The following is a 72,089-nucleotide window of genomic DNA, read 5'->3' as shown; positions in this document are numbered from 1 at the left end:
TGCATGTACACCCCATCTCCATAACCCCATCTCCATAGCTGCTTATGTGTGCACAATCCCTTAAAATTTTCACCACCCACCTTGAGCACATGCACACATGCATGTGCACCCCATCTCCATAAGTTGCCCACATGTGCACCCACCCCTTATTTTTTTTTGGTGTCCTCACCTTGCTAGCCCTTAATTTCCCAACCCCTTGGTTAATTTTTCTACTCCCATCCTTATTTTTTCCTATCCTTATTTTTTTTTACCCCTACTTTATTTCTTTTCCTTCTTTTAATTAATAAAAAAACCCTATTTCTTATATGTATATATATATATATATCCCCTATTTCTTTCTACCCAAAATAACAAATAAAAAATAAAAAAGCATTTATTATTATTATTTAAATAAAGGGCATGGCAACACAGCTCAAGGGGTGGGGGCCCAATTTCCACAACCCTTGCAGACAAGGTGCCCCAACATGCCTCCACCCCAACAACCCTTTATTTATAAATAAAGGGCATGGCAACACAGCTCAAGGGGTGGGGGCCCAATTTCCACATAACCCTTGCATACAAGGTGCCCCAACATGCCTCCACCCCACTACCTATTAGCACCTCACTACCCACTAGCCATTCACACCACATATAATAGCCTACACCTCATCGCCAGCTACAATCCTTCCATAGCTTTGCTGTGCCAAAATCCAATCCTCCTCAGAGCCCCACCATTGTGCCAAAACCGGAGAGAGAGAGAGAGAGAGAGAGAGAGAGAGAGAGAGAGAGAGAGAGAGAGATAAACACAAGACAATTGGCACGAAGAAATTAGAACATCAAATTGGAATAGACAACTGGAAAACCCAAAAAAGCCCACTGATGCCTAGCAAAGCAAGGCAAATAAGCCACCAATAAGAAGGTGCACACTTGGACAAGAAGGGTAAAAAAATCCAAAATGGAAGAGCAAATGATGCCAAAGAAAGCACAAAGGTAAATAAGAAGGTGACCAAGAAACCAAAAAAACAAGTAGCATGAGGAGGTCACTATATAAAAAACATATACATTATGTGCGTTCAAGGCCTATACATAAAATCCCTTACCTATGAATATGGTAAAAAAAATGAGCTCTTTTTTTTTATAAACTTACAACATTTTTCAAAATCCTTTAAAAAATACCCTCATGTAAATGTATTTCTATAAATTCTTCTTGAAAAAGAAACAAAAAACTCATTTTGTTGAACCCTCGTGCTATTTCACACATTCTTAAAGTGAAAATCCCCCGATACAAGTAGTAGTAGCCAAAAAGAGTCTTCTAGCCAAAAAGTCTAAAGGACAAAATTACGCACAAAAAAAAATTGATAGACCTAACGAGGCAAATCCAAAGTAACCACACGACAGCAAAGGGAAAGAAAAAGCATCATCGATAAGGCAAGGCACACATGCAACAAAAATGATAGAAGATCGAGAAGAAACATCAGCAAAGCAAATAAAGCTAGCATGAACCCTAGAACTAGCTAGTAGCCTGATAAAAGAAACCCAAAAGTAACCTTAAAAATTGTAGATGGCAAAGTAGAATTGGGAATTTTTTCCCATCCATACCCTCCAACCCAATGAGGCATTTCGTGATTGTAACTACCAAACCATCCATAATTTGACACAATTGGTAAGCCCACCTCAAAGACAAGCAACCAGACACTACCTTAGGTGAACCATTGAGACTGGCAGTAAGTGGTCCATCAACAAATCGACATCGATAAATTGGTAAATACCTTAAAATTTCTAAACCCTCCTTTTAGTGCTTATTTTAGCTCCCCACCACTAAGTGGGGAGAGTGTTGCCATAGAGTGCACTCTCCACTAAGTGGATAGAGTGTGCACTCCCCACAGTAGCTAAGTGGATAGAGTACACTCTCCACTAAGTGGATAGAGTGTGCACTCCCCACAGCTAAGTGGATAGAGTGTGCACTCCCCACAGCTAAGTGGATAGAGCACACATTACATCACGACTTGATGGAGCTAAATCCACTCTTATGCTACACCATAAATTTTTCACTACACCACAAGCCTTGAATAGTGTCTCACAAGCTAGCTCATGAAAGAGTGATGTCTACATAAAACATCAAGGTTTTCTTTCTCATACTTTTTTAATAACTTATCTATCTTGTATCTCCAACTTAACTCGAATGTATGCGCATCAATGTATACTCTGGGGTTGTTCTCGTGGGGCCACAAGTGGCCTAGGTGTAAGGAGGAGAGAAAATTTTAAATTTGTTCAGTAGTCATCTGGCCTTGATTTTGAGGCCAGGTGGGTGGGAAAACATACTTCCCCAACATATGAATATCTTATCTTACCTTCTTTGCTTGTCGATGGATTTCACCATCAAGTTTAAGGCTTGTATATGATGGTGCATGAGGTTCAATGATAATAAATGAGACTTTCTATTAGTCAAAACCTTTTATAATCAAGAAAGCTTAGCACTCGGGGGGTTCACTATATGTAAACTCTCTATATCACGTGCGTTCAAGGCCTAATTTAAAAATCCCTTATTTGTAAAATTTTTATGAATAAAACACACCCTTTTTCTATTCAATCTGTAAATACCCTCTTTACATGCTACCCTTATGTATGTAAAAATGGTGTGAAAAAGGGATTAAAAAAACCCCTTCTGTTGAACCCACGTGCTACGCTTACATATTCATGAATGAATTTTGAAATATTGGAAATATATATCTTTTTTGAATATTGGTAAGAAATTTACAATTTGATTCTCACAAAAGACTAAAATTTGCTTAAATTTTAAATAACTTAAAGTAAATCAAAGCACTACCTTCAAAATATATCATTTTTTTTTTGTACTTGAATCATCTTTAAAATAACCATGTTTATAAAATGCTTTATTTTTGGATTATTACAAAAAATAGAAGCTACAAGAAAAAGAGTTTATTAGTTTATTTAAAAAAAATCAAGTGATATAGTTAGAAAATTTTAAGTTAATACTTGAACATACAAGGCAAGCTAGAAAAATAATTTATTAGTTTATTTGAAAAAAATCAAGCAATATAGTTAGCAAATTTAAAGTTAATGAAATTATACGGTACTAAAGCTTAATCTTTTGAGAAATAATGTCATGAAAATTGAAACATTTGTGCAATGTTGTAATTATTAGGATTTCTCTTTAATGATATATCAAAATCTATAATTGATTATAAATTACAAGATATCATCATTTGAAGATAATTAATAGTGCTCTAACACTTTTCAATAACAACAACAATCTCAAATTCACCAGTAAACTCAAACCAATTAAATTTAAAAAAAGAACGTAATACTAAAAAGATTACTAAAAAACATTTTAAGTAAAGTCTAATTGATATATAAAGTGTCTAGTTCACTAAGGCGTAGACTAGCATGACTAAAAGCTATCTCTTGTCTTGGTGTAGGTGGCATAGCTAGTGTAGACAGCATAGGCAATGGCAACAGATGGCGTAGACCAAAGCAAGCAGCAGTTCACGACAACTACAATGGTGTAGTTACCGTCGCGGTAGAGCAACACGATGGTGTAGGCGTAGACCCGAGTGTCGGCAATGGCAACTACGATGGTGTAGGCATAGACCCGAGTATCGGCAATGGCAACAAAGGGAAACGGCAGCACGACGATGGAGCTAAGGCACAAGATGGCAGCGGCTTTTTTTGGAAAAAAACACGTGGTATTTTTGGAAGATGGGAAGATGTGGTCGTCTTTTTTGGAGAGAGGTGCAATTTGGATGCTTAACATCCAAATTGCCACAAAACTTAACCAAGAAGGATTCTCTCTCTCTCTCTCTCTCTATTTCTCTCTCTCTCTCAACCCTTCAATCCTCTGCATCAATTGCCCCTTCACAAAGCAGCAACGTAGTAGTGGCTGGGATTTCTGTCGTGCCGGTTGTAGTGATTGCTGGGGCAAACTGTCAGTTTCGTGTATGGTTGGTGGAGGATGAAGAACAGTCTCGTATCATCAGGGAATGCAAGTGGCACTAACGCGGGCCAATCGAAAGCAGCTAGAAAGCATGTAAACATGTAATTTCTATTCGTCAATTTGAACTTGCCTATTCGGCTAATCGATATACCTGCCACTCCGTGTAGCCATGGCAGGATCTATTTTGTGGACCCCCAGGCAACTGGGTGGGACTTCCACGTGATATCTCACACCTCGAGAAAAGGTGTGCGAGACCTTTCTGATGCAGTGGGCCTTATAGCATCCATAGCCCATGAAAGCCAATGCAGGGGCACCGCATACAATCAAGGTTTCCAGAACAGCAATTTTGGCAATAAGCTTACTTACATAGAGTTGATAAAGTTTTTTCAACTGCTAGAAGGAGACAACGTGCAAAGAGTGTGGTTCGATGCCTTGTGCATCAATCAGAAGGACCAAGAAGAGAAAAGCAAGGAGATTTGCAGAATGGGAGCCTATTATGGTAACAACAAAGGCTGCTACGTCTTGATACACAGAGTAGGGCAAGGGTACCATCTCTGGAGCAGTAGTGGAGGCAAAAGTTCTCTCCAAGATAAATTCCCAAGGTGGTTCACACGAGCCTGGGCGTCAAGAGTTCATGATACTAGAGAAACTCTAGTTTCTGTGCCCCTCAACAAGCGGATTGAAGTTCAAGGATCATCAATGGTAGGTTTCTGCAAATGTTGTCTATTGCCTTAAAGTCTGCTTAAAGCCCACTTCATAGAAGTGGCTAAGATATGCAAAGTTGACGCACTCATAGGATTAGCTATGGTTGATTATTATGGCAATCGCTTGAAGCACGTCATGGGCTCCCCCACTCGCTGGTCGCTCAAATATGTTAAATAAGTTGCAAACTGGATGGACCAATGCAAAGGGAAGCAGAGGTTCTTGGAGTTATCACAAAAGATTATGTTAGAATGCAGAGTAGAGTACTACATGGTTGGTTTAAGCTTGACAGAGATGCACACTTTCTACCCATCCTGCAGATCGCTGCAGTTGCTGTCGGAGTTCCACTGATCCAAGTCGTTCAATGAGATGCCGAGATGTTGTAGAGGTGTTGTTAATGGACCCCTGTAGCAGCTGCCCAGGGTTCATTGCTCGAGTTCCTTCAAGGTTTGTACCTCCGCCAACCAACGCTACGCTCACGAAGGAGGCGCCTAGGTAGCGCACCACTTCTTCAGCGTTAAGCATGCCACATACAGGTGTCGCTTCACCCGTACCAGCTGCTTCGTGCAAGAAGCTGTCGCCAGACGTGTGCTCTTCCCTAAGGCGTTCACAACTTTGGGCAACGGCGTAGTTGGCATCGCGCGTATCGGACTGGCGCTCCTCTGACACACGCTCGGCGTCACGGATCTGTTGTCATCACCGCAGGGCATTGGGTTGGCTAACAAACAGATTGCTATTCCACCATGGCACGTTGCTGGTGTTATCAGAGGATGACCTGCTACATGCCGTCGACATCATCAAGCCCAACGAAGACCTGCTGGTCCGCTGGGGCAGGTACACCTTTCATCACTTTGAAGCCGCAGTACAAGGGCGCAATGCAGCAGCAGCAGCAGCGGTGCCTTGGGCCATGACTCGCCACCCAAAGATTGATTCTACCACCGGCGAGACGTTCGCTTTCGGCTATAACCCTCTCTTCGTCCCACACCTCGCATTCTTTGGGTGTCAAAGGACGGCGTCAAATCCAAGGACGTTGCCATCACCCTGTAGGAGCTATCTATGATGCACGACTTCGCATTACGTGATCTTCCCCGATGTTTAGGTCATGTTCGGGCCGCTCCGCTTCCTTCAAGGAAAGTCACCCATCGTGTGGGATAGCAGGAAGACGCCACGCTTTGGGGCACTGCCGCGCTATGCCCACGATGAATCTCTCATGCGCTGGTTCGAGGTCTCCGACTGCAACTGTTTAATCCACTTCCGCAAAACTGGTGAGACGAGGGTGACGATCAGCTGGTGATCATTGTCCTCGTGGTCGCGAGGGTAGACCATGTACTAGGCGGGGATCTGCAGAACTTTGAGGTCACCCTGACGGAGGTGCACTTGAACTTGTTGGCCACGGGAACCTCCACGCAAACACCCATCTGTGCGGGCATGAGCCTGGAAGTGGGCAGCTTAAACCGCAACTTCCTCAGCATGAGAAACATGTTTCTCTACATGGGCAGTTCAACATTCAAATTTCATGCCACATTTTTGTTGCCATTAACAAATTTATAGGCAATACGTGACAGGCGCAGAAAGTGTGTGGCTATTGAGAAAGTGCACATTGAGGCAATGTGTCATGATTGTTGATGGATCTCTGCAAGGCACAAGGAAAAAGTAAGTGGTCATTATGCAGGAAGAGACTGTTGTCTCCTACAAGATTTTGGTCCATATTCCAATAACGACTAATAAAACGATGTTCTTACTGTGCAAAAATGCAATGAAGAAGATCGCAGTGTGCACCCAGGACTACATTCGTGGGAGAGATGGAGTTGCATTTAACTATCAATGCCCTAGATGTAAAAAACTGCCATGTTGCCTCTTGCTTCAAAGCATAATAGCCACACAGCAAGCTTATTAGTAGCCTGCCTCTCCTCTAGCAAAGAGAAGTGGAGAAGTAGCCCATGGTAGTGGCTAGCAAGCCTTCATTGTCATCATCAACAGAGAGAAAAGTAGAGAAGAGAAGAGGTGCTTGGTTTGCAAGCAACAGACGGGTCCACAACAAAAGAGAAGAGATGCCTAGTCATCATCAACAATTTGCAGCTTCATCCAATGGCCAGCAGCACAAGCAATCATCCACAAGTAGTAAGAAGCAAGATCTACAACATATTCATTGGCCTTAGTGTCGCATTATATGGTAGTGATGTGTGTGAACACACTTAGGACTGCCGGGGCACTTTTTCCCTCACTAGGAGTTTTTTTTTCCCGTTTGTATGTACACCCTCTTATCTACTCATTTTGGGGTGTATACTTATCTCGTATCTAGCACACATTTGTTTATTTTAATCTAGTGAGTTTGTGTGCTCTCAAGCTTCTCTATCTTGTGTGTGTGCATTGTTGCAACCCTAGTTCTAATTCTAACAATTGGTATCAGAGCTAGCTTCCTTGACACTTGATCTAGTAGTTTGTCTCCCTCCTCACAACCTTATTTTTCTGGCTCCGATTGAGATACCCTCTTAGGAGAAGAAGGTATATACTGTACTGTGTTGTATACGAAGTATACAAAGTTTTTGAGGTCCGCGGCGCAATTCAAGTGTGTTTTGGGCATCGCAAGGTTTCTGTTAATGTTTTGGAGAGGCATCATTTTGGATTGGTTCTACTCAATTTTGGGTGTTTGGGTTGTGTAGCGGCAAAGATTTGGTGTGCAGCAGCATCTATAGTGTCTTCAACAACCTTGACCATCATACTTTTGCCAACGGTAACACTCTATTCTCTACTCTGTGTTATTTTTCATACACTTTGCAGGTGATTCAGTCATTTGGGGTTGCATTTAGTGAATACTAAGTACTTGCAGTGTGTTGAAAGATTTTGCATTTGGTAGATAGTCATGGCTAGCAGTAGTGATGTATTCAACATGTTGTCTACTAAGGACAAACTTGATGGGACTAACTACCCATTGTGGTCCTATATGATGAGGCATGTATTGGTTGCTAAAGGCATTTAGAATGTGGTAAGTGGTAGTGAAACTCATCCTGTTTCACAACTACCAGTGCAACCAGGTGCTGCAGGTACATGTAAAGTAGAATCTGATATAGATGTGGCTCCTCCACATGCACCACCAGTACCTCCCACTTCTGCTCAAACAAGATGGGATGGAAGAGATGTAGAGGAACATGCATTGCTTGTACTTTTTGTGAAGCGAAGTATTATTCCTCATATTTGGTCACGTAAGACTTCAAAACAAGCATGGGATGTACTTGTTGCATTATACCAGGTGTGCAATGAAGCACATGTTGCATATCTTCACAAACAGTTGGAGTCTGAGCACATGAATGAAGGAGAATCAATGGACATCTTCTTGACCAAGATAAAAAATTTTCAGGAGCAGCTTGCTAGTGTGGATGATATATATCCTGGTAGTGCATTGGTGCCCATAGTTCTTAATGCATTGCCGGATTCTTATCAAAGTTTTGCCTCTACCCTTAGACTCACGATGAAGGGAAATCCAAATGCCCTTACATTTGATGAGATGGTTTCAGTACTCTTGCAAGAACAGAAGTCTAGGCAAAACAGATACATTATGTGAGTTGGCGACGAAGCTTTTGTTGCCAGTCTCACAGAAAGGCAAAGGTAAAGCTTCTTTGCATGGTGGCTATAAGCCAAAATTAGAATCCTCAAGTAAGGATGCAAAGAAAGAAGGTGATAAGCCTAAAAAGAAGGGCAAGTGTCACTATTGTAGGAAACCAGGGCACTACATAAATGAGTGCATGAAAAGGCTAGTGTAAGAGAAAAAGAAAGAATTGGGCATGGCTGTTTGGCTGATGCATCTACACCAAGTGCAGAGAAGAAAGAATCTGCAAGTTTTGCTCAAGATGATTGGGCATAGAATGTACATTGCAGTTTTATGACCCTTCTGTTCATGATGTATGCATGTCAGTGTGGGCAGAATCGAATGCTTGGTACTTTGACAGTGGTGCTGGTAAGCACATTACGTCACAAAAAAAATTGTTCTCATCTATCGAATCTGTCCCAAGTGCAGGAACCATCACACATGCAAATGGTTCCTCATATCCTATCAAAGGAGTTGCTAGAGTTGTGTTCATTGCTGCAAATGGGGGCACATTTACTCTTTCTTAAGTTTTATATGTGCCAATCATTAAGAAGAACTTGCTGACAGTTTCAGCCTTAGCCTTGTCAGGCTTGATGGGTGGTGAAATTTGTGGATGACAGATATACAGTTTAGGATAGAAATGATAGTTATTCTATCATTTCGTTAGGTACCTTATTTCATGGCCTATACAAGATGGATGTATTTGAGAAGTTGTAACATGATGCTTGCTCAGTCTCTACGGCTCATGCTATGAGTGACGTAGAATTATTGCATGCACGATTTGGCTATCTGAATTATGGCAATTTGCTACGCCTTCAAAGGCTACAAAGACAGTGTTTGTAAAACTTGTTTCAAATCCAAAAAAATAAAAATAAAAACTGTAAATATATATTGTTATGGGCTACTGCACCTCCCAAGAGGGAACTCCACACACCTATAGTTAGAAGAAGTAATAATAGACAACAACTATCGTTGGGTACTTACAAATGCTTCAAGTTCAGGTCCCTTGAGGCTCTCTAAGCTCACTTTTAGAAGCTCCACTCCTCCAACCTCCACCTCCATGCTGTCACCACGGAGTTGCTCACACAACAATGCAAGGCAATCTTCCTCTCACTCTCCCACACACATGCATAGAAGAGGAACGTGCATTAGAGTACACACCCTCTCTCTCTCTCACAAAGACAAAGAAAGAGATCTCATAGCACAAAGAGGTGAAGTAGGCACCCTTCGTTTCAGATCGAGGGGAGGAGTATATGTCCAAGGAATTTCATGCATATATGGATGAAAAAGGCATAAGGCGTCAATGTACAGTGCCATACACACCTCAACAAAAAGAGGAAGAACAAGTCTCTCATGGAGATGGCACGATGTATGGTGAAAGCCTAAGATTTACCTCATGGTTTTTGGTTAGAGGAAACTATGTGCACAAACTACGTGTTGAACAAATGCCTTACCAACACCTTGCAGTCTAAAACTCCTTATGAAGCTTGGCATGGCAAGAAGCCTTCTGTGGCACATTTGCATGTTTTTGGTTGTCTTGCTTATGCTCTTGTGCCTGAGCAACAATGCAGTAAGCTTGATGATAAGGCAATTAAATGCGTATTTGAGGGACACAGTTCAGAAAAGCAAGGGATATAGACTCTACCATCTGGCCTCAAAGTGGATTTTGGTAAGTAGAGATGTTATTTTTGTTAAAAACTCAGTTTAGCCCATGCTTTCATGCAAAAAATAGTAGAATGTATGCTCACAAGACATGTTTGATTCGCTCCTACCTTTGTTTAATGGAGGGTAGCCATATGTAGAGCAATTGAATGCTCAACCAAGTGTTGAAATTCAGCCTATAAATTAGCCTTTTGATGAGGTAATTATTGAGGATGTAGTGGATGAGGAGAGAGCAGCCATAGAAGAATCTAGGTGTATGCCAAAATGGCTTGTGTAGACATTGAGGGATAGCAAGTTGGCAGCTCCTTTACCTAGCAGAACTCGTGCAGGTTCTCATCATGCAGATTATTCTCATGTGGATCATGTTCTAATTTCTACTTTATGTAGTGTGGAGGAACCTGTTTCCTTTGAGGAAGCATAGGATGATGATCATTGGATGCATGCTATGCAGGATGAGTATAACTCTATACTCAAGAATGACACCTGGTATTTGATAGATCTACCTCATGGCAAGAAGGACATTGGTACTAAGTGGATTTACAAGTTAAAATGAAAAGCATATGGTATCATTGATCACTACAAGAAGGCGAGACTTGTCACAACGGGGTATGCCTAGCAAAAGGGCATTGATTGTATGATGAGACCTTTGCACCCACATCTCGTATGACTACCATTAGATGTCTCATTTCTTTGGCAGCACATCATGGGTGGAATGTACATCAGTTGGACATTAAGATTGCATTCTTGAATGGTGATTTACATGAGGAGGTGTATGTATCGTAGCCTCCTGGTTTTGCTGCTATGAAAGGAGATGAGTCTAAAGTATGCAGGTTGAAAAAGGCTCTTTATGGCCCTAGGTAGGCTCCTAGAGCATGGTATGAGAAGACTCATGCATACTTGGTTGCAAATGATTTTTGTAACAGTCCAACAAAGAGCACCCTCTATGTGAAGCTATGTGACGAGGAGTAAGGACACATTTTTGGTCATCGTTCTATACGTTGATGACATGCTCCTCATGGGACCCGAAATAGATTAAATTTCATCCTTTAAGGTTGATTTGCAGTCATTGTTTGAGATGTCAGATTTGGGACCCTTGCATTACTATTTGGGGATTCGGTTTATGCATTACAACGATGGCATTGTTATGCTACAGTCTAAATATATACAGAAGCTGTTGAACAGGTTTAATCTTGAAGACTATATATTTGTGGCTACACCTACGGAGACAGGTACTCGACTTAGTCTTCAATATGCAGGAGACTCTTTTGATGCTAGTTTGTATCAGCAGACTATTGGATCCCTTATTTATGTGTGCAACACCAGGCCAGATATACAATATGCAGTCTCACAGTTGGGCAGATTTATGTATAGCCCAGGTACGAAGCATTGGCAGGCTATTAAGTAGGTTTTTCACTATTTACAGGGCACTCAATATTTTGGATTATTTTATCCAAAGTGGGGTGAGTCATAGCTGCATGATTTTAGTGATTCAGATTGGGCTGGATGTTATGACACATGAATGTCCACTAGTGAGTTTTGTTTTCACCTTAGTGATTCATGTATATCATGGCTCAACAAGAAGTATCCTACAGTGGCCACTTCTAGTTGTGAAGCTAAGTACAGGGTAGCTTTTATAGTTACAGTTGAGTGCATGTGGCCTCAGACGTCTTATGGTTGATTTGGGTGTTGGATAGTCGTCTAGTACTACGATTTTCACTGACAGCTAGAGTGCATTAGCAGCGAGAGGAACCCATTGTTTCATGCTCACACTAAGCATATTGAGGCGCATTACCACTATGTTAGGGAAAGACTCTTTGCAAAAGAGATCAACTTGGTCTATGTACCTACACATGACAACATGGCAGATTTATTCACGAGACGAAGGCTCTTCCTCATGAAAAGTTTGAAGCTTTTCGGAAAGCTTTGGGCTTACTGCCTTTTCAGGATTGATCGGCCATATCCTATACATGTTCACATCATCACTCAAGGGGGGATTTGTAGCATCATATCCAGGTAGTGATGTGTGTGAACACACTTAGGACCACTGGGGCACTTTTTCCCCACTAGGAGGTTTTTTCCCGTGCATATGTACACCCTCTTATCTACTTATTTTGGGGTGTATACTTATCTTTTGTATCTAGCACAAATTTGTTTATTCTAATCTAGTGAGTTTGTGTGCTCTCAAGCTTCTCTATCTTGTGTGTGTGCATTGTTGCAACCCTAACCCTAATTCCAACACTTAGGTGAAAGTTCCCACCACTAGTTTGGTGCTCTTTTTTTCTCTCTGCTCAAGAAACTACCATGTCTTGTAAGAATAGCCAGCCTAGCCGATGCATCCTATGTCAGATTCAAAAAGGGCATTTGATTGGTGTGTCTAAAATGAAATGCCCACCTTGTAGTCCAAAATGATGGGTCAAAAGCCAACAAAGTATATGCTGAAAGCTTAGCTTTAAGATTTGGGAAGGATATTAAGAAGGTAATTAGCACAAGAAAATGCTAAAAAAACACACATATCTAAAAGGAGACATGTTTGCACAAGATAGAGAAGAAATGCAAGAAGCAAGAAAGTGGAAGAGAGGAAGAAAGAAAGACACAATTCCCTTTTCCATGAGAAAAGAGTCGTGCAATTCTCCAACCACCTAAACCACTTTTTCTTGATAATTTATTGAATTGAAAAAGTATACAACTTTCTTTATCCTAAGGTTTCCATTTGGGGCTTCATTTTTCTAGTTGACTTAGTTTCTCATGCTACCAAAGAAATGAACAAATTTAAATGTGCATTGGCTTTTACAAATTTGTGGACCTTGCTAGATAAATTGCTAAGCACATTTTACAAAAGATATATAATGAAGAATAAAGCCAAAGAAATGCCTTGATTCAAAGCATAAAATATTAAATTTGTTGATGAAGAACACTTTGAAATTGCTAATTTTGGTGCAAAAATTGAAGCTCATCATTCCTCCCACACTTGCTTTGTGAGATCCTATGAACAACAAAGAGAAATTCCTTTGCCATTGTGAAACCACATCTTAACAACAATTGAAGCTCATCATTCCTCCTGCACTTGCTTTGTGAGATCCTACGAACAACAAAGAGAAATTCCTTTGCCATTGTGAGACCACATCTTAACAACCTTCACAAACTCCCAATGTCATTTAGACATCTAGTTCTTCTCACACTCCTCACAACTTCACACTCTTCATCTCCTCAAATCCGACACCAACATCAATTTCTTCTCTCACACCTCAAAATGATAAGGTAAAAAGAACTACTCCAAATTACAAGCAAGTATCTCCTCAAAATGATAAGGCAAAAAGAACTACTCCAAATTACAAACAAGTAACTCCTCAACCAAGCATAAAAAGAATGGTAACTCCACCTTTGGCACCAATGAAAACCCAACAAGATATTGTATATTAAAGAAATCCTAAACAAAAGATTTAACTTGCACGTTCACCCACCCATTTGGTTCTCATCTCTTTGGTTTTTTCTTGAAAAATAAAACTAACTACTAAGCCTCAAATGTTTATTGAGCAGACTGTGTTGTGTGAATTTTTGAACATTAATCTTGGCAATCCCCAGCTTTCTTTAGGAAATTCCGGCCCCACCATACATGTGAAGAAATGCTGAAAACTAGCCTTGTAAAAACATTGTGCATGATGTGAACACATGCTTATGAAGGACTCTTCGCACCTTGCATTTTAAACCTTTAAAGTTTTATTAAAAAAATTAAAATTTTCCTTCTTTTGTTGGTTCTATAGAGATCTTGTAAGACGTGATGGTTTCTTGAGTAGAGAGAGAAAAGAGCTGCAAGCTAGTGGGCGACAACTTATGCCTAAGGCCAATGAATCTGCTGTAGATCTTGCTTCTTGCTAGCTGTGGATGACTGTGCTACGTGCTCCAGGTGTGGCCATTGGATGAAGCTGTGCATTGTTGATGATGACTAGGCATCTCTTCTCTTCTATTGTAGCTGGCTTGTTTGTTGCTGAAGACTGCATATCTTCTCTTCTCTGCTTCACTCTTTGTTGATGATGATGATGAAGGATTTTTGGTCACTTACGATGGGCTACTGCTCCACTTTTCTTTGTTGGAGGAGGGGCGAGCTGCTAATAGGCTCGCTATGTGGCTATTATGCTTTGAAGCAAGAAGCGACCATGGAAGCCATTATGCTCTTCTTGGACTTAAATACTTTCTTGGCTCTCCGTCAACTTCATCATCTTAGCCTCCTCATCAACACGTCTTGCACATTCATTACCTTCACCTCTATCCCTGCCCAACACAATTCACCATCATTTCTTTGGACTAATCTATGAGAAAATGGCCCAGTGGCCCTTCCTCCATACTACCTTCTTGTCATTTCTCTCTTATCACCCAAACTACAGATGAGAACTAAAAATATTACAATCTCTACATACACCATTAGGACATTTTGGAGGTCATTTGGAAGGCTTGTAATAAATTCATTAATTTTTAATTTCTCTCACTAGAGGAAACATAAAAAATACCAAAACGTTTGAATATAAAAATATATGTTATTCGAAATTACAATTTTGATATTTAAGAAGGGCTGCAAGCTTGTCACAACCTTATTTATGAATAAGGCCGCGAGCTTGGCATAACCTTATATTCTAATATTTAATGAGGTTGCAACCTTATTTTTGAATATTTTTCACTGAGATTTTCCTCTTTAATGAAGCATTGTGATGGTATAATTGAAATTCAAATAATAAACCACTTAAATACACCCTCTTTCATCTTTACACGTAACCAATGGAGGATTACAATGCAAGTAAACCTTCAATTAACTAGATTAATCAAGAAGATAAAAAGAAAAAGTATCATCTGCACATTGATCTTGATAGTGAATATGAGCCCATTCAAAAGTGCAGAAAAAACTATGTAATCTTCTCGTCAAATGTTAAGCAAAACATGAGCATAGTAGGGTTGCAACACATAGATCTTTGGTGTGATGTATCAATATACCCTATCAACCATATGACCGCTTCCCATCCTACCTTCGCAAACCCAACTACTCTGCTACGCTTTATTGGAGATGGAGTCAATGAATTGCTAGGATATTGTAAATCCATTTCTACATATGCAGATGGTGAAAGTTATTATTCACAACATCAAGTAGCTGAACTCCTCCGTTCAATAGAAGATTGCAAGGCTTTCAGAAAGAAATTGGAGGAAAATGAGATTGAAATCGCAAGATTTAAGGGCACAAGTAAGGAGATATAGGGCAAAGGACACTAGCATTGGAGAAAGACAGATGAGGAGAAAGCTCAAAAACTTTGAGACCTTGAAGCTAGGCTTAGGTGGTGTGAAGAAAAGGAATTAGGTAATAAATGTATTTTAAGAAGTTTCTTTGTTAATATTTTCTTCTAGATGTTTGTAAGATCCCCGTCCCCTCCGCGCAACGAAAACAAGGGTGCTAGCAACAACGGAAGTAGCACTTCTTGCGCGGGCAGGATCCCATACTCGGGGCCTCGCCCATGGATATCTGGACAGGAGACTAATCCATCGGTTCTTCCAAAAACCGAACTCGAAAAAACTTCCCTTATCCAGAAACCACGGGCGATTCCTCTAGGATAACTTTTCTCTAACGTAGTCAAAATCCTTAACTAACTGAAATGATCTGACTAAACCCGTAAGTTCCTTAGTTAGATCAGGGAAAAGATTGTACTTGGATCATAGAGACCAACACTTTTTTCCTCATTGAGAGGCACAGGCATTGATTCTTTTCCATAGAACAATTTTGATTGGGATTTATTTTATCTAACGTACCATAACAAAATTGAGTCTCAGATTTAGGGATCCATCAGTGCAGCCTAACCCCATCCCCAGTCCCATGGGTTAGCCAACCGCCCAACCACTGTAGTGATGGGATCCAATTTAGAATTTGGTTAGGTTTTGTCCCGGGTACCAGGGAAAAGAGTTCCCAGGTCCCCTAGCCGGATATTCATGCAAATTTAACATTAGTCATGCCACTTACACACCCAATATGAAATTGCCTTTTTCACAGATTCAGCCATCTTTAAAACAATCATTTAATGAAACTATAGTATCACTGATCACAATCCTCCAAAATATCTGGTTGAATCTTAATTTTCAATCATTCCTTCATTGGAGTATCTATGGCATCATTGGCAAACCAGAACGCTCACCACTTGTCCACTCAGGGGCCTTTTCAATAGTTCCTAGCTCATAGTACCCGGCAATATAATCACTTAAAAAAATCAAGATGGAATCTCTATTGAAGATCAGCAAGATCAACCAAGAGATCCATATAAAAGAGCCATGGACTCATCCGCTGAGGACCAGCAAGGTCAATCAACCAGATCCATGCCCGGTTTCAGAAAACAACTCTTACTCCTTGTTCCAATATCTTCCTCGACGTATGTGAGTATCTTTGGTGACCTAGAGTGCGAGCACCGTATGGTCAGCACCCTCTAGGATCCTTCGCAAGTCACCTAGCGCTTCACTCATAGGCCGCTTCCTTGGTCCCTCATCCACCGTACCAGAAGCTCACCATGTAAATCGAACCGAGGCTGGTCAAGACCTCGGCGACCATGCTACGCGAGATGTCCTCCATTGACTCTCCGTCAGCTGTTGCAACTTTATCAGTTAGGTCTCCACGACCTTAATCACACAAGACGGTCAAAATGCTTCCCCAGCATTCTTGACATAAAACAGTCATTTACAAACAGGTTACAAATACAGTTTCTATAATGAACTCTCGTCTTTCCACATTATCCCTCATCAGTCCACATTACTTATTCCACATTCCATTCATATGTGTACTCATTCTCATCCAATCACATCATTTTCCATCTCATCACATCAGATTCATTCACATCACATATCATTTATTCACATCCCAATTCACATGTCATCACATCTCATCCATTCACTCATATCGACGTCACATCATTTCACATATACATTCGTATTCATTATTCCACATACACATCCACATTCGTACATCCACATCCATACATCCACTTCCACATCTGCATTCATACATACACATCCATATGCACATCCATACATCCACATCCATACATCTATTTCCACATCCACATCCATACATCCATTTTCACATCCACATTCATACATCCATATCCACATCCACATTCATACATCCACATCCCCATTCACATTCATACATCCACATCCACATTCACATTCATACATCTACATCAACCCACATCATTCACACATCAAACCACATCATCCATACATCAATCTACATTAATCTACATCATTCACACATCAAACCACATCATCCATACATCAATCTACATTAATCTACATCATTCACACATCAAACCTCGTCATCCATTCATCCATCTACATCCATTCACATCATCCACACATCAAACCACATCATCCATATATCCATCGACATTAATCTACATCATTCACACATCAAACCACATAACACCATATTGGGGAATATGGGAATTTCCCACAAGTTTGGGACACATGGTCAAAAGTTTGGATTATCCATAACTTGAACACCACTAACCAAAATGAGCGCTTTATAGCTCTTTAGATTCCATTTTTCAAGCGCTTTTCAAAGATAGGTCATATGATAGGGTTTTGAGAAACTTACAAACATGTTATCCATGTCTCCTTTTTTAAGTATTCAAAAATGGGAATTGGGAAATTCCCTAATTCACTAATATGGTGTTACATCATCCATTCACATCCGATTCACATGCCGTCATTCATTCATATCCCTTATCATTTATTCATATCACGATTCACATGCCATCACATTTCTTCACATCCTATACCATTCATTCACATCCTAATTCGCAGGACATCACATCCATTCATCCATTTTCATTTATCTGATTCATATTACTTCCATCCATCCATTTACATCTATCTGATTCCTATCACATCTCATCACATCTATTTATAGAATGTAAGAGAATTTTTTTTTTGATATAAAGATTCTTTACGCATCTAATTAGGCATAAAGATAATTTTAGCAGGAATAACACTTTTATCAAAATCCTTTTATGCATCTATTTATGCATAAATTTAATTTTAAGGAAAATAACACTTTCGAATTAAAAATAAACCTTTTATGCATTTTACTATGCATAAAATCCATTTTAATGAGAATAACACTTTCAAAATAAAAATAAATCTTTTATGCATAAATTCAATTTCAATGAAAATAATACTTTCAAAATAAAAATAAATCTTTTATGCATCTTTCTATGCATAAAATCAAAATTGACAAGAATAACTCTTTTGGAATAAAAATAAAATTCTTTATGCATCTATTTATGCATAAAATCAAAATTGATGAAAATAACTCTTTTGAATTAAAAATAAAAAATAAAATTCTTTATGCATCTATTCATGCATAAAATCAAAATTGATGAAAATAACTCTTTTGGATTAAAAATAAAATTCTTTATACATCTATTCATGCATAAAATCAAAATTGATGAAAATAACTCTTTTGGATTAAAAATAAAATTCTTTATGCATCTTTTTATGCATAAAATCAAAATTGATGAAAATAACTCTTTTGGATTAAAAATAAAATTCTTTATACATCTATTCATGCATAAAATCAAAATTGATGAAAATAACTCTTTTGGATTAAAAATAAAATTCTTTATGCATCTTTTTATGCATAAAATCAAAATTGATGAAAATAACTCTTTTGAAATAAAAATAAAATTCTTTATGCATCTTTCTATGCATAAAATCAAAATTTTGATGTAATGTAGTTTTCACATCATAAATACAGGAAGCTAGGGATACTAATGGTGTTAGTCGTAAAGGTTACAATGCTCTTCAGAAGTCACAATCTTTAGTTCTTAAGGCTGCCAAGATTAAAGGGAGACTACTTCCAACTCCTATAAATGTTTGGTTTTTTCGGAGCAAGCTCAATGCCGAGGTCTTGCAATATATCGGTAAACCTTACACATTGAAGAGGAGTTCAATGGAGAAAGTGACAGCATTGTGAACAATGAATTCAATAACATATTCTTGGATATGGAGCTTTTGCAGAAGAGGATGGTGGAGTTCTATAACATAAATTTTGAGGAGACAGGAGGTCTGCTTAAATTTGTCATAAAGCTTGATGAATGTGAGATTATCAAACAAAAGAAGATGGGAAGAGTTACAATAACATTGTTGAATAGATCACTTGATACAAGCATCAAGGATGATAACCTCAATATTTTAGTCTGCAATCTGAAGAAGCAAATATTTGATGGCTTAGATCATTTGAGGTAAATCACATTACATTAACTTCCCTTTTTTTTTCTGCACAGCCTCATATTATCTATTTGAATATGTACAGGTCAAGAAAGAAGATCATGAAAATCTATTTGGGTTTTTCATCATACATCAATTCTTGAGTTGGTCTTCCCCCAACAAATGAATGGGACAAGAACACTTAGTGTAGACAACAAGGGAGACTTCTAGGTTGAGTGGCGTCTTGCACGTGATCTAAAGACTCTTAAGTTCTTATTTAATTATAGCAAGGGAGCTAATGCAAAGTCACCATGTCTTTACTGCATGGGCCCTGCAAAAGAGCTAGATTGTAAGTGGTGGAGAAGGCCACCAAACCGAAATTTTATTAATGAGAACTGTCATCGTGTATTTTCCATTCCTCTAGTCAATGTGCATATATGTACCTTGTATGCCCTGCGTCGTATCATAGAGAAACTGGTGTTTATGTACATTGGATTTTCTTGGAAGATTAAGGAGGTGGAAGAGAGACAAGAAGCTATTGCATCATAAGAGAAAGTGTTGTTAGACATTCAGCTACATGGGAAAAACGTTCATATTTTGCAAGACATAAAGAGGTCAACAAATGAGAAGGATGTTCCATTGAAACCATCCATTGGGGGTGTAAAAGCAAGAAGATTTTTTTCAAAACCTCTACAATCCCAGAAAAAGAAAAAGACCAAGACAAGAAAGCTATACAAATAAAACTACATTAGCAAAATCAAGTATGATCAATGGAAGAAGCTCCATAATGCTGTGAAGACCAAGAGGGCGAATCAATACATGCTAAAGCAGAGGTTTGGCAGTCAGTTGATGTTTTGTTTCTCAGGATGTTTAAGAAATATACTTAGAAAAAGCAAGATATAAAGAACTTTCAAGACAATATGCAAACATTTAAACAAGTCATGAAGGATGCTCGAATAGAATCCAACATAATACACTACATGATGGTAAGCTTCATGCTTTTTTTTAGTAGAAGTAGCTTGTGTACTGAATATTTTTTATTTTTCTGTGTTGATTTGCAACATTATTCAAAAATATGGGAACCCAAGTATACGAAACACTCAAGGAATGGAGAAATCACATTACATGGTTCACAATACATATTGGAGACATACACAACATGGTGGATGAAGAAGAAAAGCAAACAGCATACATGAAGTATTCCAGTGGTTCTACCATAAAAATATTGCACCTGCTTCATTGGAAAGAAACCTTGAAGTCCTCAACATTGTTTCAAACACTTAAAGAAATAGACGAGAGGAAATAGAAAAGAGCTGAAGCCATTAAAAATTCAATAGCTATTGAAGCATAGAACATGTGGAGAGAAAAAAAGATATACATAAATCACCACTGGATTAATAGAATGTAATGATACAAAACTGCATTAAATCAATTCTGGTTATCTTTGTATACAATAGTAAGTATCATGATCATCACCACTAAAAAATCACTAAACCCTTGTCTTTTTTGGAGTTTCCTCATCGTCTACAGGATCTTCGATTAGAGCAGCTGATTCTTTTTGATACCTAAGGAACTCTATTTTTTCAAAATCTTTAAGCAACCTTTTATCCTTAATTCCACATGATAGTGCATATGCTGTGTGCATATGCTATGTAGGTCAAGTGGTAAGGCCCTCTGGGTGTAAATTCTAGGTCCCTAAGCGAAGACTCGAAAAGCTGTTTGTTTCTCTAGCAGCATTATCTTGTCATTATTCCATTTGATAGGATAGCCCCCAAGATATCTAGACAAAGTCTTGATTTGCAAATAATAGAAAACTTGAATTATATAATTTTTTTGGTTATAATAACAAATTGTGGCAATTTGAAGGATTTTATGTATTCTCCAAGGGCCAAGTCCTTTCCCAATCCTCCAATGCGTGAGCCTTTGCCTCGACGAATAAAATCATCTTCATAGTAGGTGATGAGCTGCAAACAAGAAATATGTTTCATTTTAATAAGGAAACAAAGCACATGCATAGCAGCTATCAAAAAGTGTGGATGATCCATTCATTCACTGTAGCAAAGAAGATGGCTTCATCCTCAAAGCCATCCAAATTATAAGAAAGTTCTAGGCAAAGAAGGATTTACCACCAGTACCATGGCATGATGAAATATCTTAGACAAGGAATGAGGTGTATGCAGTTATGTATCACCACGTTGCCTTTCCAAAGCCTCGTTCGTGGCATCTATGTGAACAATATGGAGTCTAGGCATGGTGGCAGCCCTCAACCCTCTCGTGCCTTCAAGAGGAAGCATAGGATTTTATGATTGAGTTTTTCCAAGATAGCTACATCCTAGTAGTGCATGCACATCACGTGATTGTCATGGACAAAGACATGCACTCGCTTCGACGAGTGTGCTATAGATATGATCGTCTCTAGTTTCCTCTCCCTATTCTTGATTCATGAATGAGAAATATCCTAGAGATCCCTCCCCTCAGAAGAGAGAAGGGTGGAGTGAGAGTAGAAAAAGTGGCCCATGAGCGGGACACTCGTTTTGGCTCGAAAGTGAGGGGTAGACCTACATTGAGAGAACATATGGTTGAACAACAAGCACAGCAAGTAGCTGAACAGTTCAATGCATTATGCCACTAGGCTTAAAGACAACAATTGTTGGATGACTGGGATGTACAGAACAAAGGGGCGCTGCGATTTCTCAGCCCCCCAGTTTTGAAGTTTGTTTATATGTTATGCAAGAAACCAAAATTTTTGCATTTTCTCTAAATAGTGTAAGAGTTTTGTGAAACTATCACGAGGTTACATACTCGATCGTGCTGCCTATTCTTTTGTAGGTGTTTCTTATTTTAGTTAGAGAGAGGTATTTGTACAATCTTAAATTCTTTTCATCTTGCAGGATTGATATGTTTCTTTTCTTGCAGAATGATTATAGGAAATCTGTCATTTCTAGTGCTGCAGAGTTGTGTGCTTCTGCTGGACCCACTATTGTTGATATGACTGTATGATCAAAATGTCACTTTTTTGAATATCTTGAATTGGTTCCTTAGTAACATGGATCCCTTCCATGTGGTTTTGTTGTCTTACCATGAAATGTAAGTACCAGTATAATTTTTATACATGATAAAATCATTAATGATCTTTTTGTAAGCCTTTAAGGTTTTTGTAAAAGCCATTGGAGCTTGGTCTTTTTTGACCTTCGTGACAGAGTCCAACTCGATGACATGCTACACGGACATGTCCAATTGTAAGTGTTTTTGTTAGAAATATTAGCAACTCCAACTCATTAAAACTTTTACATAAGGAATATTTTATGAGCTTATTTTTCAGGTTTGTTAAAAAAATGTTGAAGTCCTGGGAGGCTTTGACTCAAGACAAATTTTTGGATATACAAATAAATGCAGCAGAAGTTCCAATACAAGTCTAAATGTGAAATTTCTCATGCGCAAAGGACTCTTTAGCTACAAGACGATGTAGGTTCTATTAAATTAGTATTTGTTTTCTTATATATCTACATTAAATGCTTATCCAATTTTATATTTTTCCTATAGAGTCCATCTATAGGATCCTATATACAAGTTCTGATGTTAGGCAATTTCAGGCAGAGACAATCGATTGCCTTGTTTACAAACTCCCATTTGTCTTGAGTTCTCGGGGCTCCCATTCCACTACCGACACAACAATTTGAAGCTTCCTCCCAATCTTCCACATCTGAAGCATCCTCCTAGAAATAATAATTGTTTGTAGAAATTCAAAGCCTAGTTTCTTGTCTAAACTACTTGATGAGAGTTGGGAAAGGAAAGTACATGCATAAGTCCATTGTAAGATCGCATTAAACATAGTAAATGTTAAGTATATGATAGCAACATAGACATTCATCATGTCATTCTGGTATAAATAGTCTCATTACATTAAAGGAGAACTAGTTCCAATGGATCAAGAAGCTGCATGTTTGGAGCACAACAAGGTGATAGATATTAAAGTTTATGATGAGGCCTCAACCTTGCTGACAATCATTTCACTATGGGAGCTATGTAATCTACTGCAAACTGAGGAAGGATATTACAAATGAATGTATACATGAGATCCCACCAGAATATCTTTTCTTTCACAAACGGAAGAAAAGTGTTGCAGGAAGAGAGAAGGAAATTTTATGTAAAGATGTGTAGAACAAAGTGAACATCATTCCTCTCTAACTATAACAACCTTTGTAATTTTGAGCAATAGATATTGACTACCTTTTTAATAGACCATTAATGTCAAGAATGATCAATCTTTGAAATTGGAAAAACACTTCAATTATTTTACCAAAACTAGTACAAATCTTACCTATTTCAATAAGTGTACATACTAAAAGAATCTCACTTTCTCAGAAAGAGTACAAATATTTTCTATTGGCTTACATCAATTTTGTGTGGTTTAGGGTGAGGGTCAGTACTGTGTGAGGGAGGCTCTTCCTCAGTGTCTTTGTGACCTGTAGGTATAGATCTATCTAGTTCTCTTTGTATGGATTAGTAGTCTCTAATCTATTTATGTAAGTGTGGATTAGTAGTCTCTACTCTGTTTCTGTAAGGTTTGAACATCTCCCTAAGGCACATGTTGGTGGTGTAGGTTTCTCTCTCACACGTATTATTGTGCATGTCTGCTTCACTCTAATATGCTCTCTTTCTCTCTAACTAAATGTTTGTTTGTGTTTTTTTGTTCAACAATAAGGACTTCTAAAGTCAAGAAGCAACCTTCCCCGTGTAGTCTCAAAGGTAGACTAAATTTAGCTATTCAAGCTTTACATTGCACATGATAGTTAACTTCATAAAACAAAGGATTTCTATAGATTCATTCCCTCAACTTGTAGATGGTTATTTTGTTTTTATGCCTAAAATATAATACTCTCTATTTTAATTATTGTGTGTACACACTTACTTTGTCATGTTTGTTGGAATCTTAAGATTTGTATATTACATTATTAGTCAAGTATGGGCAGGTTCTTGAGCGAACCGAAGTGCATATGATTTTTTACAACATGTTGCTACACATCATGGTGTTGCATTGGCTTTAATGCCCCCTAATGAAGACCAAATTGAAAGTCCTAAGAATTTGAAGAAGCAAGCCATAAAGAAGAAAAGTGTAGTGATCCAGAACCTGCTTCAATAGAACACCCCAATAAGTACAAAAAAATATTTTCTACCCATTCTAGTGTCCCCAAGCCAAAATGTCACAAGCAATTGTGGTGTTGCTACCATCTTACATTATATATTTATAAATTTGAGACCAATTTCCATCTTGAACAAATTTTAAATGCTTTTCAGATCATTTTTCCAACAAAAATCATATTTATGAAGTTGAAAAATTATACAAAAACTAACTCGTCTCTATATTTGAAAAAATAATTTACAACAAAGTTATATTTTAATGATCTTCAGAGGGGGCTGTGGCAAACTGGACGGTGGGAGATCAGGTGGGATCTTCACCTGACAAACATCGAATAGCTCCACAAAATAGTTATTGGCATGTACAAGACAATTTTCACTACCCATGTGTGTATACTACCTTGTAGTGACCATTGCACATCTTTGTAAAGCTTGCTCTCTTAATAGATTCTATAATAGAAGCATTAGGAATGGGCCAATCTATGTATCTCCATTGTCTGTCGAGAGGCAGCTTCTCTAAATGCCCGATGGTGTTGTTTCTAACTACCAATAGGAAGTAGAAGTGGTCATTAAAAAAATACCTCCCCCCCACAAGGCTTCTTGCACTTCTCCTCTTATATTGCAGTTGCCCAATGTGCGCATGAAACACATTCATGATCCCGATGATGCACTCAACTGGTTTCCACTCTTTATAGAAGGAGGGATACACATCTGTACACACAAAACATTGAACACTTGAATGAGAGAAAGCAAACATAAGAAAGAACAAGATTGCACTAAATCAAAGCCAGTGGCTTACAATTTAATATGTGTGGGGGTAAGGATGAAGTATCATCTCTACCAAAGCACAAGCTCCTTGTGCATGTAAACATGCTACATAAGAACCTCCTTTATATTTAATTTCCTAGGCTCTATTTTGAAGTCCTTGATTCTGCCCTTCCATGATGTGATGTAAATTTGAAGTCGAATCCATTGATCTTTCTCATTAACTATATTGGAGACAATTATTGTGAATGCAGTGTTGTTCTAGGTCTCCTTGGCCTTTGAACTGCTTCATCAATATCCTCATATGCAGGATAAGCCCGATATGATACTACAAAGCGATGGGTTGTAGCCATTTCTGAAAAAATAGGTCAGAGAGAGAAGAAGAACATGCTGATGAGTAGAGCAGACGTGAAGAAGAAGGCCAAAAAAGCAGGAGATCATTCAATTTTTTCCCTCCTCTATAATATTAGAGAAAATATGCTATGTAAGATATGTCTTATACTTTGTCAGGCATCTTCAATGCCAAAAAGGTATTACTTTTTAGATGAATATGGTGGTTTTTGAATATACTAAAAAAAATTAATGTATTTTTATGTGCATTTTGTTGATTGGTGGGCTTCTATATTCTCTCTCTTCTAAAAGACCCTCTACATGACCTCCGAAATGTTCTAATGCCTTCCATGGATTTGAAATTCAAGCTTTTATTGCCCACAAAACTAAAATCTGCATTCTTGAAATCTCAAAATTGAGAATGATTATTACCTTCTCTTTGCACACCTTCCAAAGCTTCCTTTCCCCAGACAGACACACCAATCAAATACCCACCTTGTAGTCCAAAATGATGGGTAAAAAGCTAGCAAAGTATATGCTGAAAGCTTAGCTTTAAGCTTTGGGAAGGATATCAAGAAGGTAATTAGCACAAGAAAATGCTCAAAAAACACACACATCTAAGCTATGGTTCTTGATCTTGTTCACCCTCTCCACCACTAAAAGGAGATAGGTTTGCACAAGATAGAGAAGAAAAGCAAGAATCAAGAAAGTGGAAGAGAGGGAAGAAAGAAAGACAACTCCCTTGTCACATGAGAAAGGAGTCATGCACTTCTCCAACCACCCAAACCACCTTTTCGTGATAATTTATTGAATTAAAAAAGTATACAACTTTCTTTATCCTAAGGTTTCCATTTGAGGCTTCATTTTTCTAGTTGACTAAGGTTCTTATGCTACCAAAGAACTGAATAAATTTAAATATGCATTGGCTTTTACAAATTTGCGAACCTGCTAGATAAATTGCCAAGCACATTTTACAAAAGATTTATCAAATGAAGTACAAAGGCAAAGAAATACCTTGATTCAAAGTGTAACATATTAAATTTGTCAATGAAGAACACTTTGAAATTGCTATTTTTGGTGCCAAAATTGAATCTCATTATGTATTACCTTACTAATTCCAAATCTAAGGAGATGAGATTTTATTTGCATTATCTCACTAACCCTTAATTTAAGGAGACAAGATTTTATGTGCATTATCTCATGTTAAAACCCTAAGATCTCTCAAGCTAATCACTATGCATAAACACACATAATATAGGCATATACTCATCCACCTGGCCAACCCCAAGCCCAAGGGTGCACACATCAACATAATGAAGAACCACATACCTAACCTTGGTATCCCATACCACCAAGAGGTATGCCTTCAATCCAGTAGCACATAGCTCTAGTATGAAATGGTAAGAGAGTACATACTATGCTCTACACAAGAGAACATCCCTTGAGAGAGCCCCATGCCCCTATTTAATAGGAGAGCTCTCAAGTGACTCTTGACTCTCCATTTCCATGTGTGACCCTTGGTTTCCTGACCCTAACCTTAATCCAAGGTTAGGTCTAACCCTTGCCCCACTAGAGTATGTTCCCATGCTCCCATGCTCACATACCTAGGGTGGGTTAGCCTGCTAGTATATGCTCATAATATAATGTGCACATAACATACTTCCCCTCTCTCAAAACATTGCACTCTTGTGTGCAATGAAAATAAGAAAACCTGTGTTGAACGTTCTCAACAGACTTCCAAGTCGAATCCTCGATTTCCCTATCTTTCCACTTAATTTTAACCTCAGGGATTAAGCGATTATGAAGTTTCCTTTCCTTGAATTAAAGTACCATTTCAGGTTCATGTGGAACATAGGATAAATCCTCGACCTCAAGGAGTTCTTGAGGAGTAACTGTGTTATCCTCACCTCCCAGCTTCTCATTCAGTCTGCTAACATGAAAGATTGGATGAACTCTGATATGTGGAGGTAGTTTAGCTCATACACAACCGTGCCAATCCAATGTATAACTCAAAATGGACCATAACATCTAGGAGATAATTTTGAGTACTTTCTTGTTGACAAAGTCTGAGAATATTTAGAAACTCTCAAATAAACCAATGCTCCTGGCTCAAAAGACCGAGGTGAGCGTCCCCTATCATCATAAAACCGTGCTCTATCCTGAGCACTCCTGATAGAATCTTGAGCTTGGGTCAACATTTCTTGCATATCATGCAAGAAATCCCTCGATGCATCAAGCTCAATGTCCTTAAGACCAACATCAATAGGTGCCTTCGGTTGATACCCATACATAAGCATGAACAGACTATAACGAGTAGTTGTATGCTTAGAACTATTATAGGCAAAGATCATCACTGGAAGATACTTTTCCCAACTGGATGGTTTTCTAGAGATATACACACAAAGAATATCCTCTAAAATCTGATTCACAGGCTCTATTTTCCCATTAGACTCTGTAGGTGATCAGAGGAACTCACACTCAAAGTAGTTTCCAATTCCTTGAAAACTTCCTGCCAAAAATGAGCTGTGAACTTAGAGTCTCGATCGCTCACAATATCAGAAGGTAGACCATACAGTTTAAACAACTGCTAGACAAATTGGTAAGCCAATTTTGATTCTTTGATTATTGTCTTTGTGGGTAAAAAACCTAGCCATCTTTGTCAATCTATCAATGACTACCCAAATGGAATCGTGACCCTTGCTAGTATGTGGAAGTCCCATAATGAAATCCATGGAAATACTTTCCCACTTTCATGAGACGAAAAAATCCAAAGGATGTAATAACCCAACATATTTAAGGCATTCAGCCTATAGACGCGTTTCTGGACGGGTGTATACACGCGTTTTTGACGGGTGTATACACGCGTTTCTGGACGGGTGTATACACGAGACTGCGTTTCATGTTTCTATGGTTTGCAGGCTGATAGGTGACTTGAATGATGATATTTGTGTGAGTCAAGAGACAGCCCATGATGTACATGAGGATTATTTTTGTAGGTTCTTTATGGATATTCCAGGTTCTTCATCCAATCCATTTGCATACAGCAATTGGCTGATGGAGATGCTAAATCATTTTGGGCGCCATCCTGGTCCAGTTGAGCTTACAGAGTATATGTGTGCCCATCCCCCTCCTTCCCTGCCTGGTGTCTATACCCCTACCGCGAGTATCCCGGGCACTCCAGTGCCGTCTATGCCTACGAGTCCGACGAGATGGCATGCAGCTTCTCCTCTTCCATGTCCACCGAGGAGACATACCTCGTCCCAGACACACTCACGCACACCCTCACAGCCACCATCACATGCTCCCTCAGAGCCACCGTCTCACGTCAGGGCTCACAGCCACTGTCACGTAGACAATCCCCCAGTCGTGACTCCACCCGCAGCGGTAAGAAGAGTGGGAGGGGAGGATGCGGCGGGTGCTTTGGTGGGGGAGGTGGGGGAGGTGGGGGAGGTAGTAGGGCACGCGGTGAGAGAGGAGATAGAGGGAGAAGAGTTAGAGGAGGGAGGTAGTAGGGCACGCGGTGAGAGAGGAGATAGAGGGAGAAGAGTTAGAGGAGACAGTTCGGAAGAGGAGGAGATGAGAGAGGTGGAGAGAGTGATCTGCTATGATGTGACGGATAGGGGCGGGATAGTGATGGATGCGAGGGGGAGGGAGGTAATGGAGTACATGCGTGGGGTAGTATCAAACTCGTATAGAAATTATTTTATTAAATTTAAAGATCAAAATAGCCGATTAGTTGGGGAGGTGATAGAGGCTGTACATAGTCGGTACCCCAATCCCCCACATGCTACATTCTTGGATGTATGGGGAAGGACACGAATAAGGGAGATCTTAAGTAATAAAAGATCTCACCTTAAAAAACTCGCGTACGATGACCGGCTAAATGTAGCTGCGGGTGGCTATCCTGCCGAGAAACCTGCCACTACGTACAAACGCGAGTGGAAGGAGGCAAAGAAACGAGCAGAGGGTGGCGTGAAGAGCAGGCAGCATGTGGAGGCACGACGGATCCAGATGGAGACCATTGGATCTTCGCATTTCGGATCTGGCGGCGTCGAGTCATGGGAGGCAGAGTTCGTAATATCTTGCCACTTTATTTGATTGTTTACTTAATTCATTGATTCTATGATTGTTTTAATCTTACAAATTGTGTTGATTATGATACAACGACGGGTTACGGAGAGGAAGCCCACAACCCACGATACTGCGTATGCTCGCCGGCATAGTAGACCTGACACGTGGGCCATCTTCAGAGCCGAGGGACGTATTACGAACGCGCAGTTTGAGATGGCCATGAGACCATACGGTCGACAGGTACTTGAAAATTCTAAACGAATGATTTTGGTTTATTGAATTACATATATATATACTTATATACTATATATTACTTGAACAGGAACAAGCTGCTGATGATCCACCTGCTGCCACTGCAGAGGGTGGACGTGAGCACTACTCATCGGACATTCCGACCGATGTGAGCTCATCTGAGCATGGAGGGAGCACCGAGTCATCATCTGGGTCTGAGTAGTACTCAGACTTATAGTATCACATTCCATATTGAGGATGTGGTTGTATATATTTTTTTGTAAACTGAAGCCATGGGCTACTTCGAGATATGGACTCCCTTGTATATATGTGTGAAATTTTGATAGTAATATTGAATCGTGAATTGATAGTATTACATTCATGTCTGTCTTGAATCGTGTATTGACAATGTATGCATTCATGTCGTTCTTGTCTTAATCTCCCTCGTGCATATGTTCTTCCTGGATGGTCTAATGCACACAAAAAAAAAAATCCAGAGAGTGTTATTGGGTGCTGGAATGCTGGAACAGTATTCAGGCACCAAATAGCACTCTCTGGATTATTTTTTTGCTCTCTGTTCGCGTGTATAAACGCGTTAGAACTGCTAAAAATCGCGTGTATATACGCGGATAATCTGTAAAACACGCGTGTATAAACGCGTCAAAAATGAGAATATTGCGTATATAAGCGCATCTAAATTAAGAAAACGCGTGTATAGACGCGTGTATCAACGCGCTTGAGTACATCTGAACTGAACGGAACGCGTGTATACACCCGTGTATGAGCGCGTCCGGGAAGTCCTATACACGCGCTTTTACACGCATGTCTGTGGCCGCGATGATACACGCGATGATACACGGGCCCGCTACTTTTTTTCACAAGTCATTTTTTAGCGGCTAGGAGCGTGGGTATGAGCCTGATCCCTTGTAGTGAAGTGTTTCACCTAGGGGGGTGGGAAATATGTGAGGATAATCATGAGCCCATCCTAAGCATGATAAATAGATAGAAGATATGTACATAAGAGGGTGTGAAGCAAGTCCCAGAAGAAAAAAACGTTGCATCACAACCAGATGAAAAGGCGTAGGTGCGAGAACAAAAAAAGAAAGCATATGGCGACCCAAGGAAGCTGGGTAGTGATGAGAATACATATGAAAACAATGTCTGCACTCCCAAAATGCATTTTGGCACTATAATAACCAGATTTTTATCACAGACAGTTTTCCACTAGAACTTTTCGTTGCCAAAAACATTTTGTAGAGATTGAATGGAGATTAAAACGCATTCAAAATGTGAATTTGGTCGTAAAACTTTAGTAAAAAGTACTACACACCTTGCATGCACCTCCAAGTCTACAAAGATAGCTCCTGAATCGGAGATGTGTAGTTCCTGGAGGTGCAAGAAAACACACACACAAGAGAGACAAAGACACAAGAGAGATGGATGGTTGAATTTTCTTGTATCCTCTTCTCTTGTGTAAAACCATATAACTAAAAAGATAAGAGTACATACTATAAGGGAAAGTAGTCTCCTTAAAGAACATACAATGGTTGGTCCATAGTGTGAACTTGCCTAAATTATGAGCTAGTGCTATAACTATGTCATAACTCTAGTACTCCAAATTGATTTCTCACATAGCCTATCATCCACTAGTGGCATATCAACCATAATCTCGCCAACCATGATAGTGGCATAAGTGCGAAAGAAATCACCCAGGTGGGTTGTCAATGCTTGCAGCACAATTGAGCTCAACATCTCCACATGCACACATTAGCACTTCACACTTCAGTTGGCTTGTGCTTCAGTGCATTCTCATTACCATGGCATAAGTGCATCACATGGCTTTTCTTGGCACTCTTCCAAAAGAAGGATACATGCTTGTGCAGTCTATGTGACCGCCTTAGTGAGTAGTGGATTGTAAACTAAGCATGCATTGTTCTTGTGAGGCTCATTTGAGAGTGTGGTCTGGAACCACTGAAGTGTCGGGCCTTGACCAATGAATGGTGACACTTTTGGCAATCCTGCGTAGGGAATTGGCATGCCAAGAAGGGGATAAGGAAGGTAAGCGATTCATTTTGCATAGGAATCTTGAATTATTTTCATGTGCATGACATGTATGTTCTCCTTATTAAAAACTCCTAATGTAGAGGGAGTTAGTTGGGGTAGGTCACACAAGAGGAGTGTGCATGCCATGGTGTCCGGTATGTTCAAGAGTGAGTCATAAGTAGTGAAATGGACAATGCATGGAGAATGAAGGAAGTTCAAGCAGAGCAATGCAGTACCACTATCTCACAGGCAGTCAAAGGCCTCAGGAAATGAGGGGCCCACATCATGTAGAAAAACTTTTAGAAGGGTCCCTAGCAGCAAGAGCAAGAACGACAAAATCAAGATCCTCTAAGAGATTAAGAGGGAAAAAAGAACATCAAGATATCCAAAATAGGAGGCAAGGAGACCAAGAAGGAGAAGAACAAGTAGCCTTGGATAGGATATCTCTGAAATACCCAAAAATAAAGGGCAAAAGTGAGGAGGATCCACATGCTCATTTCTTTGCCTTTGAGACCACCTTCTTGGCTACTAGAGCCCCAATATCTCAAAAAATAGAGTATATTGTAAAACGACTCTCGATAGCAAGGCCACTACCGTGTTGGTACACATAGTATGGTCTAGACCATTTCTAGACGTTTGAGAAATTGAAGAGAGCTTTCCTAAAGAGATTCTCGAGAAAAAAGACCACCACTGAGGTACTAGAAAAGCTGCAAAGGCTAACTTAGAAGACGAGGCCAATGGAAGATTATGTAGCAAAATTTAGAGCATTATTAATGTGTCTAGACCAGCCCCACAAACATGCATCATCCATACTGAGTCAATGGTTTATGAGAGGATTGAGGTAGACTCGCTCTAGATGGCAGTAGCCTCTTATAATCTGGAGACTCTCACATTTGAACAAGTGGTGGTAGGAGCAACTAGGGTTGAAGGACTCTTGAGGCAGACAAGGAAAGACCCTAAGAAGAAAAAGAAAGGGGCTGAAAAAAGAAAAGATAAGGAAGAAGAAAATTTTGAGTTATAGTTTGGTGAAGAGACCTTGGAACCAAACTCCAGTCAAGACTCAGATGCCAAAAGAGCAAAAGCCTTGGAAGAGGAAAAGTAGATTCGAGATATAAAAATTTAATTTTCATGAAAACATTTCTATTTTTCACCGACACGGTATCAAGGAAAATTGCTCCTCCGAAATTCATGGAATCTTCTTTTATCCTTCTCACCCATATCAATTGATAGATCTCATCCGAACATCTCGGATCCTTCTCATCGCTTAGTCCCGGATTCAAGCGATAACGCTCGTCCAAACAAATCAGACCTTCTTCATCGCTTGGCCATACCCCGAATCAAGCAATAGAGCCAATCTCCATTTTCACTTTGTTCCGGACATATCCGGAATCAAGTGATTGAGCTATTCCAATCCTTTTGGAAGCTAATCCAATCAATTTGGATCCGCCCCATCGCTTAGTTCGGGCCACTGTTAGTTTTTTTATCTCAACTCACAAATCACCTCGATCGGGTTCTCTTCTTTTTCTTTAACTTCAATGGCGAGGACAAAACAGACTGCAAGGAAAGTCTACGTCCCTTTGGAGACTGAAAAAGCTCAAGACAAACCAGGATCTTCCAAAAATCCAGTTGTCGATGAAAAACAAGAAAAGCCTCCTCTAAAGCCTCGTGCTAGGGCAACAGCAAGAAAGAGATTAAACTATCAGGTGAAGTCACTCTAAGAGAGATCAGAGCGGCACAGAAATCTACTAATCTTCTCATCCCTTGACTGCCATTTATGCGGGTTGTCAGGGACATATTAGAAAGGTTAATTGGCAAAATGAGAAACACATATCTTGATAAAGTCCGATGGGAGTCACAGGCCCTTATGTGTCTTCAAGAGGCTGCTGAGGATTTTTTGATCGACTTTATGAATGATGGATACATTGCTGCTGCATTTGCTCATAGGATCACTCTCATGAGCAAAAATTTTGTGCTTTTGTCCAGATTTAGATACAAGTTTGACAAAGCTTTGGAACCCATTCTAAGTCAAGATATGAGGGCTTTTGAAATTCTAAATATTCCTCCAGCAAGACAACCCAAACAATCAGTTGTTATTGAAGATGTTTCGCATACTTATAGTACAAGAAAAGCTCAAGATATTAAAGAAGAAGTGGAGAAAGAGAGAGAGCAGGAGAAGATTACAGAGGATGCCATTCTTTCTCAACAAGCTAAAATTCTTCATGCATCCAATTCAGAACTTTATCAGAATGTAACAGGTTAAATGGTAGTAGATGTCTCCATGCATGGAGAGGATGAGGTTTATTGTGACATTGCCCCTGAAGACACAAGTATGCTTGTGAATCACAATATTGAGATATGTGACACAATCCTCTTTATCTGTCTGAGGTTTGTGTGGATTTCCTTTTGCTTTCATATTTTATTGATATTTTATTGATATTTTATTGATATTTCTCAGATTCCATATTTTATTGATATGTTTTGTTTATGTCTCCAGATGTCTTATGAGGGATCTTCCTGACTCAATGGCTATGCAAGTGACCATTCTTGATCCCCTTGTTACACAGTGCCTTTTCAATAGACAAGGGGATCTTGCAAGTTTTCTAAAAAACTTTGATATGCTGACATGCAATGACATTGTATACCCTTATGTTGAAGTGTAAGACTCACACTCAATTATCTTTTGTCCATCATTACAATATTCACAACTAATTGCAGTATTCATCTTATCACAGAGGCCATTGGAGTCTTATTATCTTCAATCTATTGGATAGAGATGTAATCTTTATGAATTCTTTAGCATCCATTCATGGGAGACGTAAAATGTAAGAATCAACTTTACCATGGTTTATGTTCAATCTATTGGATAGAGATGTAATCTTTATGAATTCTTTAGCATCCATTCATGGGAGAAGTAAAATGTAAGAATCAACTTTACCATGGTTTATGTTCTAGAGCAATATTTTGTTAGTTTTCAATTGTTTGGTTGACCCTCAATATTTTATGCTTGCAGTGCTGCCAAACTTATCTTGAGTTTCCTAGGTTCCACCTATGAAGACTACAAACTTGAAGATTTTAAGTACTATAATCAGAAAGTTCCTTTGCAGAAAGACTCAACATCTTGTGGATGGATGGTGCTTGCTAATGCTTGGAGATATCTTGAGTGAAGATTTAGAATGACAACACTTACTATAAGTTTATGTAATGATAAGCATTGATTGATTGGGTCAATACATTTAGTGACTTTCTCATATTAAGAAATTTTATCATTTTCTTTTGCCTTAGTTGCATGAATATCCAGATTCTTGGGTAAGTTGGGTAAGGGAGAAGGCAATGTCTATGGTTTTGGAAAGATCTATCAATCCAGTTGATCCTGATTCCCCCTTTCCACCTAAGAAAGGAGCCAAGGGTACAACTTCAAAGAAAAGAAAAAAGGAGGAGAAGAAAAGCCATGTCAAGGATAGCTCATCCAAAAAGAAAAAGACCTCTGCCAAAGAGAAGAAGGAAAGAAAGAAGAGCCCTACTAAGAGCAGATCTTCCAAGGGAAAAAAGAGCACTACTAAAGAGAAGACTTATTCTAAAGGGAAGAGCCCTCAGGCTACAGAGAAAACCCCTAGCCCTCAGGCTACAGAGAAAACCCCTAGCCCTCCTACTAAAGAGAAGAGCCCTAGCCCTCCTGCTAAAGAGAAGAGCTCTTCACCGGCTCAAGAGAAGACTCCTATCAAAGAGAAGACTCCTATCAAAGAGAAGACCCCTGTCAAAGAGAAAACCCCTAGCCCTCCTGCTAAAGAGAAGAGCTCTTCACCAGCTCAAGAGAAGACTCTTATCAAAGAGAAGACTCCTATCAAGAGAAGACTCCTATCAAAGAGAAGACCCCTGTCAAAGAGAAAATCCCAATCAAAGAGAAGACCCCTGTCAAAGAGAGGAGTGCAAATAAAGGTCCTCCGTTTCACTCACCAGTGAAATTTAAAATTCAGAAGCGTCGTTCATCCAACAAAGAAAGTAAGAGGGCAAATGTTGGCTCTCCGTTCAATATCTTTTTCATGTCCCCCAAGAAGACTGCCAAGTCTCCAAAGCCAACCTCCAAAGAACATTCTCCAAAACCAGACCCCACTGCCAAATCTCCCTCGCCAACACCTAAAGATCTCAGCGAAGAGCCCAACTTACCACTAGTTGAGGAATCCACTACAAAGTCTTCCTTTTCCAACACCTCAAGAGCTCAAAACACCGGAACTTGAACCTCAATCAGCCAAATTTGATCAAAGCAAACAGAAGAGAGAAAGATTCTCTAAAGATCCAGGGTTATCCCATGCCAAAAGAAAAGTTGATTTTGTTGAGTAATTCCACAAATTGGCTTTTGTTTTGTTAATTTTGTCCATATGAACACACCCTTTTTGGGACTATTTTTTGTACTTAAATTCAGTATCAACAATTTGATATTTAATTGTGAAACCTTGTTTTGTGTTGCGAACAATATATTGACCATTTTTGTGAAGAAGTCAAGACGAAATTTAGCAGAATATATTGATTACATTATTGGAGAAATCCTTTTCAGCTTAACAAACTTACCCTTGCAAGTGGCTCAAATACAACTTTTTTGGGGGAAGACATGTGATGCATGAGGTTACACTCTCCATCCTTGTACTGACAACAATATCATCTACTTTGATTCTATATTCAGGTGATGTTTTGTCCAGAAACTCAAGCGACTCTCTTACATGTTGTAGTCTCCAGTTTGATGTTACTATAAGGTTCCTAGGATCTATTAATGGATGGACTATGATGTTAAATTCAAACTCTGGACAATTCTCTTCAGAATCCAAAGGGACCCAACTACCAAGCTTGCTTTTCCATCTCGTATAGTCATAGCCCAAAACTAGGGATTGACGACATAGTTGGTATGAGATAGACATAGAATTTGGGCTTACTCTACAACTAATATTGTCGCCAATATGAAAAGTTTCCTTGGTACTCCATCCTTCTCCAAGTACAGTGTCCAGATCAGTCGTAGATAGTCTTCTATTAAGCCACATCGTTCTTGTCCTCTCCAATTCCATTGTATTGAAACATGCCACAAAGACATGTATAGGCAAGAACCATTGAGTTTTTATCCTTCTTGAAATCCTTCTAGGAGACATAGCTTTAAGAATATCGTCTTTGATTTTGGATTTGAAGCTTGTTATGGTATTTGGATCAGGAACTTCCCATTCGAGTGACATTAATGTGGGAATAGGTATGTCATATAATTCTCCATGAACAACTTCTCTTGATGGAACCCTGTATTCTGCAAAATACATAAATATATCCACTGATTTGTAAAATGAAGGTAGTTTGTCTGCATACATTACATCTGCAATCCCCTTGTGAATTGCTTTGAATGTGCCACTTAAGCTCTCAACAGGCTGCCACTCCACGGCTGTTGATGGAAAGATAACTGAAATTAAACAAACAACAAATATATCAGAAGGAGAAATATTGTGTTGTATCAAATAGATAAAATTTTGTTAAATTACAGTAAGAATGGAGAATTGGATGTTCATCCAAGTTCAACACCATGTCTTTGGCCATGTAGACATGTTGAACTTTTGCAAGCTAGCCATTATCGGTCACTTTGAAGGCAAGAACACGACCTTTCCAATGGGATTTCACTTCATTTTGCTTGGTTCTTTTCACCCTGTGGGCACCTTTACAAGAGGGAAGCATTGTTACCCAATCATTCACACGAAAAGACATGGGTTTCCAAACACCATCCTCTCTGGTGTTATGAAAATCACAAGAAGTTATATTATGAGAAGGACGACGTGAGGACGCCATAGAAGCTAACAGATGAGAGAAAAATAGTGAGTCTTTTGAAAATGCAAACAAAGGAGAATAAGCCATATGCCAAAATCAAGGGAAGGTGGAAAAGGAAATGAGCCATACCAAAATGGAGGGAAGGTGGAAAGTAGACGTTTGAAAAAATTTGGTGATTTGTCATTAATAGCGTTGTTTTCAGAGCCTGAAAAGAGAAGATTTTGTATCTTCCTGCTTGATTTTTTGAAATATAAAATGGAACAAGATGTCACTATTTTGGACCCAAACTTTAATGTTAGCCATCGTAAACGTCTAAATTAAGCCATTTTAGCCGTTCGCCACTTAAATTGAACCGTTAAGAAGACATTTAGAGGAGACAAGAATGCCATACTTTTGTATATGTGTCAATTCACAATTGGATAATTTCTTAATCCTTATATTAACAAACAGGCCTTTTCTAGCCGTTTTTGGCCCTAATGAAAAACCACCTCACTGATAACTCAAGGGTAGTAGAAAGACACAACAATGTCAACAACAATAGATTTGATCCATCAATCAAATCGCCACTTGGCCTCAAAATAATAGACCTTATGGAAGAGGAGGAGGTGGTAGATTTGTACAAAGAGGGGATGGGCTGATATGCTATTATTGCAACACCCCTAGGCAAAGGCAAACTAACTATTTGGTGTGCGACAACATCATCAGTAAGAGCTACAAGAAGTAAGACCACAAAGGGAAGCAAACCCAGTAGGAGATGACACAATAGTAAAGATGGTGAAAGTGGATAAATGGAGAGGGAACCATCAAGAGAAGCCACCAAAAGTAATGGTAGTGGCAATGTCACAAAAGGACCTATCATCAAGACAGTGAAGATATGTATGAATGATGATCCAAAGTATGGACAAAAGAACTGATAGAGGAAGGTTAGGAAAGAGAAAAACAAAGAAGGAATGATGAACAAAAGCCAAATTATGCCAACTTAAGAAGTAAGGAGAAGCAACCCTAAAGAAGAATATGATATATGGCAGGATCTTTAAAAAATAAAGATGAATATAACACTAGAGATCAAATGCTAAATCTAGTACCCATCTACAGGAAAAAGTTGCTCTAGGACATAGTTCCAAATGTAAAGTTGGTGCAAGTGCTCGTTTAAGAAATGGAGACTCCGGCTATGGAGTGTAGGAATATAGAAACTATTCAAGACTTACGACACAATTGTTCCTAAAGTGACTATAAAAATAAGAGGGCATATGGTGTCACAAGTCATCTTAGATGGGGGATCTGGAGTCAACATAATATTAGATAGTCTAGCAAAGAAACTAGGAATCATAAAAATGTAGCCTGCTCTATTCTAGATCAGGATAGTCGATCACAGGAGGGTCTAGCCAGTCAAAATTATCAGAGGAGAGAAGATTCAAGTGGCTGGATTTATGTTTAATGTTGTATTCATAGTTCTAAAAATGATTGAGATCTTGGGAGCATATCCCATGTTGTTGGAAAGATCGTGGCTCAGGAATGGAAAAATCAAACATAATTGGGAAACTGACAAGATCCATTAGGAAGTGAATGGGGTCTTCTTGGCCCTTTAATTTCCCAAGCCTAATCAAGGTGATTAAGGAATAGCCAAATGGGGGGTTGCCATGTGGACTGAAATGTTGGGTTTTTAAGAGAGGTGTAAGAGTGGTCAAAGGGTGCACTTTTTTCCCAAAAAGGGGGGGAGAGCAATTTTACAATTTTCGGACCTCCATAACTTCTACATACAAGCTCCGATTTGAGCGGAGATTACAGATCCATGATCTACGCATCAAGAGCTTTCCATAAATATGTTACATGATATAGTTTTATCCGCTAGATTTTAAATTCCATTTTTCTCCCAAAATTTAAATTCGAATAAAGTAGCCGTTTTGAAGCTTCTAATTAGAAAATGTTTTACCTCTCACTTGTTGCATGAAAGGAATGCTACACTATAGAAAAAGGTCTAGGAGTCTATAGACCAAGTGAAAGCACTTAAGGAGCAGCTAGGAGGTGGCTGATGCCACTCACAGGGAAGTCATCCTAAAAAGCTTAAAGAGGCAGTTGAGGAGTAGGAGGCCAGACTGCTGACTTTGGAAAGTAATAAGAGATTCATCAGCAAAACCATAGTTCATACCACAAAAGAAAACGAGGAGATGAAGGCAAGATTAGAGCAGGCCAAGGTCCAAGTGCAAAAGGCAGTGGCGTATACCAACAAGAAGGAATCACAATATGCAAAACAACTAGAGGAAGCACAAGCCACATTCCAAGCAAAAGAAGATGGGCATACAGGACAAATCAAAACACTCATTGAAGAAATTACTTAGGTAGAAAATAGAGTGGTAAGCCTACAGACAGAAAGAGAGCCGATGAACAAAGCACATGCCGAGAAACTGAAGGCCCTAAATGAGGTAATCAATGTAAAGTCCCAAGAGATAGATTGTTAGTTATCAACAAGTACTTGAGCACGTACACCAGTATAGCTGACTACAAGCCAAAGCTTGGCAGAGGAGTGGCAAAGACTACTTGAAAAAGCTATTGTTATAGCTTCCAGGATTGCAGTAGAGGAAGCACATAGAAGATATGCAAAACTAGATGCTGCTCGAGATGTGCGGGAAGCCACCATCTCCACACTCCTCACCACCAAAGACTCAAGAATATAGGATCTGGAATGCCTGCTCGAGATGTGCGGGAAGCCACCATCTCCACACTCCTCCAAGAAAGATCTCAAAGGACGGAATAGACTGATAAATTATGACTCCTCGTCGAGCGTGCCTTGGAGATAGGTTCGTTTTCCAGTGACTCCTCGGGCCCCTCCTCAAACACCAACATTGTTTTTATCTACACTAACCCTCTCTCTCCTTCAATACAAAATTAACCTCACAAAAGACCTCAGTCTAGGAGACCTGACACTAATTCGGTAGAGCACAAAGAGAGATGCAGACCCCACAATCATAATGGGAATCCTTCAGGGGGATATAGTGCTTTACTGACCCAGCTAATATCTTTTTCTCTCCCTTATATCCCATAGTGCTAAACCTCCGTAATTGGTGTCCTAGATGACAGTGTCGATAAACTCGATCCAGATGATATCCCGATGACATCGGCCAACTACGAGGTGGTTGCACGAAGTTATCAATGGGTTATTATCCATGGATGGATTGAAGTTAATAGTACCCATCAGCATTTAAATCTATCCAAATCTACATTATATCATCCTTTGGTATTATAAAGCTTTACCGAAATATCCATACACATTTACAGGCTATGCTCACTAATGTGTTTTTTAATTTTGATAAAGAGAATAGAGAATATCCTCATACAACCACCGATGATATAACTGATCTTCAGGAATTTATGAAAACTAACAAGCCCAGCCTCCCACCCCCAAGCTCTAGAGAGGGTCAAGAAGAAGTACAAGGACCCTCCTCCTCTTATACTTATCCACCAGTGTTCTCATCCATGGCCAGTAACTTATTGAAACCATTTCCTAATGTATCTCCAACTAACAAAACTGAGGCAGATTGCATCTTCTCTTGCTTCTCTTCTCTCCCAGTTGATTTTCCCATTAACACTCTTGCCCCCAAGGAGTTGCCGACACTGACACTATCTCCTCCAAGGCCACTCGATGAGGTAGGCGGCCCATCACCCTCATGATGATATCCAGGATTTTTCTGATAATAATATTCTTTAGTCTTTGACAGCTGTGTAGAATATGAGGGCTTCATCCGCACATAGAGAACCCACTCTTGAAACTGAAACTCATGTTTAAGGTGCTGATGCAAATCACACCCTTTGAGCCTACCAAAAGAATCCTACTAGATGCATACTCGAACATGGATTCAAGGAGGCGTACTTACATTCCATACCCTCTTCGAGCCCCAATTCTAGATTTAGAGGAGTTGTTACTGATGGGTGGAGAAGGGACATTATGGGAAAATGTGCCCTGCCATACAAAGCTAGCCAATCCGCAATTGGCTGATTTGCTGGAAATCAAAATTGTCACATTTATGATCAGGTACTATTTTCGCCCAAATGGAAAAAGCAACACCTAGTTCATACAAGGGGAGGCTACACAGCTATCCACACAGATGATACCAAACCCCACCTGGCAGATTTTGGCATCCAACCAAAATGGCAAAAGGAGTACCTAATAGTGCCCGAATACACTTATCAATACCATAGCACCCCGCCTAGCACAAAGTGTAGATCCTTTATTCATTCCACTCAAAAGGCGCTTGACTCCAAGAGGCAAAGAGAAGGGATTCTCATGTGTGCTACAACTTCTTGCATTTCTCACCATCAACATTCCAAGATATAACAAGTCAAAGACAGCAATTGCTCACATGGATAAGAGCATGGTGCAAAATACTGGATCCGGATATAGTAGCTACTGTGAGATTCCTGAAGTTGATTGTAGTCCTCAATCAACCAAAATAAAGACATGATGGATTTGATGTGGAGTAACTTTGCTTTGACATGAACAAAGGGCCAACTGAAAGAGGCATGATGCTTTACTATCATCGCCTAAGGTGTCTTCTAGGATACGTGCATGTCACGTTCAAAGACATGGTCAACACTGGCTCCTGGACTTCCCACTTAGCATTTCAAAGAACCCTTAAAAAGCATTAGTCCCGCTGCAACTTCTATAGACATGAGCTCTGCGACCAGGTCTTTTGACCTAGGTAAAGGTTTTTGAGGACATAACCTACATCAAGTAGGGGGGGATGTTAATCCCATTTTGGATTACCAAAGATGCTCCTCCAATTAAGGACATTAATAAGTGTCATATAAAGGCACTATAAAAGTTGTACATTTTGAGATACTGGCCACCCAAGACCTTAGTTAGAAAGTTTTGGGCGCCCAAGTGTAAATAAGGGTTAGTTGTATAAAAGGCAATTCTCATAATGAAATGACATAGTCCCCCTTTGTGCTATGAGAGCTCTTGTCTTTTCTTGAGAGAGAGAGAGAGAGTACTCTAGTTAATGTTCCTCTTTCATGAATGTGTGTGAGAGAGTGAGAGGTAGATTGCCTTGCATTGTGGTGCGAGCGACTCCACGGGTGACAGCGTGGAAGTGGAGATCGAAGGAGTGGAGCTTCCAAAGTGATCTTGGGGAGCCTCAAGGGACGCAAGCTCAAAGCATTGGTAAGTGCCCAAGGATTGTTGTGTCTATTGCTTCTCCCGTTTTTGCGGTTGTATGGAGTTCCCTCTTGGAAGGTGTGGTAGCCCATAACAACGGATCCAAGGATTTGCCTACATCCTAACAATGTGAGGTCTAGTTAGATTGCTTTGAAAGGTAAAGGCTCCTTGATAGGGTTAGTGGTTCACAATTCACCACATGCTCAAGGATAGGCTCTAGTTCAACCTACACCTTCCTCACAAGCTCTTAGGCTTATTTCTAAAGTATCTTGGTTTTTTTTTGCAGGACATGTTACTAAAGTATCTTGGTTTTTTTTTGCACCATACCTTCAAACAAGGAGGCATAGTTGATGGTGGCTAAAGGTTGTTTTGGATATATATATGGATCGTATTGCTCATATGACTCATAGCTCTCCTATTATAGACTCTTGGAGTCTGTTGTGGCGAAGTCATTGAATATTATTATAGCGGTACGGATCTAGGAGGAACTAGTCCAATACGAGAGGTTGGTATAGTACTGGTGGTAGTCTTTTTACATAACTCTCGGTAATAAGGGGTCTTGATAACCGGGCAATGGATTATGTTATAGTTTAGGAGAATTTGGTGTGGCTCATAGGGCTTGTGGTTGCTTTGTCACCAAGAGGCTAGGTTATTGTGCTGGAGCCCATGGTGGAGTCTGCACATTGCTAAGTTTCCTTGGTACCAACAATAAGTTGTGTCATGGTTCTTACTGTGGCACTGGAAATGAGCATAATAGTGTTGTTGTCTTGGCCTTAGCAAACCAACACTTCTGGTGCTTATATGGTTTTAGTGTGGCAAATTCGACTCCAAAGCATATCTCTCTGTGAAAATAAGTGTGGGTTCTAGCTTAAGGAATTGGCTGGGCCTTAGTACCAACACTAGGTTGTGTAATGGTTCTTACCATGGCAATGGCAAATGAGCATAATAATGTTGTTATCTTGGCCTTAGAAATGGATACTTCTCATGCTTGTATGGTTTTAGTGGCAAATTGTACTCCAAACCATATTTCTCTATAAAAATAAGTGTGGGTTGTTCTAGCTAGAGGAACTAGTTGGGGCTGGTCTTGAGGTTGTGCCCTTGTTGGGGCTTGCCTTGCTGGTTCTATCCTAATTAGATGAGTAGATTTTCTTGCCATAGCTCATCCATGCTTATGTCCTTGATAAGGAGTCTTTTTGGTGGTGGTTGTGCTAGCTGCAGAGGCTTTGGATGATGCATCCCCTATATCTTAGTTTGGGTGGATAACTTCTACAACCTTGTCTTACAAATTGTATACTTGGTCCATTGCATCACGAGCGGTGACACTCATCATGTAGTGCCTAGACCTATAGAGATAGTGGTGAGGCCTCTTACTCTTGAGACCAATCATGAGGAATCCGTTAATGAGAGATAAATCATATAGCCATTATCTAGGATTATATCACATATGGAGATACTTGGCTCAGGTAATGTAGTCTCATGCATGTGTCTCCTTTCTCTTGCCTGAGGTTATAGATTTTTGCGTAATGGTGCTCCACCATCTGACTCCACGCCACTGGTGGTGGGGGTGAAAATCCCACAATGAAAGTGTGTATTAAGACCTCATATTTAGGGGATCTTTTCAAGTTGATTTAGTGCTTCAAATCACTAACCTACTTGCCTTCAAGGTAAAGTGAGCAGAACTTGGTGGGATTATCAACCCTTCCCAGGGCCTTGCAAACTTGATCAAACTTTTCTAAGTACTAAATGGGATCTCCAGTTCCATTAAATTTTGTTATCATTCTTCAGATTGGCTTAGTCTTGCCCAAATATGGGCCTTTTTGGTGCTATATTTATGGCAACCCCCCTTCCTAATTTAAACACTATCCTTGGTATGTCACACTTTAATGCCCTTTTCATGAAGTTTATGGCATTATTCACTTAGCATGTCAACGAATCTGCATGGAGGACCATGGCACCTCTTGTTTCTAAGTTTTCTTGGTTCTATCATTCCTCCTCCCACGTTTGCATTTATTTGGCTCATTTCTTCCCAAAGTTCCTCACTTAAGATAGATTCAAAGGAGTCTTACCTTCTTAACAACCTTCGTAATAGGGAAGCACTTTGTTGAGTACTAGTTGTTTTGATGGGATCAAATACTGGATGGGTTTGAGGAAGTATGGTTTGATGCACTATAGTCAACTAAATGATCATTTTCAACAATTAGCCCAAACCAAGTTTGAATCAAGGTGTTTCTCTCTAGTGAATTAATCTCTAGAGCTTCCTAAAGTAATTATAAATGGATTCACACATGTGTGTGTACTACCCAAGTTGCAAAATATACATGTTTATTTTCTATTTTTTATTTTTTAAGATCTTTAGTTTTTTAGTTTTTTAAAACCTTTTTTTTATAGGCTTATGTGCTATGTTTGGTGGGCTCACATCTAGTTCACGTCTTATGGACTCATGTCTAACACCTGGTTGGGATTAAATCTGGTGGCTCATGCCTAGTTGGGCTCATGTCAAGCTCATGCATAGGGCTAGACTCACATCATTCCTGGTAGGCTCACGTCTTGTGGGTAATGTATGCAAGCTTATGCTTTATCGACTCATATCGGTGGCTTGGTAGTCTCACGTCTTGTGGGCTGATGAGCTCATGCTTTATGGAATCATATAATGCCTGGTAAGCTCACATCTTGTGGGTTGACGTGTGCGAGCTCATGCTTTATGGACTCATATCATGGCTAGCTAGGTTCATGTCTTATACTAGTTAGGCTCATAATGTTTTTCTGAAATAGTCTTACTTATGACATAGGCACACTTAGGCACAGATTCCAATTGTTGTATATATGCAGGGATTTCATTCACATGATCACGTTAACCGCGAAGTGGTAATAACACTAGTTAATAACACTCTCACACACTTGTTAATATCATAGATATTCACACAACCGGGAGAAACTTGCTATCCCGGTTTTCCCGGCGGGCTACTAGCTTGGCCCGGCGGGCCACTGTTTAGCCCGGCGGGTTACTTATCTAGCCCGGCGGGCCCCGAGGCCTTTTTTTTTTGCGCCAAAAACTTGGCTGTTTTGGAGGGACCTATATAAAGGGTTTCCCCTCACTTCCAAATGTGCTTTACCAAAGCACTTGGGTGGCTCACCTCAGGCTAAAAGACACAAGAGGTGAGTATAAATATTCTGGATTTTTGTTTGAAGCTTGTTAATAATATTTTGTATTTTATAAGATTTTGATTGTAAATGGTTTATCGTATTTGTTACGTGGACTAGCAATGTCTCCTCTTGGGTGGTCTACTCGAGTGCCAATTGGTCTGGGTAGGAGCTTCCCTAGAGGAGGGTATAGGTGGTGAGATGTTCGGGACATCATCTCTATCTAGGGATGGATTGCCTCAAATGCATCTCACCAAACGTTTGGTTTCTTTAGGTCGACTAGCAATACCTCCTCTTGGGTGGTCTACTCGAGTGCCATTTGGTCTGGGTAGAAGCTTCTCTAGAGGAGGATATAGGTGGTGAGATGTTCGGGACATCATCTCTATTTAGGGATGGATTGTCTCAAATGCATCTCACCAAACGTTTGGTTTCTTTAGGTCGACTAGCAATACCTCCTCTTGGGTGGTCTACTCGAGTGCCATTTGGTCTGGGTAGGAGCTTCTCTAGAGGAGGATATAGGTGGTGAGATGTTCGGGACATCATCTCTATTTAGGGATGGATTGCCTCAAATGCATCTCACCAAACGTTCGGTTGCATTGGCAAGAAGTGGGTTTTAGACTTTATAATTGCATATTTTAGTTTTACTCAGGCTGTTTTGGATCTCAAATCTTGCATGATTGTTGTTTAGGTGTTACAATGGTTGCTTCTAATTGCGGCACATCAACCCAACGAAGCAACAGACCATTAGAAACTAGTGGAGTTTCCTTGCAACGAGATATGACAGCACAAACTTTGAATGTTGCGTCTCAAAGTGGCAAGAGGAGGAGCGGAGGAAAATCACCGGGACCTGAATGGCAATTTGCTTCCAATCTTTCTAGATTTGTCGAATGGAAGTGTAATTTTTGTGGCTTGGTAAAATCTGGGGGTGCTCCCAGAATAAGGGAGCATTTGCTTGGCACTAGCACAAAAAATCCCGGAGGTAAATGCAAGGGTGCAGGAGCTGATGATGCTGCAAAGCGCCTTAGAGCTTTGATAAGTAAACAAGCATCACAAAACAAGAGGCCCAATCTCTGTGCAAGAAATCACCAATCGCCGAATTTGGCAGCATCAAGTGGAGGGATCTCCAACCAAGGAGTGACTCCAACACATACTACTTGCCAAAATGACACCCAAGGTCCAGATGTCTCAATACCGATGGATGCATCTCCTGAGTTTCAGGTGGGTATGTCTCGTACCAGACAAACTAATCTAGTTGACAGCTTTCGTGCCACTGCTTTAGAGGATGCTCAACTTGCTTTAGCGAAAGCGATCTTCTTTACTGGTTCTTCATTGTCTATGGTCACGAAAGATTCATGGAAGATGGCTTGGAAGAAGATTGGAGAATATGGACCTGGGTTTTGTCCACCAACTTATCACCACATGCGAAATCAATTACTTGACAAGTGCTATGACAACACACGGGAAAGCGTTCAAAGACTCATAATTGACACCACAAATCAGTCTGGATGCACAATTGTCAGTGATGGTTGGTCGAATGCCCAAAGACGTCCATTGATAAATGTAATGTTGGTATGTCCTCGTGGGGAATGCTTTATCAAAGCTGTTGATAGCTCCGGGGAAATTAAATCTGGTCAATTTATCGCCGATATCATTGGTGATGCTATCGACCAAGTTGGGTCTGAAAATGTGCTTCAAGTGATTATGGATAATGCAGCTAATTGTCGAGCAGCAGGTCGTATGTTGGAATCTCGATTTTCCAATATCTATACATTTGGTTGTAACACTCATAGCCTTAACTTGGTGTTACAAGATTGGTACAAAAATGCTGATACAGAGTGGTTCAAGGAGATTATCGATAGTGCAAGTAAGATTGTCAAATTTGTGCTCAAACGGCAACGTGTTTTAGATATGTATCGTCAACGCATGGAAACTATGCTAAAGTTGCCTTGTGAAACCAGATTTTGCACTAATTTTTATATGCTTCAATCTCTCCTAAGAAATAGGAATGCAGTCATGGAAACCTTTGTGTGTGCTGGCTTCTCTGAGTGGGAGGCTGACCAGTCCGAAAAGGTTAAAGAAAAGGTGAGGTACATGCGATCTTTGATATCGGATCGTAGTTTATGGGAGGAAGCAGCAGATTGTTATCATGTTATGATGCCAGTTATGCTTGCTTTGCGCCAGTTGGATTCTAGATTGCCAAATATCGGGAAGGTTTGGATGGCGTGGTGGTCCATTCAAGAAAGCCTCGCAAACCCAGAGGAGCCCACTAAAACTGTTGTCAAGCATTGGAGTCCTCCATTCACCAGAGCAAGGAGAAATATCTTGGCCAAGTATGTAAGCGCTCGGTGGGTAGGAGCACATAGTCCATTGCATAGTGTTGCATATTGTCCTGACCCAGAATACTGGCATATGGACATGAATGCCCTAGATGAGGAGGTAATCGATGATTTCTATGATGTTGTGGAGCGATTTTATGAAGATCCAGATGAGCAAGCAACAGCGGTAATTGAGCTAACCAAGTATAAATTGAAAGAAGGTAGATTTGCCTTGGAGTTTGTGCAAAAGCTTGCTAAGGAACAGCCTGCTTGGAAATGGTGGATGTTGAATGGGGGAAGTGTTCCAACTTTGCGACGCTTAGCTGTGAGAGTGCTTGCGCAATGTGCTTCAAATTCTAGTTCTGAACGTAATTGGAGCAGTTACAAGTATGTGCATTCTATTAGCAGAAATCGTTTATTGAGTGATAGAGCTGAGAAGTTGGTGTATTTGAGTTTGAAGCTCATCAACCGTGTGATGAACTTCCATTGAGGCTCCAAGAATGGCCAGTTGCAACTCATCTCGAGGCATAGTGATTGACTCACTCCGAATGTCTTCCACATGTAGATGAGGAGGTCGAGAGCTAAAGTCTACAACTGAATTCTGCACAAATTGTGCATATAGCATTTTAGCAAACCAGAGGGGACAGTCACCGTGATGCATGGGTTGGTCCATGACATCCACAAAAATGCGCTCCGCATGCTCGATAATTAAAGGAACACTACATTGTGTTAGCTTCAAGCGCCCTTTTTTTATGGCATCATTGGAGACGTCAGGCCAGATGCTCTTGACCATCTCTTTGGACACATTCTTATTTACTTGGGCATACTGTAATCCATGGGCCGGTGCCCATTTGGAGGTGCGTCCGGCAATACGTGCCGCATCATTCACAGTGCCAGTGCCCGAGATTTGCTTTAAGCGTTCAAATGCCTTCTTTGCGGCTTCATTATTATCAGCCATCTGAGAAAAAGTATGTATACACTTTAAGTTTATAGAATCAATGTTAATTTAGGAATAGCTTTAAAGTTATTTTCAGATGTTAGGTATAAGTTTATAAAATCAATGTTTATTTACTGCAAACTTGTTATTTTCAAATACTCAGAGAGAGAGAGAGAGAGAGAGAGAGAGAGAGAGAGAGAGAGAGAGAGAGAGAGAGAGAGAGAGAGAGAGAATTGGGATCAAAATAATATTTAACAATTGGGACCAAAATAGTGTCAGTCGATTAAAGGCAGGTCATGGAATAGATAGCCAACCAAAACATATCATTTACAAGAGGCTTTAAAATAAGTGTGGTGTCATCTCAGATAGTGGACGTAAGCATGCAACAGGTGACACTTCCAAATTCTTCAATTGCTCCTCAAAATCTGCCATGGTCTTCCTATCTTCCTTTGATGGCGTCATATAGGCAGCCGTCCATTCCTTAATCAAATTTGTGTGGATGGCAGTTTTACCCACCCACGGCACTTTGGTCATTTCTGCAAACTCAGCACAAAATAATGTAAACTTTTCAATCACCCAAGCCAAGCAGAAGACATCTGATGCATTGCTCCATGGACAAGGGGACCTTACATCTGCGAGCTCAGGGGCTCTCCAGGGGCGTTGATCGTGCTCTGCTTTGTTGGCGATATTTGTGGGTTTGAACTCAATCCCATCCCTCAATGCAAGACCCCAGTCAATGATGCCTACCCGTGGCACCCCTTCTTTGGTGAAATCTATCATTATATTCCAGGGGTGGCAATCATTGTGGATGATCCCTTCAGCATGTGCAAAGGCCATGGTATTCACAAGGGCACAGATAAGCTCGGGAGCATGAAAAATCAAAGACTTGTATCGCTCCATTTCATGAGGAGCCACTTGTTTTTTCTTGTATCTGTTGCCTTTGCCTGCACAAGCATGGAACTGAGGGTCCCAGCGGAACACACTCCATTATATCTCCAAGACTTCCCCCATTAAAGAGGGGGAAGAGCAGTATCCATGGCTCCTTCCTTGTGTGCCCAATGGCGTGTACTATGCCCCTGTGGGTTAGGTCGATTGAAGCCTCCTGAGCAAAAGACTTCAATTGAGCCCTTCGACTACCAAGGAATTGCTTTGCACAATAAGAAATGCCTTCTGGAAACCAGGAGACACCTTGAATATGGCATTTATGTACAACGCCGTACGATCCAGAGCCCATCTTCTTTTCTGTGATGATGGCCTCTGCAGGCAACCCAATTGTCATGCTGCAGTTAGTATTATGCTTTGTGCGCTGCAAGTGGGTGCCTTTAGAGACCTCACGTGCACCAGATGATAAATCTTCTTGTTCATCAGCAGGCCGGTCCAGCTCTTTGCGAGCTCTCTTGTTCAGGATAGCTTGGGTGTCTATGGCCTTTGCACGCTTGGACCTCTCTTTCTCTACCTTCCATTTTGTGTGGAAGTGCTCCAGCTTGGATTCATTTGTTTCCGCTGGTCTGTCGTCACCTAGGTCAACAGCGCATCTAGGCATGTTGCCCACAATGCTAGTAACAAAATGCTTGATGGCTGCTCCATCAGCACCCACATGGATATTTTTCACTGCGCGGACAACCTCACCTAATATTTGCTCAAATCGATTCCTATCAGACACAATACCCTCGATGTGATTAGGTGACAAGCAACTAATGAAGGTAACGAGTTTGATACGAATTGATTTCTTGATTTCAGGAGTAAGTGCAAGCGTCGCCATCAATCTGCACAATATAATTGACAAATAGTTGCAACATTTATAACCACAAAAAATGCTATTTGTAAGCTAACTAAGAGATTTCTACATCCAACACACTTATGACTCATGTCATGCAAACTAAATAATCACATTCATCGTCAAAAACAAACACAAAACACAAGTTTACGACTTAACTTGACGTCAGCAGACCTAGTCAGTATACCGACCATCTGCAGATATCGCATTAAGATGAAAACTATGGCACAAGTTAAATGCTTTGACACATCGTCAGCAGACCTAGTCAGTATACCGACCATCTGCAGATGACTATCAAACCAAATAACAAAAACAAACTTCACCACATAGCTTGGTGTCAGCAGACCTAGTCAGTAAACCGGCCATCTGCAGATACCGTACTAAGTAGCAAAGCATCACACATGTCAAATGCTACGAGCGCACATCAACAGACCTAGCCAGTAAACCGGCCATCTGCAGCGGGCTCTCAAAGCATTTAACAAAAACAAAGCCGCATTGTAACTTGGTAACTGCAAACCTAGTCAGTAAAACCGACCATTTGCAGATACCGTGCCACAACGAAAACTTCTACATAAGTTAAATATTAAGAGTGCACATCAGCAGACCTAGCCAATCGCTCGGCCATCTGCGGGCCTCTTAACATTTAACGACACATGCACATGCATCACAAACAACGTTAAACTTAAGCGTATGCAAAAAATTAAATGACACCAACACTTTCAACTTAAAAATTACCTCAAATTGATCACACTAGCACCACTGACACCAAGTACAAGGAAGATTCTGTGAACAGTGACCCCCTGGACCACCCTTTTATACTACAATATAGCCCGCCGGGTCGGGAGACGGACCCGGCGGGCTTCTGCGCGCCCGGCGGGCCCGGCGGTCCAGACTTGTAGCCCGGCGGGCCAATTGTGGGTTACCAGGTCATCCCACCCTCTAGGATTTGAGAACTGTGAATTTTGTGAACATTGAGATTTGTGAACAATAGCTGTGATCACAAGAAAAAAGGCTGTGATCACGTGAATATGAAATCCCTGTATATATGGCTCCATGCCTATGACATGATTGGTGAGCAGGAATTGTACTTAATGCTCTCTAATAATTACAAACAAGAAGACTTTTCCTTACAATTTGATGCTGGTACAGATTGTACGATAGGAAAATCTATAAAGAACATGGGTAGGTGTGCCCTTACAAGTCTTCATGGCAATTTTAATTGGCTGGTTCAATTATATCAGGTTATTTTAATTGGCTGACAATATTAGGTTCAATTACCTCTAGGTTCATGTCTTACTCTATTGGGTGTAGACTCACGTCACATGTAAGCCCAAGTCTCACATCTTGCAGGCTAATGTCATGCATGTTAGGATTAGTCACATCCTTATAGACTCACATTTGATGGGATCATGTCTTATTTTCACGAGAGTGTGGGCTCATGTCCTTGTAGACTCATGTCTCGTAGGCTCATGTCACATCTACGTTGACTCACATTTGTTGGGCTTATGCCTAATTTTCACAAGACTATGGGCTCACATCCTTGTAAACTCACATTTGGTAGGCTCAAGTCACATTCTTGTAGACTCACATCTATTGGGCTTATGTCTAATTTTCATGGGACTATGGGATCATGTCTTATTTTCACGAGAGTGTGGGCTCATGTCCTTGTAGACTCATGTCTCGTAGGCTCATGTCACATCTACGTTGACTCACATTTGTTGGGCTTATGCCTAATTTTCACAAGACTATGGGCTCACATCCTTGTAAACTCACATTTGGTAGGCTCAAGTCACATTCTTGTAGACTCACATCTATTGGGCTTATGTCTAATTTTCATGGGACTATGGGCTCACATCCTTGTATATTGACATCACATTCTTATAGACTTGCATCTATTGGGCTCATGCCTAACGGGACAGTGGGCTCACATCCTTGTAGACTCACATCCTTGTAGACTCACATCACGTCCTTGTAGACTCACATCTATTGGGCTCATGCCTAACGGGATTGTGGGCTCACCTCCTTGTAGACTCACATTTATTGGTCTCATGTCTGATTTTCATGGGACTGTGGACTCACATCTCCCACCCCAAGAGGTGGTTTTTTTGGCCTCGTTTTTCATGTTTTGTGTGGTTTCTTGTGGACTTGATGATGAGGGGTGATTAAGGTTTAGAATCTTAACCAAATTTAAACAAGTGATTGAGTTTTTAAATTAATTTTGGTTAATTTTAAATGCTCAATACTACTAATTTCACAATGTATGAGCATAAATTATAAAAATGCATGAATAAAATTTACAACTTTTTCACTCTAATCCACAAAAAATGGAGCTTGTAGGTTATATTTTTTGAGTAGAATACACTCATAATCACAAATGCCAAGTTTCTTAGCTTAATATTACAAATCAAACCCTTTTAGGCTTCAAACTCGTGCAAATCACTAAAGAAATAAGGGTTTTTTCTCTTCCAAAGTAATAGAATGACCTAATGCAAACAAGTATAAAAAACAAGCTTGAAAATAATAACTTTTACACATCCAAGGTTCCAAAATTGTATGTTTTTTGGAGTGTGACCTCCTAATCAACACCAAGTAATATTGGGTGATTCTAATATATTGGAATGGATGGAAAAACCTAGTAAAGCCCTTGGCTAGTCCTTGTTTAATGGCACCAAATATGTTCAAGATAATAGCAAGTTACCTTAATCTTTGCCAAAACTAGTGTAGTTTGGTCTCTCCTTAGAGCCGCCAACAAATGCAATGCCCAAATCTGGGTGTGCTAGCATGTCTGCAACTTCCTCACTCCGTTGTCACAATGGAATGATTTCTTGGCCATTGAGTGAAGGTAGAGCTTTCCTTGCCTAGATAGAGGCAAATAAGAGATAGCCTTCACGAGATGATTCTCTTTTGGTGGTAGAGAAGAAGCTGAAATAAGGATAAGCTTACACTCAATTCTATCTAAGCAAGAGCGTCATCAAGCTATCCAAACATCCAACAAAACTCAAGTAAGTGTAGAGAGTAGAGAAGAGGGAGAGCTCATAAGTATTCTATTAAACTCAAGTAGAGAAGAGGGAGAGCTCATAAGTATTCTATTAAACTCAAGTAGAGAAGAGTGAAGAAGCTCAAATATGGAGAAGCCTACACTCAATTCTATCTATGTAAGAAAACCGTTAAGCTATGTAAAGAAAACTCAAGTAGAGAAGAGAGAAGAAGCTTAAATAAGGAGAAGCCTAAACTCAATTCTGTATAAGCAAGAAAACCATCAAGCTATGTAAAGATCCTACAAAACTCAAGTAAGCAGGTGAGTAGAGAAGAGGGAGAGCTCACAAGTATTCTATTAAAAGGGAATGAATGTGTTGTCAAAATTGACTTACATACAAATGAATTGCTTTCACACTAGGCCATACAAAACTTCAGAAGATCCATTAGTACTAGTTCGAGTCTTAAGCAAATATGTACATGAAGTTCTAGTCTTAAGCAAAAATGTACATGAAGTTTGCCGCTTCCCTATTTGGTATTAAGCTCAAGTAAGACCGCTTCATTGATTCCAACATCATCTTAGAAAAGATAGGCTTCCGCTATAGCAATGATGAGTAATATGACAAAGTGCCTTACGCGATAGGATGGGCATGTGAAATCGTGTTTAATCTTCAAAGTGGTTAACAAGGTGACAACATGGCATGGTTATACTAAGGTGACAAAAAGGGTTTACCAAGTGGAAAAATCTTAGCCCTTTAACTTATCATTAATTATTAGGCTAAATAGCCTAGATTATGTTAGGACGAGGCCACTTGGATACATTACACCTTGGTGACAATGACAAAACCATTAGTGAATTATGATTTTTAGTAGTACAAAATTTGTGAAGGGGTGGCTTTAAACATAGTACAACTACATAAAAGGTGATGTCCATGAAATGAGTGAAATCTAGTGTTGAGCTCTAGATTACCAAGTGTAATTAAAGCAAAATTGTTGACTAAATGCAAAGACCAACTTATTGCTATGGGAAGATTTGATAAAAAATAAATGATCTTTTTTATCTACAAGCTTGTGCACTTTGTAAATATTGGAATATGGATACTACTATTTCTCCATATTCCAAATAGTAGTATAGATTCAATCTTTAGGAGGAGGCAAAAATGAATGCTCTTTTAGTGCAATATTCATAAACCTGCTTTGCTGTGATTCTTCAAAAAAGGGGGGTTTGAATTATAATTCTCTTGTCATATTCAATGTAGTGGAAAAGGAGCATGGATGCGCATGTTTAACCTAATGATTCTATTTAAGGAATCTTTGAGTGTAAACAAAAGTAATTACTATAATAAAGTGGCAAACTCGATTGTATTGACTTTTGATTTAGATGTGCATTATCAAAAACTTGCCATGACATTTGTAAAGGGGATGAAGCTTGTGTCGTGATTCACCTAATCAAGCTTTTTGTAGAGGGATTAACACTAGCTAATGATGCATTTAAATCTTTTTTTCTTTTTCATATGGAGAGGGGGTGGGAGGAAGCTTAAAGATTAAAAGAGGATAGTATTATGACCATAGTTACTTTTTGACGGGTGTCATGCCCATTTTTGAGCATTTTGGCCTTAAAATACTTGCAAATTTTTAAAATGCCCGACTGAGATACAAAAAAAAAACTTGCTACATTTCACCGAACCTGTTAATTGTGAAGTGCAAGGGTGTCGGTCGAAAATCAAGCCTGATTATGACGCAAATAAGTGATACAAGTCCTTGTGGAAGGATGAGGTGTATAACCATGTACAAGGAAGCTTTATCGAAGTGAGCATAAAGCTAGGTGGCCAACTCACCTTGAACCAGCTTTTGCTATATTTGCCTATGGTGGGGAATGGGATGCCAAACCTATTTGAGTTTTATTATTATTATTATTATGGCCAAAAGGTTTTGGGCCTTTCTAAAGCTTTTTCGACTTTATGTTTTTTTTTGGCACTTAATGCTATTATACGGATTTTCTCAAATCCCAATAAATGAAAAACTAAAATGTAAATTATAAAGCCGTTCATTGGTTGCTGACAGATAAGGTAATAATTTCAAAACTTAAAAGCACAAAAGAGATCCCTTTGCCAGCTAGGAGGGAATCTTCACAAATATAATTTGCATATATATATTATATATATATATATATATATAAAATTGGCCACAGTATAATTTCAGGACTGGCTTTGCATGAAAAGACGGTAGTGCTTTTTTGGTTGATCAAAAAGGACATATATATATATATATATATATATGTCAATCAATTTCTACGGTTGATTTCAAGCTCCATCGGTTGGATCACGGAGGATTTATTACACATTTATTGTTCTGTGTAATTTATACGGTTGGACCATATGATACCTCGGAAAAAAAAAATCATAGATAAACACCAATTTTTTTATACGGTTGGACCATGTACGATACCTCGAATTTTTTGTATAATACAATATCTCTCGTTCTAATTTTTATTTTTTTTAAAAGATACCTCGAAATTTTTTTTTCATAGATAAACACCAATTTTTCTTTTGAATGAAAATAAGTTTGATCCATATTATATTAACATCAAATTATCATCGTTACACTCCGCACAATGAACAATGTAGCATATATACTATAATATAATATAATAATAAAAACACTTATATATATATATATATAAAGAATGTAGCATATATACTATAATATCTTATAATAAGACTTAAAAAACACTAATAATTTGGGAGAAAACTATGTTTTCACGTTGGGTATACCATATCCTTTTTTTTTCGTATTGCGAGGGATATTATTTATTTATTTATTAGTGAGGAAATGGACAGAGCATAGCCTAGTTAGGGGATCACTATGTAGAAATCCCATATAGTAGAAGTATTTAAAAAGTCCTTTATCCTTACAATTTTATAAGTATACAACCCTTCTATAAATTTTGAGATGATAAAAGTAACCCTTCTACTAGAAAAAAATTTTAAAACTTTGTGAATTAAAAAACACCTTATGGTTTTGTAACTCTACAAGGCAATAAAACCCCTTCTCTTGAACTCAGGTCATGTCTTACATGTATAATCTTTAATAACCTCATGGAAAAATTTTACAATGTCTCCATGTTCGCACCATCATCCTCTTGCATCTTATGATAAACCATGATGAGATGTTCTCCACTTTACTAATGAGTAGCTTGTATGTCACATTCAACCATAAAGACATCACTCAAAGCAAGCCTTTTGGGGGGTGCAGGTGGGGGTGGGGTTGGGAGACAATTTTAAACTTATATAGCATGTGCACACATGCATGTATTTAATATAACATGAATCTTGTTGCATACAAAATTTTACACAATTGCTTACCCCCTTTTATAAGTATATTGTTTATACCCTAAATTTCAAACCCTCATATGAATCACTTACATTAGATATATTTTTTTATAATTCTCTCTTGCATTGCATGTATATCTCTCATTAAAAAAAAAAACAAAGTAATCCCCTCATAAGCAAACAAGAGCTTGTTGTCCCCCAAAAAGGCCTACTAAACATCAGGGCTCTTATTGGGAAGAGGAGGAGAAGGAGGAAGAAAAGGGGGGTGGGAGGGTGTGTGCACACGCACGTGTGTGTGTGTGTGTGTGTGTGTGTGTGTGTGTGTGTGTGTGTCTAGTCTCATTAAAAAATATGCAAGATAGACTTATAGAAAATCCTTATATTATATAAGGGGTTTTTTAATTTGAAAAGTGAAAAATTCCATACAAAAGGGATACTTTTAGCATCTCAAAATTGATTTTATAATTGATAAAAGCCTTTTGGTGGGTGAAATGGAGCAACAATATCCTTATTGATGTTGCAATTAAAAATTATTCTTCTCAAAAGCCTGATGAGGTTGATAATTTGGACAGTGATTCATCATTATTGCTCAATGTAAGCATGTAGTATGCCTACAAACAGGCCACTAAGCAGCACAAAAGCAAAGGACATTGTCTTGGTGCACATTCTCATGTCCCCCTTCATTAGATTTACGGTTGCCTCCCACCATGGCCAGCTCTAGAGAGGTGTTCCCCACCCTTCACATGAGTAGAAGCTTTTTCTAACCTCGTAACATTTAAGCCTGTTTTTGCACTATAAATTGGAGCTCATTTGCCCCCAGCTCCAACAACATAACGTACTTCTCTCTCTCTCTCTCTCTCTCAATACAAATTATGGCCACCGCTGTTGAGGTAACCCTTAATAATCTCATACTAGATTTTGTTAGCTTGCAGGGTTTTGGGCTTAAGTGGATAGTTTAGACTAGCTAAGCTTATAGGCTGAGATCATAGTTTGAAGCAAATCAAGCTTTACTTGATCAGGCTGCTTATGAGGGTTAGATCCTTGAACCCATGAGATGGGCAGTTTGTGCTTTACAATCTTAATTACCAAGCTAAGTTTGATTGTAATCTAGATAGGCATTTGATCATAGATAACAGTCTAGATAATATATACTTAGCATGGCATGGATTACTAAATGTTGGCTAATTATTTCTGGTTTGTTTGTTAGCTTTCTACAACTGTGATTGCATCGGAGAAACCCATCGATACAGTTGAGGTGGTGGAGGAGCCGGTTGTTGCCGGAGAGGTGACGGAACTGACGGAGCCGGCAGTACAGGCTGATGTTCCGGCAGCTGTGGAGGCTCCTCCAGCGGATCCGATTTCCGACGAGAAAGAAGAAGAAGAAGCCACCGTTACCACTACTGAAACGGTGGGAGATGAAGCTGTGGAAGCCCCTATACTCAATAATAATGAAGAAGAAGAAGATCCTGCAGCAGAAGAAGCAACAACAACAACAGCTGAAGAGGATCAGGCCGTTGCTGTTATCCCTGCTTCGCCTGAACCTGAAGCTTCATCAGAAGAGGAAGTCGTTGCAACTGTAACTGCTTCAGCTGAAGAAGCGACCACTGCGGAAACCGAAGCTGAAGCTCCCATTGAGTTTGCCGATGATGCAGAAACTAAAGTTGATGAGCCTCCCAGCGCACCTTCGGTGGAAGAGAAAGCATCTGAATAGAAAGAGAGAGAGAGAGAGAGAGAGAGAGAGCTGATGCCCTTTGGTACTTTGAATTACTTCATTGTTGTGATTGTATTACCAGTAATCAACTATCTTATTTGAGCGCCTATTGTCTGTGCATGAGAGCGCGTGGTTGTCGTCCGTGTGTGCGCGCGCGCGCACCCGAGTGCGAGAGGGAATGCACAAGCCTCAGGCTTCACATCCTTGCTCTTCTCTATATTATCTTAAGGAAGAGTTTCACAAAGCTCTCACGTGGCAAGAATTTGGAGGTTCGGGAAAGGGAGGAGAAGGTTTGAGTAGAATTTAAATTTGGAGTCTCAAAAAACGTGCGAAGCACGAGTTGCCCACTAGTCAAAGTAAATTATACTTCGAAAGTTTTTAGCTTTGACGCAAGGAGCAAAGCATTCCATCTCACTTTAGAGAAGGAAGCGTGTTCTTAGCTCCACTAGCAAGTCTATTGATTTCTATGAGGGCAACTTGTGCCCCAAAGAGGAATCTTGAGAACATCAAAGATGCATTTACTAGAGTCCGGTGTTTACTATTACCACTCGCAAAACAACCTCTCCCAAAAGTCACCCTAATGAACCACCAACTACGTTGATTGAAATTCCACAGGGGGATGAGAGAGAGAAGAGTAAGAAATAGTGTAAATTGAGCCCTTGAAGGCTCAGATTCTGCCAACTCAATTTCTAAACCATTATGCCACATAGGATGATGTTTACCCGGTCTACCAAGCCATAGTGTAAAGTCTAAGTGCATACCCATAAGGGTAGGGATATTAATGTTCTTAGAGCTAGGCAAGCTTTGCAATGGATCCACTGCAAAGGGACTCCATCCTGTGGGGCTGAGTGTCCTATCAAGAGGGCCTTGGTTGTAGCACCATAAGTTTAGCCCACCATTGGCACCATTTTGCACAAGATGTGGCATATATCACATGTACAAGGGGCAATCCTTGTCAAAACCAGCCCAAGATCTAAAACCATTTGAAAATCTCAACTTGCTAAGTGTGAGACATGGGTATGTTCATATGCAAAGCCAAAGAAGAGTAATTGTGCTCATGCAAGCATGTAGGCCAAATAGACTTCAACCTCTCAATCACAAAGAGCTCATGGGTAAGCATGAGTAAGCATGAGTCTATCCATCTGGTGAAATATTAATGCCAAAGAAGGGTAGCATGCTCATGCAAGTAGGATAGGGTTCCAACTCTTAATCACAAAGAGCTTAAGGGTAAGTACAAGTCTTGCTAAATTGATGAAATCTCAAAACAATGTGTGATAGGTCAAGATGACTAGGACGCTGCCTCAAATGTTTTATCATCATCCTCTAAGGAGGATATGATTCTACAACCAACATATGAGCTAGAATATTAGGGCTAAAAAGGAAGGAAAATGTAAGAGAAGGATAAGGAAGTGGTTAAATTAATTAATCAAGGTTGTAAAGGGAGGTAACTAGCCTAAAAAGTGTCACTCTCACCCCTATATTGGGGGCTAGTGCATAAAAAGTTGGACTCCCTACTATACTTGGAGAGTAGTGCATAAAAAGGTGGTCCCTTCTAATTTTTGACTTTTTCAAACTTTTTTAAAAAATGAGGCTTTTTCAAAAATGCCCCTTTTAGGGGGGAACTTGAATCATCTGTCTCCCTCTCTCTCTTTCTCTCTTCCACACGCGCGCATGCACACACACACACACATGCACATAATCTTCTCTCTCTCTCTCTCTCTCTCTCTCTCTTCTTTCTTCATAGGTTTCTCTCTCTAGAACTCAACCATGATGCATACCACCATAGTTCTCTCTCTCTCTCTCTCTCTCTCTCTCTCTCTCTCTCTCTCTCTTTATAGCTTTCTCTCTCTAGAACTCAGAAATGTTGTAGACCACCATCGTAGCTTTCTTTCTCTCCCTCTCTCTTCTCTCTTTCATGACAACTTTATAGCTTTCTTTCTTCCTCTCTCTCTCTCTCTCTCTCTCTCTCTCTCTCTCTCAATCTCTCAATCTCTCACTTTTTCCACCATCTTTTGCTCCATAGCTCTCTCCATCTCTCTCCATGATGGCAGCACCTCAAGAGAACATCCCAAACTCAAAGAAGAGGCATCATATCAACTTAACAAGGAGTACGCTACATGGAGGAGTTCTCATCAAAAAGCATTGTGGAATGATGTTGAAGCACAAAGGTATACAAAGAAGGGAATAAGAACATAGATCTTTGGGTACAAAAACCCGTGTATACCTAAGACCCATCCACTAGTAAGCATCCTCCCTTTGAAACTTTGCATGATGATGTTGATTTCATTGGTGATGGTAGGAATGGTTTTGTGGGTTATTGCAGAAGGCTCAGCCACCATCTGGCTCATATTGCTCAATGCCATTAAGCCCATTGCTAAGATGATGCAGGGCATGTCTAAACAAGCCATTCAAGGGCTTGGTAGTAAGACAATTGATTTTCTACAAGAAGATCTTAAACCATTAGAAGGTGAATGAACTGTATTCACTCCTTCAATCATCTCAAGAAGAGGTGAATCAATTGAGAGAACAGAATAAGAAGTGGGAAAGGAATGCCAAAATAACTTAGCCACCTCAAAAGCACTCCCCTTGGGCTTAGGAGGCGATGTAAAAAAAAATGAAGAATGTTGGCAACTTGGTAGAGAGAGGGGGCACTAGGAAGAAAAAGATGGAGCTAGCTCGAGGTTACTTTCAAGAATGTAGTGCTACGATCGCTATGCTCAAGTCCTCAATCAATAACATGATGTGATTGAGATGCTTAAGCTTCCAGAGTAATTTGACCTTCGTAGGATGGTTGATAAAGAAGTTCTACATGATCGTCATAATTTGGTGAAGCCAAAGCAGGTGGTGGAGGCTTGTGATATAGCTGGATAGGTAGGAAGGGATATCATGCTATCTCCAAGATATAGTTCAAAGATCTTAAACCTCATCACCTAAAGGTATTTGCACTATTGTGTCTATATACTACTGTGGTAACGTGAGACTTCAAGAAAACTTGTGAGTTTACATTTAAGGGTAATGCTAATCTTGTCTTTGTCCTTAAGCTTGATGGGTTAATGAGGCTCAAACCTTAAACAAAAAAAAAAGAAATAGATTGGTATTAGATTGATGAATAAAGATCTGGATTACTCTCAAGGAAAGAGAGTGCTCTAGGTTATCATGTGGTGCAGTCAGAAATGAAATTTTGCTGGATAGGGTTAGCTCAGGTCCCGAACGAGGGTCAGGAGATTCTCAAATGGTTATTCTTGCACACTAAAGTCCCCTCGATTATTGATAGACACTCCTCGGGCACAAGGGGATGTCTTCAAAGGGTTGGAAGAAATCCAACTATTCAACATTATTCCTACCACAAAGCTCAATGTGGCAAAGAAGTCTATCCTTTAGCCAGTAGGAGGCTAGATGGAACCCGCCCCTTCCCTTATCCACCATTGAAGCTCCAATACAACAGAAAAAACCACCCGAGTCTCCAATGGATCAGAAAGAAGGCCATTCCCACCATTGGATCCTCAATTCCCACCATGAACAAGATCATGCTGTGAAGGAGTGAAGCTCAAGAGCCAACCACCCAAAAAGACGAAGAATGCTTACCAAAGGGTGAAAAGAAGAGTAAGACCCAATAACCCCAATAACAATAGAAAGAGGAAGCAATGGGTGTAAAGAGGGGTAAGGCACAAGGGAACCAACAACGAAAGGATGATTAAAAGAAGAGCAAGAGGCCCAAGAGTCCCAACAACAAACAAAAAAACAAACAAAGCAAAGGAACGGCAAGGAAGTGGGAGGACTCAGCACCAATGTAGGTCCATTCCCAAGAAGTCAAGGCCCCGCCCCCTCCCCCACCTCCACAGAAGCCCCAGCTTTGCACTCCATTCCATAGAAGCCAAAGGTGGGTCAAAAAGGCATGAAGTAACCCGTGCTAAGGGGTAAGACATGAAGCTGGTTCATCTAAGCTATGAGGCATGGAGAGCTTTGACCAAAGGCTACCAAAGCTCAAAAGAATTCCCCGAGCCCTCGAAAGGCAATAAGACTTTCCAAGATTCCCAAGAAGCTAACAAAAACCACTAAAGGACCTCCAAGAAAGAAGAGAAGATAGAGACCAGGCATCAAGGCACTAAGAGAGACCAAGTTCTACCAAAAGACCCACCATGTCATTTATTAGAGGGTGTCATTCCAATGACTAGTCCATGAGATAACTCAAGACTACATATCTAGCATAAGGTACACACCAGAGGAAATAGAAAGCCCTATAGGAAGCATCAAATCATAGCATAATGACTAGTCCATGAGATAACTCAAGACTACATATCTAGCATAAGGTACACACCAGAGGAAATAGAAAGCCCTATAGGAAGCATCAAATCATAGCATTGTTTCAGGATACAAACTTATGTTCTTGTAATTATTCCCTCTTTGAAATAGAAGAAAGATCTTGTTTTACCCTGTTTTGGCCTAGAGAGAGATAATCCAAAATTGAAATATCTTTGGATATAAAAATCCTCCTAGTGTCTAAAATGGATTCTCCTAAAACAGAAGTTCAAAATGAACTTTCCAATGTGCATTAGGAATTAATTAAAAATGATATAAGGGACCTTAGCCTAAGGGTCTACATTTTCAGAAATTTTTAGATTATGGTCCAATTAAGATTCCAATGGGCCAACTCGATTAATCCAAGTGTTGGGATGAGATAAATCCAAGAGAATAAAAGAAAATACCCAAAAATGAGTAAATACTCACATAGCTAAACTCTAGGCTTGATGAGCTAAAGAGTAAGAAAATGATATTTGCATGATTTTGTACTATTAAAATAATGGTAAATTCTTTTAGATTGTTTATGAGTAGTTAAAAACTACTCTAATTCATTCTAAATGAGAAATGGATTATCCTACCAATTTGGGAAAAGAGGAATGTTGAAATCAGCTTAATCCAGTGGGATAATCATAGTTATGTTTAATTTTATGGTTAAAATTATGATTTTAAGCATAAAAGAGGAACTACTATCATATTTTCATCACAAGCTTCTATTCTTTAGAAAAATTTGAGAATTATCAATAATAGCATCGAAGCTATAATAAAAATTTCAGAAAATAATACATATCTTATTTTTATGCATAAATACTAAAAGAGGACTTCCTACCAAATTCTAGGATTGGACATCCTATGCAAAAAGAATGATTTTCACCATATTCATGAGAAATATTTTTTTTTTGTAATTATGCATAATTAATTGACTACGAGAAAAGAGTAATTTTTGGTAAATTTATTTTTATACAAAAAGAGAAATTCCCATGATATTTGAGATCCAAGTAATTAAATGGTAAAAGAGAAATTTTTGGTAAATTTATTTTTATACAAAAAGAGGAATTTTCATGATAATTGAGATCCGAGTAATTAAATTCATGGTAAAAGAGAAATTTTTGGCATAATTCAAATTATGAGTATTTATCAAAAGTGGAATTCTGAGCATTATTAACTTTATTGGGAAATATGGGTAGAATTGATTTTTATAAATCCCATGAATCTTTTACCCGAAAAGAAGAATATTAAATATATTTTACTTGAGAAATTTGAGAAGGAATATGAAAATATCCATCAAGAAAACTTGGATAATTCTTATTTAGAAAAGAGAATTTGGAATCTCTGGGAGGATCGAGGATCCAATGAGTAAACGAAAGTTTAGAATTAATTCTCAATAATAAAGCTTAAGGAATGAGAATACAATACTTAAATGCTCTTTTTCATTAGGACCTCAATGGAGTATTCTTGGGCCCTTTTATTTGGCAGTTTAAGGGAGTCAAACCTTTTCTCTTAAGAAGAAACGTTTTCTAATTAGAAGCTTCAAAACGGCTACTTTATTCGAATTTGAATTTTGGGAGGAAAATGGAATTTAAAATCTAGCAGATAAAACCATATCATGTAACATATCTATGGAAAGCTCTTGATGCGTAGATCACGGATCTGTAATCTCCGCTCAAATCGGAGCTTGTATGTAGAAGTTATGGAGGTCCGAAAATTGTAAAATTGCCCCCCCCCCCCCCCCTTGGGGGGAAAAGTGCACCCTTTGACCACTCTTACACCTCTCTTACAAACCCAACATTTCAGTCCACATGGCAACCCCCCATTTGGCTATTCCTTAATCACCTTGATTAGGTTGGGACAAATTAAAGGGCCCAAGAAGACCCTATTCACTTCCTAATGTGAGTGGATGTGAATGAGATGGATGTGGATAGATGTGAATGTGAATGAATGAATGGATGTGGATGAATGTGATGAGCTGTGAATGGATGTGGTGTGATATGGATAGATGTGGATATGATGTAATGTGGATGGAATGAATGAGATGTGATATGGATAGATGTGGATGTGATGTAATGTGGATGGAATGAATGTGATGTGATGTGGATGGATGTGAACGAGATGTGATAATATGAGGATGGATGTGACGAGATGTGAATGAATGTGGGATGTGAATGGGTGTGATGGATGTGAATGGATGTGATGAGATGTGAGTGGATGTGGTGAGATGTGGTGAGATGTGATGTGGATCTGGTTAGATATGAATGGATGTGGATAGATGAGATGTGATGTGGATCTGGTTAGATATGAATGGATGTGATATGATATGAATGGATAAGATGTGATGTGGATATGTTGTGATGTGATGTGATGAGGATAAATGCAATGAGATGTAATATGATGTGATTAGATGAGATGTAATATGATGTGATTAGATGAGAATGGATGATGGGAATACATATGATTCGATGCAGAATAAGCAATGTGAATTGATGTAGAAGAATGTGGAATAACGAGAAATGATGTGGAACAATGTGGAAAGATGAGAGTTCGTTAGAAACTGTATTTATGAAACCTGTTTTTAAATGACTGTTTTATGTCAAGAATGCTGGGGAAGCATTTTAACCATCTTGTGAATGAGGTCATGGGGAGACCTAAGTGATAAAGTTGCAAGCTGAGACGGAGAGTCAATGGAGGACGTCTCGCGTAGCAAGGTAGGCCGAGGTCTTGACTAGCCTCGATTCGATTTAAATGGTGAGCTTCCGGTACGATGGATGAGGGACCAAGGAAGCGGCCTATGAGTGAAGCGCTAGGTGACCTATGAAGGAGCCTAGAGGGTGCTGACCATACGGTGCTCGGTTGCCGAAGATACCCACGTGTGCGTCGAGGAAGAAAATGGAATAAGGAGTTAGAGTTGTTTTCTGAACTCGGGTATAGATCTGGTTGATTGGCCTTGCTGGTCCTCAACGGATGAATCCATGACTCTTTTATATGGATCTGTTGGTTGATCTTACTGATCTTTAATGGAGAGTCCATCTGGATTTTTCTTATGTGATTATATTTATGGGTACTATGAGCTAGGAACTATTGAAAAGCCCCTGAGTGAACAGGTGGTGAGCGTTCTGGTTCCCAATGATGCCATAGGTACATCGATGAAGAATGATTGAAAATTAGAATTCAAGCTAGATATTTTGGAGGATTATGATCAGTGATACTATGGTTTCATTAAAATATTATTTTAAAGACAGTTGAATTTGTGAAACAGGCAAGTTCATATTGGGTGTATAAGTGGAGTGACTATCTTGAAGTTTGCTTGAAGCGCCGGCTAGGGGACCTGGGAACTCTTTTCCCTAGTACCTGAGGCAAAACATAACCAGATTCCTAAATGGATTCTATTACTATAGTGGTTGGGCGGTTGGCTAACCCATGGGATTGGATGGGGTTAGGCTGGACTGATGGATCCCTAATACGAGACTCAATTTTATTAAGTTACGATAGTTGAAGTAAATCCCGCATAACCCTTGTTCTATGGAAAAGAATCAACGGCTATGCCTCTTTATGATGAGGAACACAGCATTGGACTCTATGATCCAAGTGCAAGTCTCTTCCTTGATCTGACCATGAGACTTACGGGTTTGGTCGGACCAATTTGGTTAGTGAAGACCTTGACTACGTTAAAATGAAATATCCCGGAGGAATCGCCTATGTCTGCTGGGCGAGGGAAGTTTTTTCGGGTTCGGTTTTGGAAGAACCAAGGGATTAGTCTCTTGTCTAAATATCCGTGGGGAGGCCCTGAGTGAGAGACTCTACCCTATGCAAGAAGTGCTACTTCCACTGCTAGCACCCCAGAATTCGTTACACAGAGAGGGAAGGGATCTTTCAATGCCCATAGGGTAACAATCCAAGACAAAGGACATGTAACTAGGAAGGCAAATCTATGGTGACCATAGCCTTGGATAATACCGGTGCACATACCGGCGCATATACCGACGTCCTATGCAAGAAAATGTTTTTAGGCTGAATGGTGTAGCCAACTACACCATGGTGTAGTTGATTGTAGCTGGCTACACCATTCTATGTGTTGGTAAGAGTACTTGTCCAAATGTACTTAGAATTGAGAGAAAACCTGTATTTTGTATTAATGCAAAAAGATGATTACATTGTTTGTAATTACATGCTAGTGGTGATCCAAGACATAGATAACAACACTCTGTATGTCCTAGACCATCATATGTACATGTAAAAATGGCAGCCTAAAATATGTGTAACAAAGAACATTGCGGACAAAATAGGTAATATTTTCTAAAAACAAGAAACATTTACTAGAGAACAAGGTTCTTCACATGAACAAATGACACAATTGTGGGGATCAAACTAGTCTTGGATGAGGTAAGGAAGTAGAGCTGTTTTTCTACTCTAAAATCTTCTATTATTCTCGCTCTATCTTTTCCTCATATGCAAATCCTTGGTTGATATATGGAAGAAATGAGTGGGGTTTGAGTTGTTTTGTGTGATTGTGTGCTGTGTGATTATGGTGGATTTATGTGATTAAACTAGGATTTGCTTCTAACCTTAACCTCTTTTGTGTTTTATATTGCTTAATTTATTCTATTATTTATCTCATGATGGGAGTCATCGTGTGATGCAAAGTTGGGGGATTTCACTTCGGTGCTTCTTAGAATCCCAAACACACTTGTATAAAACCTCATAGCCTCCTCACCTCTCTTTCTCTCCCTAAGTTAAGGTAAAGATAAAAACATCAAATGTGAGGTTATAGTTTATGAAATGGAAGATGAAAGCAAGGATTTTTGCTAATCTCATCGGTCCAAACAAGAGGGCGATCCATTGTTGGAAGAAAGTCTTCCAACTCAAGACTATATGAATAGAAACATATAGGGGGTGTACTTCGTCTGTGGGAATTGGGCGATTGGAACAAAACATTTTAGAGTAAAAGCAAGGTAGTAGGGATCCACACATGGACACGATGTAAGAGGTTTACAATTTTATAAGGAGATAAAGAGAAAATACTTATCATTAAAGGAACTAATGGCCAAAAATATAAAAAACACAGAGTATGATAGTTTATTACACATATATACTAAAATTAACTACACAGGTGTGTAGATCTTGAAGAGAGCTTCGCACTACCTATATAAAATCTTTTCAAAATGGATACTCAAGCAAAAAATTATAAGCATTTTATTATAGGGGTTATAAAATGGCCAAAACTATAGAGATGTTTGAGCATTTTATTATAGGGACTATAAAATGGCCAAAAATAGAGATAAATAGAGCATAATTGTTCTATATACATATGGTTGCACTAAAAATGAACTACATAGGTACGTAAAGCTTGAAAAGAGCTTTATGCTTATATATAAAAAATTTAAAATAGATAATCGAGCAAAAATTTATGGAGCGTTTTACTATAGGGGCATAAAACTGTCCAAAAATGCCTAAAAGCTAACATTTTTAGGAGAACTTTTGGACATACGGAATTGGGTATTGGATTTGTTTTTGGTAACCATACCGCTTCGTTTCCTTGATAGTAACCTAGTGCCACTAGTAAGTCCTTTTAGACCCACCGCTATTGAATGTTGAGTTGTGTGGGCTTGCTTGGAATACAACTTCTACCCCTATTTGGCTTTCCTTGTCTCTTGCTTGTAGCATGTCTGTTTTACTTTGTTATGAGGCTTTGTCTATCTCATAGTATCCTTGTGCTTGAAGCTAGGCCTTGGGAATCCACTATTTTTTGCTTAGATACTTTTGTTGCCTTTGCTTTGGTTCTCTTGAAGAGGGAAGACCTTTCAATGTGGATGCTTGTTCTATTAGGCCTTCTGTTTTTTGTGGCATTGGAGATTCCATCTTGCATGTCACTGCTTGTTTCCCCTTATTCAATTGACTCCATAATGGTATGGTGATGGTGTCTTTGCCATCATTGAGTTATATTTCTCATTTTTTCCATTGGATGTGGCAATTATTTGCTGGTGCAAATCCAGGTTCGTCCAAGAAGCATTTCCTCTTCAATTAATCCTACAGGCATAACAAACACCTTCCCGACCAAGGGATTATTTCTGACAGAGATGTTTACATTCAAAATCCCTATTGCATGTGTAATAGATGGATGCACACTTTGAACCTCGGTATTGTTTGCCTCTAAGGGGGGTTTTGTTTAAACCTACCCATGTCTCATAGGAAAGCAAGTTATGACTTAACCTCATATCAATGAGTGCGATGCTTGTTGTGTGGCCCTTCTTTATAGAGACCTTTACATTGAATCATGAAGGTTCAATATCGAAGACGTCCTTGTCAAGCAAGGTGAGTGAAGCCATGTTGACGTGTAGTAGCATTCTCCCTTGGATTCTTTGTTTGACTTTGGCTTCCCTCACCTTGGATTCCTCCTGAGCTTGTTTGATCTTTTATTTGAATATCTCTTTTTTTTGTTTTAGGAGATATGCTCTTGTGTGAGCATTTTCTGGGTCAAGGTTCCATAATATTTCTTGAGTTTGCTTCCATTGATATACCCTTCCATCTCTACCCCTTCGATAGTTTGAATGCGGACTGACCCTTGAGGGGTTATTTCAGACACTCTAAAAGGCCCTAACTCTCTGTATTTTTGTTTCTTTTTCTTGGTGCTTCCCACACCATACATGACGACGAGGTCCCCCGTTTCCAATTCTTTATGTTTTAAGTTATGGTTAAACCAATGTTTTCTTCATAGTTTCTCGACCATAAGCCCATGCAAGACATTCAGCCAGGTTTTATCGAGTTTTTCCAAGTCAACTAACCTTTCTGCTAATGCATTTTCAGTGAGCCTTTCTTGTACGACAATTCGCAGGCTGGGAACTAAAAATTCCATAGGCATGACCACATCAATGCCATAAGCTAGACGAAAGGGAGTGTATCCCATTGCTACCTTATATGATGTGCGATAAGCCCATTGTGTTGTAGTCAGCTTGTGTTCCCAATCGGTGCGAATAGCTTCCAAGGTTTTACTCAAGATAGCACATAATATCTTGTTTGTACTCTCAGCTTGGCCATTTGCTTATGGGTAATAAGGTGATGATTTACAGTGTACTACAAGGAATCCTATAAGTAATTGTTCAATCACCTCATTAATGAAATGTAAACCCCGATCTCACTGACTAATTCAAGTGAGCAGCCAAATCTAGAAATGATCTATTCATATAAGAACTTGCCGAGCATCATCTTAGTGAAATAATCTATAGCCACGATCACATAGCGGGCTTGTGATGGGTCCAACAAAATCAATACCCCATTTCTCAAAGGGTTGTCTCACAATCACAGGGGTGAGTGGCATCCTGTCCTTTTTTTATGGAATAGCAAATCGTTGGCACACCTCGCATCTTTTTACAAATGCTAAGGCATCCTCGAATAATGTAGGCCACCACAGTCCTTCTTGAAGCACCTTGAGCTGAAACTTCTCCCGTAAAATGTCCTCCATCCATTCTTGCGTGTGCTTCTTCTAAGATCGTGACAAACTCATCTTCTCGCACACGTCTCCTGAGGATATATCATCCTTGCCTATCTTATATAGTTCTCTTGCAATCAATTGATATGGTGCGGCTATCTTAATAAGCCGACACATCTTATCTTTGTTTAAGGGTTGATTTTGTGGTAACCCATGGGCTAGATAGTCAGATATTTCCTCACTCCACTCAGGCACCATGTCAAGCTTGAATAGACAAGGATCTAGAAGGTCATCACATCAATGCATGTTGCATGTTATCCATTAGGAATTCTAGACATATGGTCTACCAAAACATGTTGTGCTTCTTTTCTCACTGTGACTGTAAAATCGAATTCTAGGAGTCGAAGCAACCATCGGGTAGCAAATCCACCCTTGTGACTGCATTTAAATCTGTGTTAAGATCTACAATTGGCCTCCAAGGAGCTACTGCACACCTACCTAGACCACATCCCCTTCTCCTAGATAGGTTCTTCTATTCATTTTGGGTTTATGGCTGGGTCTGGGTAATTCCTCATTGCCTTGCTCATTGTTAGCAGCCTCAGCCAGTTTTTGTTCGATCAAGAGTCCCATGCTCAAGAACGCAGGATCATAGATCATTTCTTGTATATCCTCTCTTGTATAGAGACAATCTCGCCACTTGCAGGTGCCCTAGGTAGGTTGTCCTCCTCTTCTTGTGTTTCAAGGCTTTTGGCAGCCCTTGGTTCCTCATTGATGGGTTCTAGAGTTGGTATCACTCCTTCTGTATTTTTCCATCCATATGCTATTGCTGGCATTTCTAGATGTTTCTCATTCTTTACCACGTGGTTGGAACTGATTCAAATCCTCCATTTCCCTCTGTTCCACCCTTGTTCTTTGCGTATCAAGCTCTTGTTTTCTTAAGCTCAATAACCACAATTGTCGCTTTGCTTCAGCCTTTTTCAAGTCAGTTTCTAATTGCTCCGATGTAGGGAAGAAGACTTGACCTGTCTTGGTGGTGCTTTTCCTTATCCCTTCTAACCTTGGGGATCATCCCATTGATCCTTAGTGTGTTAGTATTCCTAGGGGGCCAAAAGGTTGGGTTCGTAATCTCGGTCTTAGACCGTGTCCTGCGCTTGTTGACGAACCCATGCCCGCAGATTATGCTTCGTCTTCCATGCCGTGCTACTGGAGACTAAAAAATCCCCTAGCCATATTAAAGATTCCGCTAGATCTCGCAGCAGTACAAGAGGGTTTTTCTTCCTCTCCATAGCACAAAGGGGGATTGTGTCATTTCATTATTAGAATTGCCTTTTTATACAACTGGCCCTCGGTCACACGGGCATCCAAAACTTACTAAGGCCTTGGGTGGCCAGTATCTCAAAATGTACAACTTTTCTAGTGCCTTTACATGACACTTATTATTGTCCTCAATTGGAGGAGCATCTTTGTTAATCCAAAATGGGATTAACATCCGTGTTAGCATTCATGTTGCCATGATGGAGCATGTACAAAGAGAGTTTAGGGTTT

The 72,089-nt window shown here is 39.6% G+C and overlaps 1 protein-coding gene across 2 annotated transcripts; it reads left to right on the top strand.

Annotated features, from left to right (window-relative positions):
• The first annotated feature begins 57,844 nt into the window (after positions 1-57,844).
• On the top strand, positions 57,845-58,932 carry LOC147625806 (uncharacterized). 2 transcript variants are annotated; one of them, XM_086817833.1, is made up of 2 exons: positions 57,845-58,004; positions 58,322-58,932. In XM_086817833.1, the coding sequence occupies exons 1-2, from the start codon at positions 57,987-57,989 to the stop codon at positions 58,823-58,825; spliced, it is 522 nt and encodes a 173-aa protein (XP_086673959.1). In that variant the 5' UTR covers positions 57,845-57,986; the 3' UTR covers positions 58,826-58,932. The 2 variants fall into 2 exon arrangements, with proteins under 2 accessions (XP_086673959.1, XP_086673960.1); XM_086817834.1 differs by lacking the exon at positions 57,845-58,004 and adding an exon at positions 58,016-58,146.
• The last annotated feature ends 13,157 nt before the right edge of the window (positions 58,933-72,089 follow it).

Source organism: Cibotium barometz, chromosome 23 (genome assembly GCF_041138505.1).
Source record: "Cibotium barometz isolate CiBa-2024 chromosome 23, ASM4113850v1, whole genome shotgun sequence".
Taxonomy (NCBI): Eukaryota; Viridiplantae; Streptophyta; class Polypodiopsida; order Cyatheales; family Cibotiaceae; genus Cibotium; species Cibotium barometz.
This window is presented reverse-complemented; position numbering and strand designations above follow the sequence as displayed.